Source organism: Equus quagga, chromosome 2 (genome assembly GCF_021613505.1).
Source record: "Equus quagga isolate Etosha38 chromosome 2, UCLA_HA_Equagga_1.0, whole genome shotgun sequence".
Taxonomy (NCBI): Eukaryota; Metazoa; Chordata; class Mammalia; order Perissodactyla; family Equidae; genus Equus; species Equus quagga.
In genome coordinates this window covers 184,655,831-184,727,419 of record NC_060268.1, presented here as the reverse complement: position 1 = coordinate 184,727,419, position 71,589 = coordinate 184,655,831, and the positions used below count along the sequence as shown (strand labels likewise).

The 71,589-nt window shown below is 47.3% G+C and overlaps 3 protein-coding genes across 3 annotated transcripts; all 3 read right to left on the bottom strand.

The window, feature by feature from the left end:
- Window positions 1–23,031: 23,031 nt before the first annotated feature.
- On the bottom strand, window positions 23,032–24,198 carry LOC124235263 (olfactory receptor 13G1-like). The gene is made up of 2 exons (XM_046652849.1): window positions 23,283–24,198; window positions 23,032–23,132 (listed from the first exon to the last, which is right to left on the bottom strand). Exons 1-2 carry the CDS (start codon window positions 24,196–24,198, stop codon window positions 23,032–23,034), a joined length of 1,017 nt encoding a protein of 338 aa, XP_046508805.1.
- Window positions 24,199–25,904: 1,706 nt separating this feature from the next.
- Window positions 25,905–48,637, bottom strand: LOC124235262 (olfactory receptor 13A1-like). Its single transcript, XM_046652848.1, is given in 4 exon segments — window positions 25,905–25,934; window positions 25,988–26,091; window positions 47,714–48,568; window positions 48,571–48,637. Coding segments are annotated over 4 exon segments (1,056 nt in total).
- A 6,499-nt stretch (window positions 48,638–55,136) lies between these two features.
- On the bottom strand, window positions 55,137–66,096 carry SCART1 (scavenger receptor family member expressed on T cells 1). The gene is made up of 14 exons (XM_046654658.1): window positions 66,027–66,096; window positions 63,704–64,021; window positions 62,729–63,025; window positions 61,542–61,864; window positions 60,863–61,166; window positions 60,399–60,716; window positions 60,014–60,328; window positions 58,243–58,560; window positions 57,995–58,054; window positions 57,607–57,921; window positions 57,335–57,370; window positions 56,497–56,634; window positions 55,783–55,977; window positions 55,137–55,321 (listed from the first exon to the last, which is right to left on the bottom strand). The coding sequence occupies exons 1-14, from the start codon at window positions 66,091–66,093 to the stop codon at window positions 55,245–55,247; spliced, it is 3,081 nt and encodes a 1,026-aa protein (XP_046510614.1). The 5' UTR covers window positions 66,094–66,096; the 3' UTR covers window positions 55,137–55,244.
- Window positions 66,097–71,589: the final 5,493 nt, after the last annotated feature.

Genomic DNA, 71,589 nt, shown 5'->3' with positions numbered 1-71,589 from the left:
ATACTTAGAACGAGGCCGGGGAGTGGGGGCCGTGGAAAGGGGATCTGTTTGAGATGTTTGAGGAGGTGGGGGTGGCTCGGTGTCTGGGGGCTGTGGTGGTCCAGGCAGAGGAGGATCCAGGGTGACGGTGGGGTTGCCACACGGAGTCTTGAGAGGTGAGCACAGAACCGCTGCTGTCATCATCCCCCTTCAGCTCCAGTCCAGGCAGAGTCCACAAGGGGGGCTTTCCGCCCTCATGCTGGAGACAAATAGATGCCTGGGACCATGACAAGAGGTGACGGTGGTGTCCTTGGCAAGTGACTTAGCTGATGGATGCCTGGATCCTCATTCCTATAGTGTGGATAAACTTGCCTCGTGGAACTGTTATAAAGATGAAATTAGAGACAGGTGGAGACCTGCCACAGGCTCTGACACAGAGTTATGTTTGCAGAATGACGAGCATGTGGTTTTGGGAGGTGAGAATGCAGAGCCGGTGAGAGCGCAGGCTTTGGGGGCAGAGAGAGGGCTGCCCAGTCCTCGCTGCATTTCAACCCGGGCTTCCTACACCTGTCAGCCTCCTGGGACGGATGGACGGAGACTCAGGGACCCGCTCAGCCTCTCCATCTGGTTGGATTGTCTCCCTGCTGTGTCTGGGAGACCCTTTGACTTCAGTTTCCCCACCCTCCTGGCCCTGCCCTCCTGCTCTGCCCCAGGTCTCCCTCCCTCCCACGTGCTCAGAGACTTCCCTCCTCCAGTCTGCCCCCTTTCCTGCGTCACGGATTTTCCCTCCCAGCTCCTTCCACACTGTTCACGTTTTAAAATTAAGCAAAAAGGCAAACAATCTTTCCTCAAAGCCACATCTCCTTCACAGCCCAGGGTCTTGAAGGATCCTCTTACGCAGACCTCCACTTTCTCAAGTCACCCGCACCTTACTCTCTTATCTATGCTCCCACTTCCACTGGGATGTTTCTCAGAAAGTCCCCTCCCCCAGCCACTCTCGTCCCCTCCTCTCACTGTCTGTGTTCAGACGGTCGGAGCCATGACCTGCCCAGGCCCAGGGCTGCCCCTCCTTCACTCTCCCGTCTCCCACCTGCTTCTGTGAGGCCCCTTCACCCCAGGCTCCTCCCTTCCAGGTCCCCACTCTTGCTCTGTGTGGAAGGTGCTAGCCCAGCCCTTTGCCTTCTGACACCTGTGAGTCCCCCACCCCAAGCCCCACATTACATGCACCCCTAAAGTCCAGGGTTTTTATGTCAAACGCCTACAAAGCTGTAAGTGCATCACTTTTCTGTGATTCTTTTGGTTGTTGTGTGAAGGCCACCGCCTGCCCAGCAGCAAAATCCCTGGGAAAGGGGTCCACGTAGGCTGTCTGAGAGTCGTCTGTGCAGCGCGTGGTGCTGATCAGGCACGCAGTCCACATCTGCAGAGAGTGGGGGCGGGGAGAGAAGAGGAGCACGGCCTGCGGAAGGATCTGAGGACAGGACACCTGCTCGCACACCAGTCCCGGGGCAGATGAGGAGATGCGTGCAATCCCGGAGCAGCACAGGCTCGGCAGAGAGGGGACACGCGGTTGTCGGTGCTGCTGTTAGGGCACGCCGCAATTTTCCTGATGGGAAACATCCATGCCCAGCTCTTCAGACCCTACAAAGCCACATCATCCCTTGACAAAGATTCAAATACTCTGACTCCCACCCTATCCCAGACCTCTCTGTCCCCGGGGCCATGCCCTCCCTCTTCCTCTCCTGGTGTGAGTCACTGGTTCAGAGACGGCACTGTCAGGCTGACATCCTACGTTATTGCTGTTTTTATCAGTTTAAAGATTTTATTTAAGACTGGAAAGCCCAAGTCATCCAGATTGTGCCTGGTTCTCTCAAAGGCAGATGCCCTTCACTACGACCCTGGCTGAGCCACAAGCTCACTCACATGCTCCTGGGTGACGCTTCCCGTGGAGGCCCCACCTGGCTCCAGCTGCTGCTTCCCTCACACTTGATCGTGACGCTCAGCACAGGGTCTGGGGCAGACTGCAAACTCAGTGCATGTTAGGGAAATTAGTTGTACGGGATGAACATCGAAAACTGAGGTACAGAGAAGTTAAACGCCATGGACCGTGAGCCCAGGCAGAAGCCAGAGCGTTTTCCATGGCCTACACTACTGGCATAGACTCATCAAAAGACTGAGACGTGTCACAGGACCAGAGAAGGCTTCCCCGCCCTCCGTCTCTCCCCCGCATCACTAAGGCCTATTTACAGCAGTTTCCTTTACCCAGTCCCTCATATCCAGCAATCAAAGAGAAATTACAAAGCATACCAAAACGCAAAAAGCACAATCTGAAGACACAGAGCAAGCCTCAGAATCAGACACGGCAGGGATGTTGGAAGTATCAGACCAGGAATTTAAAACACCGTGATTAATATGCTAAGGGCTCTAAGGGAATAAGACAGCATGCACAGCAGATGGGCAATGTAAGCAGAGGATGGAAATCCTAAGAAAGAACCAAAGGGAAATAAATGCTAATGATAAGAAACACTGTAACAGAAATGGAGAATGCTTTCGATGGGCTTATTTGTAGACTGGACATGGCTGAAGAAAGAATCTCTGAGCTAGAAGATATACCCATGAAATTCACAACAACTGAAAAGCAAAGAGATCAAAGACTAAGAAAAAAAAAAAACAGAACATAATATTCAAGGACTGAGGGAAACTATGAAAGGTAAAACATACATGTAATGGAAATATCAGAAAGAGAGAAAGGAACAGAAGAGACATTGAATCAATAATAATGGAGAATTTCCCCAAATTAATGTCAGACACCAAACCACAGATCCAGGAAGCTCAGAAAACATAAGCAGGATAAATGCCAAAAAACCAAAAACAAAAGCCCCACACCCAGGCATATCATTTTAAAACAATAGAAAATGAAAGATAAAACACTCTGAAAGAAGCCAGCAGAAAAACCACCTCTGCTACAGAGGAGCAGAGACAAGAGTCATAGCCGACTTCTCAGAGACCATGCAGCAAAAAGAGTGCAGTGAAATGTTTAAAGTGTTGAGAGAAACAAAACACCAGCCTGCAATTCTGTACCCTGAGACATTATCCTTCAAAAGTGAAGGAGAAAAAGAGACTTTCTCAGACAAACAAAAATTGAGGGAATTTGTTGCCAGTAGACTTGCCTTGCAATGAATATTAAAAGAAGTTCTTTGGAGAGAAGGAAAATAATATAGATTGGAAACTCAGATCTACATAAAATAAGAAAAAGCATTGAAGAAGGAATAAAATAAAAACTCTAATTTTTCTTAATTGAGCTAACAGATATCAGTTAGTTTAAAATAATAATAGTGCCAACAATGTATTTGATTATGTACGTTGTGTACATATCTTGTGTGTGTGTACTTATATATGCTTACATATAAGTGAGATGAATGACATCAATGACACAAGGGATAGGAGAGAGGAACTAGGATTATTTCGTTATCACAAGGTATTCACACTACCTGTGAAGTAATATATTGTTATTTGAAAGGGGGCCTTGGGTTAACTGTAAATGTACACTGCAAAGTATAAGGCAACCGGTAAGAAAGTTAAAAAAAAAAAAGAAGCATAAATGATATGCTAAGAAAGGGAGAAATGGAATCATATAACCATATCATTATTAATTAAAATTGCAAAAAGCAGAAACAGAGTTGAAGATGAACAAAAAGAAGAAAGAACAAGAGCAACAGACAGAAAACAGAAAAGAATGTGGTGTATATTAATTCAACTAGATCAATAATCACAGTGAACATCGATGGTCTGAATGCACCAATTTGAAAAACAGAGATTTTCAGAGTGGATCAGAAGCCAAGACCCAACCATATGTTGTCTACAAGAAACGCACTTTAAACATAAGGATGCAAATATATTAAAAGTATATGGATGGAGAAAAATATACCAGGCTGACACTAATCAATAGAAAGCAAGAGTAGCTATGCTAATTTCAGACATGGCAGAATTCAAAGCAAGGAAATATATCAGAAATAAGAATAAAGACGACAATGTCCTTCTTTATTACACACATATAATAAAGGGGTATGTGATACCCACTCCTCCCGTTATGCCCATTGTCCATGACACACAGCAGCTGCCTGACATTTCATAATGACAAAGGACCAATTCTCCAAGAAGACTGAACAATCCTTAAGATGCATGCACCTAACAACAGAGATTCAAATTAGTTAGGAAAAATAACAGAACTTCAAGAAGAAATAGATTAATCCACTCTCATAGGTGGAGAGTGCAAGACCCCTCTCTTAGAGATGGACAGATCCAGAGGCAAGAATTAGTAAGGGCATAGTTGAACTCAATGGCACCTTCAATCAACAGGATATAATTGAAATCTACAGACTACTTCATCCAACAAAAACAGAATACACATTCTTCTCTAGCTCCCATGGAACATTCACCAAGATAGACCACATTTTCTGGGTCATAAAACAGACATTAACAAATTTAAAAGAATAGAAATCATGCAATATCTTCTCTCAGACCGTAATGAAATTAAACTAGATATCAAGAACAGAGAGAGAACTGGAAAATCCCAAAATACTTGGAGATACACAACACGCTTCTAAATAATACATGGAGCAAAGAAGAAATCTCAGGAGAAATTTACAAATATTTTTAACAATTAAAATTAAAATACACTCATCAAAATTTATGGGATGGTGTGAAAACAGTGCTTAGAGGGAAATTTATTGCGTTGTATGCATATATTAAAAAAGAAGAAAGCTCTGAAGTTGTTCACTTAAGTTTCCGTTTTAGGAAACTAGAAAAAGAAGAGCAAATTAAATACAAAGTAAGCAGAAGAAAAGCAATAACAAGAATTAGGGCAGAAATCAATGAAAGAGACAACAAAGAATAGAGAAAATCAATGAAACCAAAAGCTCATTCTTTGAAAAGATCAGTGAAATCTATAAGCCCCAGCCAGGCTAACTAAGAAAAAAACAGAGGACACAAATTTCTTATATCAGAAATGTACAAATGGGCATCACAACAGATCTTATTAAAAGGATAATAAAGGAATACTATGAACAACTCTATGCCCACAAGTTTGATAACCTGGAGAAAATGAACCAATTCCTTGTAAGACGAAATCTGCCAAAACTCACACAAGAAGAAATAGATGATCTGAATAAACCTATATTCATTTATAAAAAATGAGTCAATAATTACTAATCTTCCTAAACAGAAAGCACCGGGCCCAGAGGGGTTCACTGGTGAATTCTAACAAACATTTGAGGGAGAAAATATACCAATTTTCTACAATCTCCCTCAGAGGATGTGCACAGAAGAAATACTTCCTAACTGATTCTATGAGCCCAGCACTACCCCAATAACAAAACCAGACAAAGCCATTATGAGAAAACTATACAACAATCTCTCTCATGAACATAAATGGAAAGTTCCTCAATAAAATATTAGCAAATTGTATCCAACGATGTATGAGAAGAATTATACATCATGACCAAGTGGGATTTATCCCAGCTGTGAATGTCTGCTTCAACATTTGAAAATCAATTAATGTAACCCATCACATCAAGTGGTTAAAAAGGAAAAGTCAGGGGCTGGCCCCGTGGCTTAGTGGTTAAGTTCGCGTGCTCCACTGCAGCGGCCCAGGATTTTGCTGGTTCAGATCCTGGGCATGGACATGGCACCACTCCTCAGGCCACGTTGAGGTGGTGTCCCATATGCCACAACTATAAGGACCTGAAGCTAAGATATACAACTATGTACCAGGGGGGATTTGGGTAGATAAAGCAGGAAAAAAAAAAAAAAAAAAAAATTGGCCACAGTTGTTGTCACAGGTGCCAATATTAAAAAAAAAAAAAAAAGGAAAAGTGAAATGATCATATCAATAGATGTGGAAAAGATATTTGACAAAATCCAACATGGATTCATGATAAAAACTCTCAGTAACTAGGAATAGAGGGAAACTCTTTCAACTTGATAAAGAATATCTACAAAAAACTACAGCTAACATAATAGACAATGATGGGAAACTCGAGACTTTCCCACTAAGATCAGGTAGAAGGCAAGGATGGCCCTTCTCATCATTCTTTTTCAACATCATACTGGAAGTTCTTGCTACTGCAGTGAGGCAAGAAAGGGAGATAAAAGGTATACACATTCAGAGGGAAGAAATAAAATTGTCTTTGTTCACAAACGACATGATTATCTATGTAAACAATCTGAAGAATGGACCAAGAAATCCCTGGATCTAATAAGCAATTACAGCAAGGTTGCAGGATACCAGAGTAATATACAAAAGCCAGTCACTTTCCTATATACCAGCAGGGAACAAATGGAATTTGAAATGAAAAACACAATACCATTTACATTAGCACCCAAAATTTGAAATACTTAGGTACAAATCTAATGAAATATAGGCAAGATCTATATGAGGAAAAATAGAAAACTCTGACTTTTGTCAGTGGTTACCAGTTGTTGGGGGGGTGGAAGAAGACAATAAATACGTCCACACATACATAACATTCAATTTTTATAAAGGAATGTATGCAACTCAATGAGGAAAGTAAGTTCTTTTTCATAAATAGTACTGGAGCAAATGGATAATTCTATCTAAAAAATCTATCTTGATTCCAAGAGATAAACAAAAGCCAGTTTGAGGTTGCTAATAGATGTAAAGGTGGAAGCTAAAAGTTTGCAGATTTTAGAAAAAATATAGGAGACTATTTTATATCTTTGCGGTAGACAAAGATTTATTAGACAAGACATGAAAGGCACCAAAGAGAAAATAAAATTTTATAAAAGTGGTCTGGTTTTTGTTGTAATTTAAAATTCTTGATTTCAATTAAAGAAGTAAAAAGGCAAGTCAATGACTGGGAGAGAATATTCTTGACACATGTCTGTCAAGGGGATCATATCTAAACTACATATATATAATGTGTAATGAGTAAGAGAAACCTCAAATTGGGTCACGAAGGCCTGTAGGGGGAGTTCTCACAGCCTAGCATACATCATTAACTACTCCAAACAGAAAGAAATGGAGGCTTACATCTCCAACAGGAAGTACAACTACTTTGCTACTGAAGGACTATTTCTCTCCCCACCTGGAAGCAGCCCAGCCAATCAGAAATGCCACAGCCCAGCCAATGAGAAACACTGCAGCCCAGCCAATGAGAAACACCACAGCTCAACCAATGAGAAATGCCACAGCCCAGCCAATGAGAAATGCTGCACCTCTGCCAATAAGAAACACCTCAGCTCAGCCAATGAGGAGCTGTTGTGCCCTGAACTGTTACTCTCCCCCAATGAACTTTCCTTTAGAACAGCCCCTCTGTCTCCCCCTTTTCTCTATAAAAGCAGCTCCCTCCTTAGTTCTCTAGATTTGTCTATGGTTAGCTATCGCATGCACATCCAAAATTATAATTCTTCTGGCTATTCTCAAATAAACTCATTTTGAGGGTAAAATAACAGGTAAATTTACTTTTTAAGTTGACAGTAAAGAGCTACAAATTTATACTAAGACAAACCACCCAATTAAAAGAGAGCAAACAGGAGTGACATCAGCAACATGGTGGAGCGAGCAGTTTTCTTTGTCTCTCCCCCTTTGAACTACAACTAATGGGACATTCCTCGTTCAACAAAGAATATCCACACAGCACCTCAGGACACCTGCGAGACCCATGCTGCTATACATCAGAAGGTGGATGGACGTCCCCCTGGGTGGAGGTGGAGATAGGTGAAAACTCTCTGACCCCCAGACAGCCTAGTACTTGCAAGCAACTCTCTCCCAGCTGACACGCTCATAGCATCACCATGGCACTGAGGGTGTGCGTGCACGCACATTGGTGGTGTGACTGTGGAAACAGGTGACTACAGCCTCGAGCCCCCCAAGATTGCTCCTTAGCCCAGTGGGAAAATCCATGATCCCATGGCAGCTGCAGGGCAAGCCTCTACTAGGCCTTAGTGGAGAGGCCCCACCTGGCAATCACAAAGGCTGGGAGACCCTGGGACAAAAGGGGTTCGGCCAGTTGAGCAACCCACTGGCTGCATTTAGCACACACACACCTGCTGCAGCCCCAAGGGGGCAAGGGAGATCTAGTGGGACCACGCAAGCAGGCAGTGAAAATTTGGAGCCCTGGCATGACTGCTCCTTGGTCCAAGGGGAAAATCCACAGTTCCACAGCAGCTGCAGGGAAAGCCTCTACTCAGCCTTAGCAGAGAGGCCCCGGCCAGCAAACACAAAGGCTGGGAGGCCCTGGGGCAGAAGTGGCGTGGCTGGGTGAGCTAGATTTGTCTATGGTTAGAGACCCATAGCTCTGCTGCAGCCCATAGTGGACAAGTGAGATCCTGTGGGACCTGACAGTGGCAGAGATGCGAGTCTAGAGGAACCTGCTCCTGGCTGCTGTGAAAGCCCATAATACCACTGCAGACCCTAAGGAGGGAGCATGTCTAGGTGGTCTGCGAGAGCAGGCACCAGCAGCCCTAGGCCCCCTTCTGATTGTCCCCACAGCTGAGGGGAGACCCAACAGGGCCACTGCGATCATGAGGAGGGGCCCAGGCTTGGTCAGGAACAGCTGACAGGGATCCTGGTTGGTGCAGATTACAGAGCTGCTGCACACTCCCCACCAGTAGAAGCAAGTGGAAGCAGTAACCAAACTCTGTTCTATGCGGAGACACAAATCAATGCCATAAAGCAGTATGAAAAAGTATATTAAATCTCCAGAACAAAAGGAAAATGACAAGTACCCAGAAAACAATCCTGACACGCTGAAATCTATAACCTAAATGACAACGAATTCAAAATAGCTATCATTAAAAAAACTCAATGAGTTAAAAGAGAATACAGATATACAACTCAACGAGTTCAGGAGCTATGTCACAAAAGAACTTGATACTATAAAGAAGAACCAATCAGAAATTTGGAGATTAAGAACACAATGGATGAGATTAAGAAAAATCTGGACTCTCTGAACAGTAGGGTGAATAATATGGAAGACAGAATTAGCAATGTGGAGGATAGGAATATAGAAACGCTTCAGATAGAGGAGGAGAGAGAACTGAGACTAAAAAGAAATGAAGAAACTCTCCAAGAAATATCCGACTCACTTAGGAAATGCAACATAAGGATTACAGGTATCCCAGAAGGAGAAGAGCAGGAGAAGGGGACAGAAAGCCTGTTCAAAGAAATAATGGCTGAGAACTTCCCAAACCTGGGGAGAAAGGTGGAACTCCATGTGACAGAAGCTAATATATCTCCAAACTTTATCAATGTAAAAAGACCAACTGCAAGGCATATAGTAGTGAAGCTTGAAAAAGTCAAGGACAAAGAGAAAATATTAAGGGCAGCCAGGCAGAAGAAAATAACCTACAAAGGAACCCCCATCAGGCTGTCAGTAGATTTCTCAGCAGATACCTTACAGGCTAGGAGAGACTGGAATGATATATTCAAAACTCTGAAGGACAAAAGCATGCAGCCAAGAATACTCTATCCAGTGAAATTAGCCTTCAAATATGATGGATAAATAAAAACTTTCCCAGATAAACAAAAGTTAAGGGAGTTCATCACCACAAGACCCGCCCCCCCACACACACACACAAGAAGAGCTCAGGAAGACCGTCATACCTGAAAAAAAAAAAAAAAGGAAAAGGGTTACAAAACCCAGAACAAAGGAGATAAGTAGAAAGACAAAATCAGAAAATTGCAGCTCTCCATCAGAACAGGTTAGCAAATTCTAAGTATAAAATTAAAGATAAAAGGAAGGGAAACACCAAGAATAAATATAATCTTGTCATTTTTAACCACAAACTCACAACACAAGAAGGAAGAAAAAAAGATCTGACAATCACAACCTAGAAGGGGAAGAGGAAAGGGATGGAATGGCTTAATCTAAGGAAACAAGAGGCTATCAGAAAATGGACTATCTCACCTATGAGATGTTTTATACAAACCACATGGTAACCACTAAACAAATAACAAGAATAGAGACACAAATTACAAATAAAAAGAAAGCCAATATAGAAAACTATGTACCTAAATTAGTAGTCCAAAAATCATGGGATGAAAAACAAAGGAAATGCAGGGGAACCAGAAAACAAGTGATAAAATGGCAGCAGTAGCCCCCCACATTTCAATAATCACTCTAAATGTAAATGGATTGAACTCTCCAATCAAAAGACACAGAGTGGCAGGATAGATTAAAGAACAAGACCTATCAATATTCTGCCTCCAGGAAACACACCTCAGCCCCAAAGACAAGCACAGACTCAGAGTGAAGGGATGGAAGACAATACTCCAAGCTAATAATGAACATAAGAAAGCAGGTGTCACCTTACTTATATCAGACAAAGTAGACTTTAAAGTAAAACAGGTAAAGAGAGACAAAGAGGGGTAGTTTATAATGATAAAAAGGACACTCCACCAGGAAGACATAACACTTATAAATATATATGCACCCAACACAGGAGCACCAAATTACATAAAGCAACTATTAACAAAACTAAAAGGAGATATCAGCAGTAATACAATAATAGTAGGGGACCTCAACACCCCACTAACACCAATGGCTATATCATCCAGACAAAGTCACAAGAAAATTGTAGAACTAAAAGAAAAACTAGGCCAGATGGACTTAATAGATACATGTAGAACACTCCACGCAAAAACAGCAGGTCACACATTCTTCTCAAGTGTGCACGGAACATTCTCAAGGATAGACCATATGTTGGGAAGCAAAGCAAGCCTCAACAAATTCAAGAGGATTGAAAAAATATCAAGCATCTTTTCCAAGCATATTGCTATGAAACTAGAAATCAACTACAAGAATAAAGCTGGGAAAGAAGCAAAAATGTGGAGATTAAACAACATGCTACTGAACAACTAGTGGATCACTGCAGAAATTAAAGGAGAAATCAAATATTATCTGGAGACAAATGAAAATGAAAAGATGCCATATCAACTCATTTGGGACGCAGCAAAAGCAGTCCTAAGAGGGAAATTCATTGCAATACAGGCTCACCTCAACAAACAAGAAAAATCTCAGATAAGCAATCTCAAACGACAGCTAACAGAATTAGAAAAAGAACAACAAACAAAGCCCAAAGTCAGTAGAAGGAGGGAAATAATAAAACTTAGAGCAGAAATAAAAGAAATTGAAACAAAAAAGACAGTAGAAAGGATCAATGAAACAAAGAGTTGGTTATTTGAGAAAATAAACAAAATTGACAAACCCTCAGCCTGGCTCACTAAGAAAAAAAAGAGAGAAGATGCAAATAAATAAAATTAGAAATGAAAGAGGAGAAATCAGAACGGATACCACAGAAATACAAAAGATTATAAGAGAATACTATGAAAAACTATATGCCAACAAATTAGACAACCTAGAAGAAATGGATAAATTTTCAGATGCTTACAACCTCCCAAAACTAAATCAGGAAGAAATAGAGAATTTGAATATACCAATCACAAGTAAAGAAGTTGAAACAGTAATCAAAAACCTCCCCCAAAATAAAAGTCCAGGACCAGATGGCTTCTCTGGAGAATTCCACCAAACATTCAAAGAAGATTTAATACCTATTCTTCTCAAACTATTCCAGAAAATTGAGGAAGATGGAGCACTTCCTAACACATTCTACAAAGCCAATATCACCCTGATCCCAAAACCAGACACGGGCAACACAAAGAAGGAGCACTACAGGCCAACATCACTGATGAACGTAGATGCAAAAATCCTCAACAAAATTCTGGCAAACCGAATACAGCAATACATTAAAAAGATCATACACCAAGATCAAGTGGGGTTTATACCAGGGACACAGGGATGGTTCAACATCTGCAAATCAATCAATGTGATACACCACATTAACAAAATGAGAAACAAAAACCACATGATCATCTCAATAGACGCAGAGAAAGCATTTGACAAGATCCAACATCCATTTATGATAAAAAAAAAAAACTCTCAGTAAAATTGGTATAGAAGGAAAGTACCTCAACATAATAAAGGCCATATATGACAAACCCACAGCCAACATCACACTCAATGGGCAAAAATTGAAAGCCATCCTTCTGAGAACAGGAACAAGACAAGGGTGTCCACTCTCACCACTCTTATTCAACATAGTACTGGAGTTTTGGCAAGAGAAATTAGGCAGGAAAAAGAAATAAAAGGAATCCAAACAGGCAATGAAGAAGTGAAACTCTCACTGTTTGCAGATGACATGATCTTATACATAGAAAACCCCAAAGAATCCATTGTAAAACTATTAGAAATAATAAAAAACTACAGCAAAGTTTCAGGGTATGAAATCAACTTACATAAATCAGTAGCATTTCTATACTCTAATGATGAGCTAACAGAAAAAGAACACAACACCATTCACAATTGCAACAAAAAGAATAAAATATCTTGGGGTAAATTTAACCAAAGAAGTGAAGGACCTATACAATGAAAACTACAAGACTTTCCTGAAAGAAATTGATGATGACATAAAGAGATGGAGAGACATTCCATGCACGTGGATTGGAAGAATAAACATAGTTAAAATGTCCATACTACCTAAAGCAATGTACAGATTCAGTGCAACGCCAATCAGAATCCCAATGACGTTCTTCATGGAAATAGAACAAAGAATCCTAAAATTCATATGGGGCAACAAAAGACCCCGAATTGCTAAAGCAATCCTGAGAAAAAAGAACAAAGCTTGAGGCATCACAATCCCTGAATTCAAAACATACTACAAAGCTACAGTAATCAAAACAGCATGGTACTGGTACAAAAACAGGTGCACAGATCAATGGAACAGAATTGAAAGCCTGGAAATAAAACCACACATCTGTGGACAGCTAATCTTCGACAAAGGACCTGAGGGCATACAATGGAGAGAAGAAAATCTCTTCAACAAATGGTGCTGGGAAAACTGGACAGCCACATATAAAAGAATGAAAATTGACCATTCTTTTTCACCACACACCAAAATAAACTCAAACTGGATCAAAGACCTAAAGGTAAGACCTGAAACCGTAAGGCTTCTAGAAGAAAATATAGGCAGTACACTCTTTGACTTCAGTATCAAAAGGATCTTTTCAGACACCATGTCTTCTCAGACAAGGGAAACAATAGAAAGAATAAACAAATGGGACTTCATCAGACTAAAGAGCTTCTTCAAGGCAAGGGAAAACAGGATTGAAACAAAAAAGCCCAGCAATTGCGAAAAAATATTTGCAAGTCGTATATCAGACAAAGGGTTAATCTCCATAATATATAAAGAGCTCACACAACTCAAAACAAAAAGTGAAACAACCCGATCAAAAAGTGGGCAGGGGACATGAACAGACATTTCTCCAAAGAAGATATACAGATGGCCAATAGGCACATGAAAAGATGCTCATCATCACTGATCATCAGGGAAATGCAAATCAAAACTACACTAAGATATCACCTTACACCTGTTAGAATGTCAAAAATAACCAAAACAAAAAGTAACAAATGTTGGAGAGGTTGTGGAGAAAAAGGAACCCTCATACACTGCTGATGGGAATGCAAACTGGTGCAGCCACTATGGAAAACAGTATGGAGATTTCTCAAAAAATTAAAAATAGAACTACCATATGACCCAGCCATCCCACTACTGGGTATCTATCCAAAGAACTTGAAATCAGCAATTCCAAAAGTCCCATGCACCCCTATGTTCATTGCAGCATTATTTACAATAGCTAAGATGTGGAAGCAACCTAAGTGCCCATAAGCTGATGATTGGATAAAGAAGATATGGTATATACATACAATGGAATACTACTCAGCCATAAAAAAGGATAAAACCCTCCCATTCACAACAACATGGATGGACCTTGAGGGTATTATATTAAGTGAAATAAGCCAGATAGAGAAAGACAATCTCTGTATGGCTCCACTCATATGTATAAGGTAAACATGTAGACAAAGAGAGCAGATTAGTGGCTACCAGGGGAAAGGGATGTTGGGGGTGAGCACAAAGGGTGAAGTGGTGCACCTATAACACGACTGACAAACAATAATGTACAACTGAAATTTCACAAGGTTATAAAGTATCATGATCTCAATAACAAGTTAAAAAGAGAGAAAGCAAACAACAGAAATGGTCAATAAGCACATGAAAAGGTGCTTAACATAGTTAACCATCAAGAAAATGTATATTAAAACCATAAAGAGATACCACTATCTAGACACCAGAATGGCTAAGATTAAAAACAATGACAATACTGAGAGTTGACAAACACGTGGAGCAACTGAAACTCCCATGCCTTGATGATGGATGTACAGCTATGTGTCGCTTAATGATGGGGCCATGTTCTGAGAAACGCTTCATTAGGCAATTTCTTCATTGTAGACGTCACAGAGTGCGCTTACACACACATAGATGGTACAGACTACTATGCACCTGGGCTATATGGTGCTAATCTTATGGTACTACTGTCGTATTTGCAGTCCGTCATCGATCAAAACATCATTATGCAGCACACAGCTGTATAAAAAAGCACAATCACTTTGAAGAATTGGTGCATCTTATGAAGTCAAATGCCTACTCCTTTACCAGGAAATTCCATTCTTAATTATAAGTCCACGGGAAATGAATGTATATGTCCACAAAAGGACTCAACACAAAGTTTTTCATAGCAACTTTATTCATAATAGTCCCAAACTAGAAACCATTCAAATGTCCATCAATAGGAGAATCAATGTTTTCTTACATTCCAGTAGCTTACTCAAATAATGTATTACCACTCAGCAATTAACAATGAATGAAGTGTTGATTCACATGACAACATGGGTAAGTCTCAGAAACATTACATGTAGCAATACAAGTCAGGGGCAAACTGTACATACTATATAATTCCATTTATATGTAGTTCAAGAATAGGCAAAAATAAACAATTTTGATAGTAGTCAGAACAGCGCTTTACATCTGGGGTGAGAATGTTATTGACAGAAAAGAAAGCAGAGGGCACTTTTGCGTGATCAAAACGTTCTTTATATTGATGTGGATAGTGGTCATATGAGTAGATATATAAAAGAAGTATTGAGCGCTCTGTATGAGATTTTTTTCATTTTATTGTATGCAAAATATAATTCAATAAAATAATTAAAAAAAATTGGATACACCTGAAGAGAGAAGTGGTAAACTGAAGTTCAGAGGTTAGTAGCCCAACTGAAAACCAAAAGGTAAAAGGATAGGAATAGAGAAACAAGCACAAAATCAAAAGTGCGGAACACGGGGTGATTGGAACCCCAAGAGGGCGATGCAGGAAAAGTAGTATTTGAAGACACAGGGCTAGAAAATTTCAAAACTTTTCAAAAACACCGACCAAGGGAGCACTCCCAACATCCTAGCAAAACAGCTGAGTACAAAGAGAAAGTTCTAGGATTAGCCACAAGAGAAAAGGCATATTTCCTTTTAAAGAAATGAAATAATAAAGCATATTTAACGAATCAAAGAAATGAAAGCAAGAAAGGAGATGGAAAGGAATACAGGAATGCACTGTGAAACAGCAGCATAAATACATCCATAATTCTGCAAGTGCAGTAGACTAAACACAAGAGCATCAGTCTTCGTGTTGTTTAGGAAAATCAACCACATGCTGGTTGACTTTAGGGCAAGAAGCACTATGAGAGACAAAGAAAAATTTCATCGTGATATATGGTTTGATCCACCAGGAAAATAAAACCATTTTAAATGTTAATGCACTTGATAACATATCCTCAAAATACATAAAGAAAAGATATAACTAAAAGGAGAAGTAGGCAAATCAACAATAGCAGTGGGATATTTAGCACATATTCTCAGTAACTGGTAAAACAAGCAGGTAAAGAACAGGAGATACAGAGCAGATGTGAACAATAAAAATTTTTAAATGAACATAATTGGCATAAAAAAGCACTACAACCATAAACTACAGATTACACATATTTTCAAGCACATACGGATGATTATCAAAATTAACCATATACTGGGTTACAACAACCCTCAACATATTTAGAAATATTGAAAACATAAAATATAGTCTCTCTGATTACGCTGGAATACAGTTTAGAATTAATATAAAAAGACAACTAAATATCTCCATGAGTTTGGAAATTGAGCAAAACACGTATAAATAATCCATGGGTCCAGTAAGAAATCTCAATGAGAATTTGAAAATGTTTTGAACTGAATTATAATGTAAACTTAATCAAAATTAGTGGGAAGCAGCTAAAACCATGTTTAATGGGGAAATTTAAAGTGCTTGATGCATATATTAGAAAAGAAGAGAGGCAGAAAATCATGATCAAAGAAACTACTTCAACAAGCTGTAATAAGAATAGCAAATTAAATACAAAGAGAGAAGAAAGAAAATAATAAACATAGGAGAAGAAATTAATGAAATTTTTAAAAACATAAAAAAGAGAAGCTCAGCAAAGTCAATTTCATCCTTTTAATCAAAGTGTTTAGTTTAGTTATACTTAAAGCATTATTGATATAGATTTGGACGAGATCCCCTATGTTACTACTTTTTTGTACCGTTTATTTCTTGTGCTTCCCGTCTTCTTTACTGCTTCCTTTTAGGATAACAAAATGCCATTGTGAGACTCCATTTTCATTCCTCTACTGGTGTTTTAATCTCTTTATATTTGTGTGTGTGTGTTTATATTATACCACAACACACAGAATATAAAGATTTACAAAAAACACAATTCCATTTACCTATCCCTGTCCTTTGTGATACAGCTGAATATATTTTACATCTGCCCCTTTAATACATGACAATACCTTGTTATAACCTTTAACTAAGTAGGAAGTGGCATTTTACAGAAATTAAAAAGAGAGAAAGGATAGTCTTTTATGACTGCTCACAGAGTTACCATTTCTGATGAACACTCCTATTTCTTGTAGATCTGAGTTTTCATGTTCTGCATTTCTCTTAGTCTAAATAACTTCGTTATCAGGTTTTGTATCATAGATCTGCTTGAATCAAATTCTATCAATCTTTATTCATCAGAACATGTCTTTACTTACTATTAACTTTTGGAAAATCTGTTTTTCTGCATATAGAATTCAACGTACAGTTTTTCCTTTCAGCACCTTAAGGTGGTCCTTCCATTGTCTCCAGCCTCCACTGCATCTGAGGAGCAGTCAGCCTTCATTCGCATCGTTGTTGCCCAATGTGCGCTGTGTCTGCTCTTCTCTGCCTGCTTGTAGGATGTTGTCTCTATCTTTGGTTTTAGCACTTTCGCTGTGATACGGCTGTATGTCCTTCTCCATATTTGCTGGGCATGGTTTTGCTGAGCTTCTTGAATCTGTAAGCCGATGTTTTTCACCAATTATGGAAAATATTAGGCCATTCTTTCTCTAAATATTTTTGCCTACCCTGTTTTCATTCTCTTCTCCTTTAGATACTCCATTTACATGTATGTTAGATCTGTTGATATTGTCCCACAGATTCTTGAGGCTGTGCTCCTTTTCTCACACTTTTGTGTATGTTTTATTTTAGATAATTTCTAGTGAAATTTATTCAAGTTCACTGACCTCTTCTCTTTCCTCCAACCTACAATTAACCCTATCAGGTGAAACTTTCAGTTATTGTTTGTAGCTTTTATTCTTTGGCTGAAATTCTCCATCTGTTCCCTAATTATGAACATATTATACTTAAAGTCCTTGAAAATACTTAGAATAGCTACTTAGAGCAATTATTTGATAACTGAAACATCTGGATCATCTCTGGCTCTCTTTCTATCAACTGTGTTTTCTATTTGTCTTTTAGCCACATCTTGCTTTATTGTATTGTAATATTTTACTGGTAGACATTGTGAATGATACCTCACAAAGACTCTGATTTTTTCACCATCCTGTGAAGTGTGGTGATTTTTTGTTCTAGCAGAGAGTTATATTACTGCAAGATCTTACAGGCTTAGTTATATGGTTTTTTAGGGATTTAATTTTTACGTTGTTAGGTTGAGTCTGTTTTGGTTTTGATCTCAGTTTTTTCCCATTTTTTTAAAATTTATTTTTTCCAGTTTTATTGAGATATAATTGACATATAACATTGTGCGAGTACAAGGTGTACAACGCATTGATTTGATATGTTTATGTATTGCAAAATTGTTACCATCTTGGCATTAGCTAATACCTTCATCATGTCAATTACCACTTCATTTTTGTGGTAAGAACACTTAAGATCTATTCTCTTAGCAACACTCAATTATATAATACAGTATTTTTAGCTATAGTGACCTTGATGTACCTTAGATCTCCAGAACTTGTTAATCTTATAACTGGAAGTTTGCACATTTGACCAATATCTCCCCATTTCCCCCAGCCCCCAGCCCCTGGTAAACACTACCCTACTATCTGTTTCTCTGAGTTTGGCTTTTTAGATTCCACATGTAAGAGACATCATGCAGTATTTGTCTTTCTTTGAATATTTCACTCAGCATAATGCCCTCAAGTTTCATCCAAGTTTTACAAATGTCAGATTTCCTTCTTTCTCATGGCTGAACAGTATTCTATTATCTATATATGGTATGGAATATATATATATATATACACACACACACACACACACACCACATTTCCTTTATCCATCCATCCGCTGACGGATGCTTAGGTTGTTTCTATATCTTGGCTTTGTGAACAATGCTGCAAGGTATGTGGGAGTGCAGATAGCTCTACAAGATCCTGATTCACTTCCTTTAGATATATACGTGGATGTGGGCTTGCTGGATCATGAGGTAGTTCTATTTTTAATTTTTTGTGGAACCTCCATACTGTTTTCTATAGTGGTTGTGACAATTTGCATTCCCACCAACAATGCACAAGGGTTCCCTTTTCTCTACATCCTTGCCGACACTTGTCATCTCTTGTCTTCTTGATGACAGCCATTCTAACAGGCGTGAGGTGCTATCTCATTGTGGTTTTGATGTGTATTTGAGTGACCTTAGCCTTAAGATAAGTCCTTTAGTCCTGGGACACAGTCTTTCCTTGCTAGGTGTGGCCCTTCTTGGGTTTTAGTGGAGGTACTGAGGTGTTTACCAAGCCCCTATAACTTCTTGGGACTCGAAGTTCAAACTCAGTCTGTCCCGTGATTGGCTGTAACTGAGATCTCTGCCCCTGAGCCTTCCAGACATTGCTTTTCCTTTGTCTCCTTTAAGGGTCCCCCCTTCACGCACAGTTCAGGTATCAGTCAATGACTGGGAGATTCCCAATCCTGTGGTTTCCTATTTTTTCTGAGACATTCATCCTTTATTTCCCTCTGCCTTGGCAGCTGCAATCTCTGTCCTTTGACACGTCAGACCGAGAAGACACCAGCCTTCTGTTGAGTAGCAGGTGCCCTATGCTCAGCTGACCCTCGAGTTTCCACAGGGAACAATCTGTGTGACATTCCCTCAAGGTTTGAATCCTATCCAGTTTCTGCCTGGTTTAGGTCACTCTGAGGTGCTTGAAATAGTTGTGGCATGAAAAAATGTTTATTCTGGAGTTTATGATTGCTATCTGTGTGAGGGCTGGTCTGACATAATCTACTTCAAGATTATAGAACCAGAAACAGCCTATTTTCTCCTTTTTAATGTCTATTTTTCTAAAAATCTTTTAATATGCATACATTTACTCCAACATAAAAAAAGAACAAGAGGAATTGCTGAGAATTTGGTTATTGGGGCTTGAGAAGAAGAAGTTCGACATTTCTGGGGTATTGGTGGGCCACCCACAAGTGCACACACAGGCCGACAATGAAATACGATGCTTCCAGTATGAACTGATCAGAATGACTGGGAATGACACGTAAAGAATTACACGGTCTCTTTTAAACTAAAAGAAGCAGTTTACAAAATAATAATTACAAAGTGGTTCTATATTTATTAAAGTCTGTGTATGTGTGTTAATATACACAAGCAGGAAAAATGATTTGCACCAGAATGTTAACAATGGCTACCTCTGGATGGAATTACAAGTGTTTTGCTTTTTTATTTTCTCCTTTTAAACATCTATATTTTCTAATTTTATTAGCATAAAATTCACATTTGCTATGAAAAGAAACCCCATGGTCCTCTTCAGGGAACTCCTGCAACACAGAGAGTAACGGAAATTCAGAGTGGACCTGAGTTAGGAGAGAGCACTGTCTTGGGCTTCCTTGGCTGGGGGTCCTCCATGGTGACTCTGGACAGTCACCTCAGCAGAGTGCCTCCTGCTGGGGGATGGCGGACGGGCAGCTCTCATGCCGATTCAGGCTTCAGAGTTCATTCATGTCTGGGAGCATTTCCTGCAGCCTCTCTTCCTCTGGAGTCAGAGCAGCCAGGCAGGTCCGATCTCTGGAGGTTGAAGCTGTGGTGTGGGGGCCACTACCAGTCTCAACAAGACTCAGCTGACCAGCCACCTCCTGCGTCCTCCTGTGCTAAGCTCAGAGGCTCCCGGATTGCACTGCAAACTCTGCTACTGGCCACCATTCAAATGCCCCTTCCCAATTTCCACAGGTTTACAAACCTCACAATCATAATGTCTGTCACAGATTAGGGAAAAATTAAGAGAATGCCCCATCCCCTGACTAACCGTGTGAAAAAATGCCTCTTCCCAGCCTCTCCAAAACTAAGTGTAATGGTAGAAATTGTGGTAGAAATGATCTCTGTGCCATGAATTCATTCTCTCAGTCAGCTGGTGATCACTGGGGGCCCGTCATGGGCCTGGTGCACAATGCTTCCAAAACGAGTTAATTTAGAAAAGTAAATCTCTGGTGCAGGGATAAGAAGGTGAACAAGGCATCGTCCCTGAGACAGCCAACATGGAGGGGGACAGACTTGCTCAGGGAAGACAGCACCCCCCACAAGACCTGAAGCCTCGTTCTCTCAAAGGGTCCCTTTCTGCCCACGTCCGTCCAAAGCACACACGGACCCCATACCCCTGTCCCCAGTGCTGCACAGTTAAATTTCAAGAGGAAGGGAAGGGGCTCCAGCTGCCCTTCCCTGTGAGCTTCAATGACGCCCAAGTCCTCCTGCAGCCAGGGCCTGACAAGGAAGAGCCCAACTGGATCGCCGGTTGGTGGTGAAGGGAGAAGCCGGTTGGTGGTGGAGGGAGAAGGAAAGGAATCAGTGGTCGCAGTTCACTTCCCACACTGATGCCTGTAACATCCTTAAATTGGAGACTTGAAGACGCCTAGTCCTTCGGTGCCATCCCTATCAAAGTCCCAAAGACATTTTTCACAGATGTAGAACAAATAATCCTAAAATTTATATGGAACAACAAAACGCCCCAAATAGTCAAAGCAATTCTGAGAAAAAAGAACAAAGCTGGAGGCATCACACTACTGATGCCAAAGTGCACTTCAAAGCTACAGTAACCAATACAGTGTGGAGTTGCAGAAAACAGACACACAGATCAAGGGGATCGAATCGAGAGCACAGAAAGAAAGCCACACACCTATGCAAGCTAATTTTTGACAAAGGAGCCAAGAACATACAATGCAGAAAAGAAAGTCTCTTCAATAAATGGTCTTGATAAAAGTGGACAGGGACATGCAAAAGAATGAATGCACACCATACAGAAAAACTAACTCAAAATGGATTAAAAACTTGAATGTAAGACCTGGAACAATAAAACTCCCCAAAGAAATCATAGGCAGTATATTCTTTGACATCAGTATTAGCGGTATATTTTGAATACCGTGTCTCCTCAGGGAAGGGAAACAAAATAAAAATAATCAAATGGGATTACTTCAAAATAAAAAGTCTCTGCATGGCAAAGGAAATCATCTACAAAATGAAAAGATGCCCTACCACCTGGGAGAAGATATTTGCAAATCATATATCTGATAAAGGGTTAATATCCAAAATATATAGAGAACTCATACAACTCAACAACAAAAAACAAACAACCCAATTAAAAAATGGACAGTGGATCTGAACAGACATTTTTACGAGGAAGACATACTGATGGCCAACAGGCACATGAAAGAATGTTCAACAGCACTAATTATTAGGGAAACACAAATCAAAACCACAATGACATATCACCTCATGCCCATCAGAATGGCTATAGTTAATAAGACAAGAAACAACAAGTGAAGGAGAGGATGTGGAGAGAAGGGAACCCTCATACACTGCCGGTGGGAGTGCAAACTGGTGCAGCCACTAAGGAAAACAATATGGAGATAAAAATTAAGACTAGAACTTCCATATGATCCGGGTATCCCACTTCTGGGTATTCATCCAAAGAACATGAAAACACTAATTCGAAAAGATACATGCACGCCTATAGCCACTGCAACATTATTCACAATAGCCAAGACTTGGAAACACCTAAGTGCCCACCAACAGATGAATGGATAAAGAAGATGTGGTCTATATCCACCGTGGAATACTACTCAGCCATGACAAGAGATGAAATCATGCCATTTGGGACAACATGAATGGACCTTCAGGACATAATGCTAAGCCAAATAAGTCAGACGAAGAAAGACAAATACCACATTATTTCACTCATGTGTGGAAGATAAAAACAACAATAACAAACAAACACATAGATTCAGAGAACAGATTGGTCGTTACCAGAGGGGAAGAGGTGAGGGGAGGGCGGAAGGGATAAAGGGGCACACGTGTATGGCGACAGATGACAGCTAGACTCCTGGTGGTGAACACGATGCAGCCTATACTGAAGTCGAAATATAATGATGTACACCTGAAATTTATATAATGGTATAAAACAAGGTGACCTCAATAAAAAGAAAAAAAAAAGAAAAGGCCTGGTCAAAATATTACGCTAAACAGTAACAAAACTTTTTGGAAGATCACTTTCCTTCCAGGGAGAACCCATCCTCCTGAAGCCCCACCCTTCCCCGCCGCAGGCTCGCTGCTCCGCCCAGACGAAGGCAGAGGCAGCCTCGGGCGTGAACCGAAGGAGCGGGCGCGGGGGCCGGGGGAGCGCTCCGCCCAGAGCCCGGAGACTCGGGCATCTTGGGGAAGAGGATTCCTAGCGAGGGCTAGAGAAAGGGAGCGTCCACACCGATGATTTCCTGCATCGTCTCCTGCTTCTCAGTTCACACAGCTGTCACGCAGGTCACCCCTTGATGGTACAGAGCAGGACGCCGAGGGTCTGGGAAGGTAAGGGGCTTCCCGAGGCCCTAGGGGGCGGCGGCTCCAGAGCCGGTTCCGTGGTCCCTGCAGGGGGCAGCGGGATGTGCCCTCAGGAAGCAGGGGCCGGGTCCCCGACGCCAGTATACGCCCCGCCTCAGGGAAGGCTGGCCCTGGGCGGTGCCTGCTGCCCACCCTCCAGGGGGGAGGTGGCGGGTCCGCGTGGGGCGCACAGACCGCGGCTGCGGGAGAGCACTCTCCTGAGGGCGGCCTTGACGTCCGTGTTCCTCAGCGAGTAGATGAGCGGGTTCAGGGAGGGCGCCACTGAAGTGTAGACCACCGACACCACCTTGTCCTTGTCGAGCGCGTAGCTGGACGCGGGGCGGATGTAGGTGTAGACGACGGTGGAGTAGTACATGGACACCACCAGGAGGTGCGAGGAGCAGGTGGAGAAGGCCCGCCGCTGGCCCGCGGCCGAGCGGATGCGCAGGATGCTGGCGATGATGCAGCCGTAGGAGAGCATGGTCACGGAGAAGCTCCCCAGGGCCAGGACCACATCCGCAGTGAAGGCCATGGCCTCGTTCAGGCGAGTAGGGGCACAGGAGAGCTTCAGCAGCGGGGGGATCTCGCAGAAGAAGTGCTCAACCACGTTGGAGCCGCAGAAGGGCAGGCGCCCCGTGAAGGCCGTGTTCACCGTGGTGTTGGTCAGGCTGACTGCCCACACGGCCGAGGCCAAGAGCACGCACACCCCGGGGCCCATGAGGGCACCGTAGTGCAGGGGCCGGCAGATGGCCACATAGCGGTCTAAGGCCATAGCGGAGAAGAGCAGCAGCTCAGCCCCCAGGGACCAGGTGAAGAAGAAGAGCTGGGCCATGCAGCCCCCGAAGGAGATGGTCCTGCCAGCCACCATGCTGCCCAGCAGCTTGGGGAGGATCGTGGAGGTGCAGAGGATGTCCACCGCGGCCAGGTTGACCAGGAAGAAGTACATGGGGGTGTGCAGGGCAGGGCTGGAGCCGATGAGCAGCACAATGAGCAGGTTTCCAGAGAGGGCCACCATGTAGAGGAGAAGGAAGGCGGGGAAGAGCAGTATTTGCAGCCCAGGCGTTTCTGAGAATCCCAGAATGAGGAACTGGGTGACCAGGGTCTGGTTCATCCCGGCCTGGTGGACGCAGCTCTGAGTCCTCCTGGGCACCCGGGGCTGCTCTGACACTGGCTGTCGAGGAAAGAGGGGCCCACTGTTTTAACTTGTTCTGAACATTCCATCCTGCAGATGCTTGTGTGACCCATTAGAAAGAGAATTTCAGGTCCTACTTTGGTAATGACAATGGAGATTTGTGCCCCTGATAGCTTTGGAGACCAGGATCACGGCAGTGGGAGCAGCTGTCCCCTGAGGTTAGAAAGCTCTATCCTCACCCCTCTCCTGGCAGGTGTGGGACTGAGACGGCCACTCAGAAAAATCACTGGACTTGGGTCCTGGTCAGTGTGGGCTCATCTTTCCCCGGCTCCCGTGGGGCCCTGAGCACGTGGCAGCCGGGGTGGTGGGCTGACAGGGAAACCAGGATCCTGAGCTCCATCTACTATTTGAAAATCGTGACAGTTGTGTTTACGTCCTGGTCATACACTCAGACTGTGCCTGGGAACAGAGATAGGGGAAAAGCAACTCAATAAATCAGAGAGAGCTTGTTTCTAAAAGCCCCAGGACTCCTGCCTAGACTGACCACATCCAGCGGCACTGACACACGGGCACTGGAAGCCAGGGGCCGGGCCTGCATGTCGGGGACAGGGTGGGACCCGAGCTCTGTTTCCACTCCAGAGCCTGCTGCTGTCTGCCCCGCACGGCCCACAGAAGGGCCCCCAAAATCAGAGACACATCACCACCAGACTCCTCAGCTGAATCGGAAAGATGTCCCAGGACAAACCTGAGACAGTGGGAGCCGAGGCTCGTGCATGCCAGCTTCTGGATGACGAAGCAAGTGCAGATGGCTTGGCTCCCTGTAGATTATTGCTCTAATGTGGGGGCACTGAGCTTATTTTGAAATACTGCACCTTGATATTTCTCTATTGACACCATAGCCCTTTCATTAAAAGGGAGGCTTTCATACATTCACATAAGCTGACGGCTTCGCACACTATTTCCTGGCACAGGCTTAGGTCTGGTCCTTCTGCTTTAGAGTCAGTGTCCGGGAGATGTACGACTGTCACTAAATGTTACGAGGAGGTGTCCCTGTGAGAGGGTGTCCGAGAATGACCAACAAGATCACAACTGGAATGTGCTCATTGGTGTGGAAAATGCTGACAATTTTCCACAAAAATCTGTTACATTAAAAGAGAGAAAGAGAGAGACAGCAATTTTATACTACATTTTGTCTATGTTGCTCATTTTCCTTTTCTTATATCACTAGAAAAGCTTCTTCCTCAAACGTGACATCCAAAGGGGTCCCACAGCTCTTAGTACAGAGCAAATGTAATTATCCACTATTCTCAAAACATTCCTGTTTATGTTTAAAATACACACAATACACAGAATCCACATTCACTTACAGTGGGTGCTTACAAAAGATGGAGAAATCTTTCTGGAATTCCTGGTATCTTCTCAAGAAACTTCCTTCTTGTTCCTAAGAAAAAGAAACTTTATAGAGTTGTCAGAAATCGTTACAAAATAGAGTTGTTTTTAAACAAAAGTACGGAGGGTGCCAGCTGTGTCCAAGAGCAGGGTCAGTGGGAGATTTGTGGCCGGAGCTCGAGGAGCCCTCTTGCATCGGGAACAGGCAGAGACATGCTCTGGGTGGTGCTGCAGGGCCTGAGGGGCCAATTAGCACAGAACCTGCTCTCCCTGATGAAGTGGAACCAGCCTTGGGCTCAGGACTCTCCAGAGAAGCTGACCAGCACCTGGGGGACAGATGTAATCACCACCGAGAGAGAACTGACGACGTTCTCGGCACCTGCGGGTGTTTCCTGGCTGGAACAGGGGCTGGTGCTTGGCGGTAAGCGTCCAGGGACTGGTTGTCCAGCAGCAGCAGCAGGTTTAGCTGAAGGACAGACAGAGCTGGTGGACATATCAGACAAAGAGGGTGTCATGGCGCTGAGCCAGTGAACCAACGAACCACCCTTTCTGCTGAGAGCAGACAGTGCCTTTCCTTCCCAACCAGAAGCACACAAATGTGACACCAATGCCCGTCCACTGGACATTGGCCCAGGGCCTTGCTGGACATCACCATATTCCAGCCCTTGGGGAGGCTAACGTCCACATGTCAATGGTCACTGGGGACATGTCGCCACATTCTGCTCTTCCAATGCGACCGTCCTCACACATTGAGCATGTGCACTCTTCATCCAGCCAAGGCAACAACTCCTCTCCAGCTGCTTAGCGAACGTGGGGGCAGTGGAAGCCGCCCTGCCTTGGGCCAACCCCGCCAGCCTGGGCCAGCCCTAAGCAGCAGCTAAGCTCCAAGCCCTGCTCCTGGGGAAGACGCACCTTACAGCTGGTGGCTTTTCAGACCTCCAGCATAGTTCACGTGGAAAGGGTGGGTGGCTGGTCATTTGCTCTTCTCAGACCCGTCCAAACTGCTGGTCTTGGCTGGGCGTCTTCAGTTCCTGGTCAGGGCACCCATCATTTTGGGTCTAATCCAGGTTCCACTCACCCTGACTCATGTAGGGGTTCTGTGTCTTAATTCTCTACTTCTTGGTTTCAAAGAAGGGGTCAACTTCTCACTTGGGGTGCTTGTGGAGACTCAAGATGGACCCAGGTTTCCTTTCCCTAGTTCTATTGAGGTATTATTAACAAAGAAAAGGTGTATTTACTTCATTTGTACAATGTGATTTTTTTATGGTGTAAAACGTGATGATTTGATATGTGTGTACATTGTGGAATGATTATCACAGTAAAGTCAATAACACATCCATCATCTCACAAAGTTACTTTTTCTAAATGAGAACTCTCTCTCTCTCTTTTTCTTTTTGGTGAGAAAGATTCGCTGAGCTAACATCCATGCCAATCTTCCTCTATTTTGTATGTGGGACACTGTCACAGCACAGCTCGTGAGTGGTATAGGTCTGCGCCCAGGATCCAAAACCACAACCTGGGCTTCCAAAGTGGAGCACACTAAACTCAACCGCTACACCATGGGGCCAGCCCCGAGAACCCTTAATATTTCCTCTCTTAGCAATGTCAAGTATACAATCCAGTATTCTTAACTCCAGTCACCATGCAGTATATTCAACCTTCAGAACTCATTCATCTGTTAACTGAAATTTTGTGCCTGTGATCAACACCTCCGCATTTCCCACAACCCAAGCTCCTGGTGAGCACCGTTGACTCCGCTTCCATGGGTTCAATTGTTCTTTAGATTCCACATGTGAATACTACTATACAGCATTTGCCATTTTCATCTGGCATATTGCATTTAGACTAATGTGCTCCGGGTTCATCCATGTTGCAAATGGCAGGATGTTTTTTGTGGAGTTGTTCAATGGAGTCTTCAGTATTTCCTACATATAAGATCATGTCATCTGAAGAGACAACTTTATTTCTTTCTTTCCATTTGGATGCCTTTTATTTCTCTTTCTTGCCTGTTTGCTCTGGCTAGGACTTCCAGTAGCATGAGGAATAAGAGTGGTAAGTGTGGGCGTCCCTGCCTTGTTCCTCATCTTGGAGGAAAAGCTTTCAGCTTTTCATGTTGAGTATGACGTTAGCTGTGGGCCTGACATATAAGGCCTTTATCATGTTTGGTACATTCCTTCTATATCCAGTTTGTTGAGAATTTTTATCATGAAAGGATGTTGAATTTTGTCAAAGGCTTTTTCCACATCTATTGAGATGATCATGTGGTTTTTATTCTTTATTTTATTCATGTTGTGTGTCACATCCATTGATTCATCTATGTTGAACCATCCTTGCATCCCAGGGATAAATTCCACTTGATCACAGTGTACAGACCTTTTAATGTGCTGTTGCGTTTGATTCACTAGTATTTTGTTGAGATTTTCACATCTATGTTCATAAAGGATATTTGCCTATAATTTTCTTTTCCTGTTGTGTCCTTGTCTGGCTTTGGTAATAGGGTAATGCTGGCCCAGTAAAATGAGTTTGGAAGTGTTCTCTCCTCTTCATATTTCCGAGGAGTTTGAGAAGGATTGGTGTTAATCTTTACATGTTGGGTAGAATTCACCCAGGAAGCCATCTGGTCCTGGGATTTTCTAGGTTGGGAGCTTTTTGACTATTGCTTCAGTCTCCTTACTAGTAATGGTCTGTTAATATATCTATTTCTTCATGATTCACTCTTGGTGGACTGTGTGTTTCTAGGAATGTGTTCATTTCTTCCAGGTTGTCCAGTTTGTCAGGATATAATTGTTCATCATAGTCTCTTGTGATTGTCTGTAGGTCTATGATGTCAGTTGTAATGTCTCCTCCTTTATTTATTTGAGTCCTGTCTCTTTTTCTTGCTTAGTCTAGCTAATGTTTGTCAATTTTGTTTATCCTTTCAAAAAACCTGCTGTTAATTTCATTTATCTCTTCTATTGTGTTTCTAGTTTGTATTTCATGTTTTTTTCTGCTCAAATCTTTATTTCCTTCCTTCTGTAACTGTGAGATTAGTCTGTTCCTTTTCTATTTCCTGAGGTGTAAAGTTAGGCTGTTTATTTGACATCTTTCTTTTGTCTTAATGTAAGTATTTATCACTATAAACTTCTCTCTTAGAACTGCTTTTGCTGCATCCCATAATTTTTTTGTATGTTATGTTTCCATTTTAGTTTATCTCAACATATTTTTTTATTTCCTCTTTGATGCATTGATTCTTCAGGAATATGTTAATTCCCGCACATTTGTGAATTTTCCATCTTTCCTCCCGTTATTAATTTCTAGTTTCATACCATTGCAGTCAGAAAAGATAGTTGGTATCATTTTAATCTTCTTAGATTTGTTAATACCTGTTTTGTGGCCCAATATATGATCCATTCTGGAGAATGTTCTGCATGCACTTGAGAAGAATGTGGATGGAATATTCTGAATATTTCTGTTAAGGCCTTTTGGTCTATAGTGCTATTATTTATTTTTTTTGAGGAAGATTAGCCCAGAGCTAACTGCTGCCAATCCTCCTCTTTTTGCTGAGGAAGCCTGGCCCTGAGCTAACATCTGTGCCCATCATCCTCTACTTTATATGTGGGACACCTACCACAGCATGGCTTGCCACGTAGTGCCATGTCCGCACCTGGGATCCGAACCGGCAAACCCCTGGCCACCGAGAAGTGGAAGGTGCGAACTTAAACTCTGTGCCACTGGGCTGGCCCTATAGTGCTATTTAAGTATGGTTTCTTAAGTGATTTCTGTATTGATGATCTATCCATTTATGTAACTGAGGGTTTGAAGTCCTCTACTATTATTGTGTTGAGTATAGTCATCTCTGCTCCTTTTGGTTACCATTTGCTTGAAATATCTTTTTCCTTCTCTTCACTCTCAGCCAATGGGTGTCCTTAAGGTTAGAAGGAGTCTGTTGTAAACAGCATGTTGTTAGATCCTGTTTTTAACCCACTCATCCACTCTGTGTCTTTTGATTGTAGAATTTAACCCATTTACGTTTAAAGTAATTATTGATCTATAAAGAATTACTATTGCCACTTTTTTCATTGTTTTATGACTGTCTGGTAGTTCCTTTGGTCCATTCTTCCTCTCTTGCTGTCTTATTTTGTGATTTGTTGATTTTTTTTTGTAGTGGTATGCTTTAATTCCTTTCTCTTTATCTTTTGTGTATCTACTAGCCGTTTCTGCATTTTGTTTACCATAAGATTTACATAAAACATCTTGTAGTTATAAAAGTCTATTTTAAGCTGATAACAACTTACCTTCTATAGCATACAAAAACTCTACACTTTTAATTTCTCCCCTCCTAGATTTTATGCTATTGATGTCACACTTTACATCTTTTTATATTGTGAATCCATTAACAAATTATTGTAGCTATACTTATTTTTAATACTTTCGTCTTTTAACATTTATACTACAGTTAGAAGTAACCTTTGCACCACCATTGCAGCATTAGAGTATTCTGAATTTGACTATATATTTACCTTTAACAGTTTTACTAAAACTCCTACACATTTACTCCCCCTTTTGTTTCTGATATCATATTTTACCTCTTTGTGTGTGTGTTTGTATCCCTTAACCTCCTATCATGGAGATAGATATTTTTAGTACTTTTGTCTTTTGACCTTCATATTAGCTTTATAGGTGGTTGATCTACTACATTTACAGTGTGTATGCCTTTACCACTGATACTTTTTCTTTCCTAATTTTCTCATTCCTATTTGTTGTCTTGTATTTTCCACTTAAACAAGGCCCTTTAACATTCTCTAAAGGCTGGTTTACTGTAGTTTTCGCTTGTCTGGAAAACTCTTTATCTCTCCTTCCATTTGGAGTGATAACCTTGCTGGGTAGAGTATTATTGGCTGTAGGTTTTTCCTTTCCCCACTGTGAATATATCATGCCACTCCCTCTAGGCTGTAAGGTTTATGCTAGGAAGTCAGCTGATCATCTTATGGGTGTTCCTTTGTATGTATCTTTTTGCCTTTCTCTTCCAGCTTTCAGGATTCTCTTTTTATCTTCAATTTTGGACATTTTAATTATAATGTGTCTTGGTGTGGGCGTCTTTGGGCTTATCTTGTTTGGCACTGCACCTGGATGTCTGTTTCCTTCCCCAGGTTAGGGAATTTTTCAGCTATTATTTCTTCAAATAGATTCTCTGCCCTTTTGTCTCTCTCGTCTCCTTCTGGGACATCTATAATATGGATATTAGTACACTTGAGGTTGTCCCAGAGGTCCCTTAGACTATCATCATTCTTTTTCATTCTTTCTTCTGTTCTTCTTGGGAGGTTTCCTCTACTCTTTCATCAATCACTGATCTGTACTTCTGTGTCATCTACTCTGTTGTTGAGTCCCTCTAGTGAATTTTTCATTTCCAGTATCGTGTTCTTCAGTTCTGATTGGTTCTTTTTTTATATTTTTCAGTTCTTTGTTAAAGTTCTAACTATGCCCATCTATGCTTCTCCCAAGATCAGTGGACATCCTTATGACTGTTAGTTTGCACTCTTTATTAGGTACATTGTTTATCTCTATTTTGCTTAGTTCTTTTTCAGAGAATTTGTCCTGTTCCCTTATTTGGAACTATTCATTTGTCTCTTCATTTTGCCTACTTCTCTGTGTTTATATCTATGTATTAGGTAGATCAGCTATGTCTCCCAATCTTGGAAATGTCACCTGATGTAAGAGATGCCTTATGGGGCCCAGCAGTGTGCTTCCCTCTCATCACACATTCCAAATGTTCCAGGGGTGTCCCCTGTGTGGGCTACATGTGCCCTTCTGTTGTGGTGGGGCTGCTCTTGCATGGGTCATCTAGGTTGGCTGCCAGGCTGGCAGGTTGTAAGACTCAGGCATGTGTGGCTACTATGATCACTTTATTGGGTGGGGCAAGCCCTGGCCAGGCTGGCTGACAGGTCTAATAGCACACAACTACTGCTGTTTGCTGTTAAGTGAGTCAGGCCCCAGTGGGGCTGGTTGCTAGGCTCAGGGGCTCACAAATGCTCAGGCCTCTGGTGCGGCTCTGCGGTGCACAGCTATTGTTGGCTCTCTCAGGAGTGTAGATGGATGGGGCTGGCCAGGGACAGCAGCTCACAATTGTTTCACATGTTGGAATGTGGGGCAGATCCCTTGTGTGGCTGTTTGAGATGGTGGGGGCCACAAGTCTGCCCCTGCTGATATGCACCCCTTCTGTGTGCTCACATCCCCTTGCAAATGCATGCATGCCCCAGTGAGGCAGACCCACTTGCTCCACTGCAGAGGTCCCACACACTCCACCTACACAGGTGCACAAATTCACTGTGGGCTTGCTTGTGGGCTAGGGCCAGTACCTGGGACAGGCTGTCTGCCTTGGCTGCCCTGGATTAAAATGGTGCTCTAGAGGTCCCCTGCTCAGATTCACTCCACTCTTCTGGGAAAAGCTCCTTACCTTCAAGATTGCTCCTGGCTGTGAAGTGCTGTGGCTAGGATGTGGTTTTTGCCTCAGCAGAGGTGTATTTCTGCCTCTCCCACCCCTTTCAGTGTAAACTCTTGTTGTGGGGTTCTTTCTATCCAGTTTCCAGATCTCTCTCAGAGGTAATTGTTCCATAGTTGCAGTAAATTTGTTGTGTCCATGGGAGGTGGTGAGTTCAGAGTCCTCCTACGCTGCCATCTTCCCAGAATCCTCCACCTTTGACAGTTGTATACTTTCATGAAATGTCATGCTGTTACTTGGTCCCTCTCATTTAAACTTGATGAACTCCACTTAGCCTTCTTGTAAGGCAGGTGTAGTGCTGATGAACTCCCTCCACTATTGTTTGTCTGGGAGTCATATCTTTCCTTCATTTCTGAAGGACTGCTGTCGTGTGCTTGGTTGGCCATTTTTCTTTGAGGACTTTGAATCTATCATCCCACTCCCTTCTAAGCCTGCAACATTTCTGCTGAAAAATCCACTGATCGCCTTATGGGAGGTGGGGAGGGCATGTGTACATGACCAGTTGCTTTTCTCTTGCTGCTCTCAAAATTCTCTCTTTTGTATTTGACTTTTGACAATTTGATTACAATGTGTCTCGGGATGACCTTTGGGTTGATATTTCTTGGGATCCTTTGAGCTTCATGTATCTGGATGTCCATCCATCCCTCCCAAGATTTGGGATGCTTTCAGCCATTATTTCTTTAATAAACTTTCTGCTGCTTTCTCTCTCTCTTCTTCTCCTGGGACTCCCATAATGCATACATCTGTTCACTTGATGCTTTCCCATAGTTCTTATATGTGTTTTCAGTCTTTTTCTCTTTTTGTTCCTCTAACTGGCTAATTTCAAATGATCTTTAAGTTTACTGATTCCTTCTTCTGCAATATCAACTCGGCTGTTGAAGCTGTCTATTGAATTTCTCAGTTCTGTCATTGTATTCTTTAGCTCCAGGATTTCTGTTTGATGTTTTTTATGAATTCTATTTCTTTGTTAAACTTCTCATTTTGTTCATGCATTGTTCTCCTGATTTCAGATAACTGTGTATCAGTGTGCTCTTGTATCTCATTGAGCTTCTTTAAGATTATTATTTTGAAATCTTCCTCAGGCAATTCATAGATCTCCATTTCTTTGGAGTCAGTTTCTGGAGCTTTATTAGTTTCCTCTGGTGGTGTCGTGTTTGCTCTGTTCTTCATGTTCTGTGTAGCCTTGCATTGGTATCTGTGCATTTGAAGGAGCAAACACCTCTTCCAGCCTTTACAGACTGATTTTGGCAGCTAAACACCTCCTTTCAGGTCCCAGGGATGACAGTGTTGTTTCTGGGACCTCAGGTGATTGAGGTTGGAGCCTGGTCACATGGCTGCTGCTGGGTCCACAGTAGAGAACATGGTTGGTGGTCCTGTTAACAGGGTCCCAGGTGGGCATAGATTTTTGAGTGGGTGAGACTGCCAGCAGGATTTTGGTCAATAGAGATAACACTGTAACAAGGATCTTTTCATGGTCTTCAGATAGTGGGTTTGTTACCAGCTACATGGATGGGTGTGGCTTCTGACAGGTCACTGGGCTGGTCCTTGGACAGGCAGGATTGGCCCCAGATGCAGCTGAGAGGAGCTGGTACTGAGTCACAAGGCTGCTTCAGGGTCCACAGCTGAGACTGAAGTCTGCAAACTGGCTTCCTGGGAACAGATGGGTGTGCTCCTGCCAGGTTCCAGTGCAGACAGGACTGCCCTCTCCTGCAATGAGGAGGGCTGCAACGAGGTCACAGGGCTGCTTCAGAATCTGCAGTTGAACTAATGTCAGCAGGCCTTCCTCAAGAGACACATACAGGTGTGTCTCCTTATGGGTCCCAGGGCAGGCAGGAGCACACCCAGCCTGCAGCTGGGGGGGAGTAGCCGAGTTACAAGGCCCTTACAGGATCTGTAGTCAGACCAAGGTTAAAGGGCCTGCTTCAGAGGCACAGACACTCGTGTGTTCCAGTGGGGACCCAGGTTTGTTAGTTCATTCCCCTCCCCTTCAATCTCTGACCTCGCCTGTGCCCACCTCTGTGTCTTCTCTGTATTATATTTAATTCCCCAATACACATAATCATCCAAGCCAGGCCTCCTTGATCTTCAACTAATTTTCTTCCAGCATGGGGTCCAACCATTCATTAGAAGTTAGTCCACATTCATTAGAAATTTGTAGATCATAGCCCAGCAACAGGCCCCAGTTTGGCCTCAGGGATGCAGTGGTGGACTGGCTATACCTGTGCCCTTCCTAAGACACTCCTGAAACATTTACACAGCCTACACATGGCATGTGCAGTTATCAATTGGTGCTGCACCAGATGCAGCAGCAGCTCTGCCTCGTTCCCTCTGTGCATCCACTCCTGAACACTTCACTCCTGACAGCACATTGACCTCCATCCAAAGCCTGCATTTTAGCTGCTGGTGCCACATCACTGGATGTGAGACCAGGGATGTGCTGCTCATTTACATTCCTGCCCCAGGGCCAGGGGCCAGTGACTGGCTGGTGGGGGAGAATGAAAGCTCACTTCCCTGACATCTGTCGACTTTCTGCTCCAGAGTTCCCCGTGGGGTCAGGCTGAGGCTGCAACATCTAACATCAATCACACTCATGTTTGGCTTTGTCTCCATCTCTACTCTGGCTTCCCTGGATCATCTTCTTAATAAATCACTTACACAAAGTGTTATCTCAGGGTGTGCTTCCAGGAAGCCCCCTGCCACCCCAGGACAGTCAGCCAATGGCTGGTAATGGCTGACTGATAGGTGTTCCAGTTGAGAAACAACTTACAACTCAAATGAACAGGAACATCAGTGGGGAGCACTTGTTACAGGCAACAGTGGACTTCTGGAGGGAGACCCTCAGGGGCTGCCTGTCCCTGGTGCAAGGAGAGCAGCCTAGCTCACCATGGATCAAGATGGTCTCAGCACTTCCAAGGACTTTCACAAACATCTTATCTGATCCTCTCAACTGCATCCCTCTTGGGAAGTCCGTTTAAAGGGATGCACAGGATTTTTCAGTCTTGCTTTCAGAAAATGTCCCCTCTTTATCTCTACCCTTCACGTGCCACTGTTAACCCTCTCTGTCCACTGAAGCTGCCTGGGGGTGGGTCTCCTTTTACAGGCCTGGGTGGAGGAGCATCTGGATATGTAGTTCAGGCTTTGGAAAATGTGCTTTGACTTCTTAGTTATAGGCAAAGCTTGCCCGTGGTCCTAAAACATCACACAGTTGTGCGGCCCAATTCTAAACTCCTACAAAATCACATTTACAGTCTTTAGTCTGTCACCAAAGTTTCCCTGAAGAGCTTGGGCATGCCATTCACTCAAGAAATGTTTACTGAGCACTTACAATGTGCTGGGAATTCTGTGTCATGCTCAGCTTGAATAAAGCAGATGAAGGCTTCAGCGACATAGTATCTGTATTCTAGTGTTTGAGACATCCATGTGTTCAACTGACATCTACTAAATGCCTCATGCATGCCTGTTACGGTCTTAGATGCTTGGAATACAACATTGAAATGACCAGACAAAACCCTATGTCATCATGGAGCTCATGTTCTAGGAAAATATACAGGGGTAAATAAATGAACAATATACTTTCCAAAAATAAGGAGAATTATATAGTGTGAATAGCTGGAGAAGAACCTTCAGATAAAGGACAAAGAAAGACTCTGTGAGTGACATTTCATCTGAGATCTGAATGAGATCAACGCTCAAGCCAGGTGAAGAGGCAGGACAATGAGGGAACCTGGAACACGTTTGACATACAGAGAGCTGGGTGGTGTGGTGGGGACAGAGGTGAGGGGAGAGTGGGGAAGCGAGATTAGAAGAGGGTGCAGCTGAATCACATGAGAGCCTACAGACTTCAGCAAGGAGTCTGACTTTTATTCAGATTGTGATAAGAAACAATTGCACAGTCTGTATTTTAGATGGAGATCTGGGGAAAAGGAGGAAGATGGCTGGGGAGGAATTTGCTGATCTCCAATCTCTTTCTTTACACTCTGGGTCATGCCTCCCTCTGGACTCATCTTGGAGTCCAGCAATGGCAGGGCCATATTTGTATGCATGTTCCACTTCTCTCAATGTCCCATTGATGCTCAAGCCAAGTGGGTGGGCAAAGTTCATAGTAGTTGCATGCTTACCTGAATCCCTCTGCATGGATCCAATTCCAGCCAGATTCACCAAGGAAATCTGACTGGATGAGAGGGGAGCTGTGTTTCAGAGCCCACCCATTTCCTTCCTTACTGCAGCCCCCAGAGCACATGTCAGACCCCAGAGGATGTGTGGGACTCTCTGGACCACAGACTCCCCAAATGCACTCAGTCATTGCTGGTGGGCAATGCATCTAGTGCTGCTTCCCTTCTCCATGAAGTCTGGAAAACATTGCCTCAGATGTGTAGACATGTGTCCTTACCACAGGACTTTTCAGAACCTAGCCCTCACATTGTCTCTCCAACAGTTGAACAAAGAATTCAGCCTATTTTCTAAAAATTTTGGCCACAAACCTCTCCTTTTACTGGACAGTCTCCACCCATTCTGCTTGAAGGAAGTCAATTTAGGCATTTCTTTTTAATCACCTGACAGGACCAATGTGGGAAAGGAGAGGAGATGAGGCTTCCAGAGTTAATTTCATGATCCAACCAGGGACACAAGGAGACGTCCAGTTCCACTTTCCTCTATCACTTCTGCTCAGTGTCTCACACAAAAGAACACGGGCTTCCCCATCCGGTAAGTCACTAGGTTTTGCTCTCAAAATTCCTACCTTCCCTGCCAAATATTCCTTAGAACCTTAAGAATAAGAAAAAAAGAAAGTTTCTATAAAGGGGTATTTTCCTTTCACAGAGTGTACTTTTCCTCCTGAACTGCACTTTCTCACTGCTGAGCACCTGAATAGACTGTGTAGGCCATTAATTACTGTGAATGTATTCACGCATTCAGCAGTATTTATTGGGTCTCTATTATGTACCAGAGTCTGTGGTACCTATTGGAGATATAACATTAGGAGAGAACAAACATAGCCCCTACCTATAGTGGTGCCTACTGGAACAGAAGCACATTAATCAAAGAATCACTCAAATAAATTCAAAATTATAATTATTATAGTATTATCCAAGTTATTCTCTAAATTATCAATTCCAAATTATAAAGTATATGTTTTGTACAGAGGAAAAAAACATAATAGCAGAATTCTTGTTGAATGAAAGCTGGAAAGAAAAGGAGCAACATTGTTAAAATACTGAACAAAAAAATCTGTCACCTTAGAATTCCATAGCTTGCAAAAATATCTCTCAGGAATGAAGGTGAAATAATCACATTAAATGTAAATGGTCTAAACACTCCAACTAAAAGGCAGGGATTTTTAGATTGGAGTGAAAAACAAGACTTAACTCTATGCTGCCCATATTGAAAAAAAAAGCACTTTAAATATGAAGACTCAAGTACATTATAAGTAAAGAATGGAAAAAGATATGCCATGCTAACAATGGTCTAAAGAAAACTGGAGTGATGATACTGATGTCAGATAGTGTTAATTTCAGAGCAAAAATATTGCCAGGGATAAAGAAGGTCATCTACTAACAAAGTGTGAGAATAAAGTTGGAAATAATCAATATGACATAAGAACCTTAAGTGTTTTTGCACCTAATTACAGAGCTTCAAATTACATGAAGCAAAAATTGATACACTTACAAGGAGAAATAGACAAATCCACAATTATAAAGGGATATTTCAAACTTCCTCTCTCAGTAATCGATAGGAAAAGTAGATAGCACCTCAAGAAGGCTATGGTAACTGAACAACAATTTGGCCTCATTGATACTTGTAAAATGCTCCACCAAAGAACCACAGAGTGCACATCCTTGTAAGGGCACACAGGAAACCTACCATGAAAGACCATTTATGAGACCTTAACATAAGTCTCAAAAATTTTAAAGGATTGAATCCATAGAAATTATGCACACCGACCACAATGAAATTAAATTGGAAGTCAATAATAGATAGATATCTGGAAAATACCCAAATATCTTGAAACTGCATAATGCACTTCTGAATAACATACAGGTGAAATAAGAAATCAAAGAGGAAATTAGAGAACATTCAGAACTTAAAGAAAATGAAAACAAAACATATCAGAATTTGTGGGATGCTGCCACAGCAGTAGATAAGGGGGAGTTTACAGCACTATACCAGTGTAGAAGTGAGGAACATTTCTAACTTCATCCTATGAGCAGTAGAAAGCTACTCAAGTGTTCTAAGAAGGGGAATGACATAATCAGATTTCAGTTGTTTAAATATCTTTCTAACACTAAATGTTGGTGAAGATATGAAGCAACCAAACAATCATCCATTGTTGGTGGGAGCATAAAATGGTACAACCACTTTGAAAGAAAGGCTGGTATGATGTACATCCAAAAGCTAAAAAATAAATAAATAAATGAAGAAAAGGCTGGCAATTTCTTATAAAACTAAGAAACACATACCCTATGACCCAGCAATTCCACTCCTAGTTATTTGCTCAATAGAATTAAAAACAGGTTCTAAAAAGGACTTGTACACAAATGTTCATCAGAGCTCTATTCCTAATAGCCAAAAGTTAGAAACAATACAAATCAACAGGCAAATAGATAAATAAAATGCCCTATATTCATAGACTGTAACACTAATCAAAAATAAAAAGGAACAAACTACTGATACACACAACATAAACGAAACTCAAAAACTATCATGCTATATGAACGAGGACTCATGCAAATAATTGGAAAGAATTGGTAGTGTATGATTCCATTTACATGAAGTTCTAGAACGTGTAAAACTGATCTATGGTGGAAAAAATCAAAACAGTGGTGACCTCAGGAGGAGGTAGTATGGGTCTGAGTGGGAAGGGACAAGATGAAAACTTCTGGGGTGATGGTCATGTTCTACAACTTGATATGGTTTGAGTTACACAGCCGAGTACATCTGTCAAAACTCGGAAAATGTATATACATTTTAATGCATTTCATTATTTGACTTTTTTTACCTCAAAGAGGAGAAAACCCCTGTAAATAAAGTTGAACTCTAATAATACATATGTGGAAGTACTTAAAGAGTAATGTACTCGTCTTTGCAACTTGCTTTGGAATGCATAAAATAGGATAGATTGATGAATGGAAAGATTGATAGATACATAACAAAGACAAATGTAATAGCAAGTTAATGGTAGAATATAGATATTAGGTACATGGATGTTCACTGTAAAATTCTTTCAATTTCTCTATAAGTTTGAAACCTTTCACAGTAAATGTGAAAATTATAACTCCGCACACAGGGTAGAAAATAATTTTCACGAAGTGGGAGGCTGAGTACAAGGTATCCAGTCGTTAAGTAGCTAAGGCATCGTGGGGAGTCTTCAGAGATGAGAGAGGGGCAGATGTCAGAGGTGTTCCTGGTAATTCAAGAGGATTTGAAGACCCTTTGGATACAGCAACTAGAAAAGAGAGTCAAGACCTTTTCATGGAGCAACACCACCAAGATGGTTTCACAAGTCATTCCTGACTTTGCTCCCCTCAAAAGAAGAACAACTAACAACTATTCATGGACAAGACTCCACTGTGAAAGTCCTAGGACACCTAGAGCCCCCCTGTACCACAGAGACCAAGATGAACCATGTTAGAAGGGTGATAGGAGTGGCTCCACGCTGACTGCATCACCCTTCGGCCAGGCTGATTCAGCACTGAATCAGGAGGGCTCCCGTGAGTAGACACCAGCTTCTCCACAGTTTTCAGTCTTGACTCATGGGGAATCGCAGGGGAATCAGCAGGGCTCGACCACTGGGAATCAGATCGTGACACGGAAGGGGAAGGGGCTTGCTGCCACCAGTGCTCGGATCTTGGCAGTTGAAGTTCCTACCCTCAGTGCTCAAGCTGTAATCCCAACCAGCGACTTTGCTCATCTGCAGAGCCAAGATGGTGGTGCAGTCTGACCAGGGGACTCGGGGGTGCAGGTCTGCCTGATTTGGGTCCTCAAACAAAGAGCCTTGCTAACCCTGTGCCTGGTCTGCCCCTCTGCCCAGGCAGGGAAGCTAAGTCATAAGCCGTCCTATAGCGAAGTGTAGCTCTCAGCCTCGCCTGACCAGAAATCCTGCCTGCAACACCTGAGAACCTGCGTGGAGCTGGCTATCCCACTCTGCATCCCACTCTGCCCAGACTGAGGAGCTAATTCGTAACCCTGCCCATGGGTGAGTCCAGCTCCCAGACCACCCGCCAGAAAGCCTGGCTGGAGCATCAGGGAAGCTGCTTATCCCAGCAACACTTGAGTGGGGTACTGGATAGACAGAGCTGATCATCCACAGAGCAAAAGAGGCATCCTCATTTGACCAAGAAACCTGAATCATGGTTCCGCTTGAGTTAAGACCCCAAACAAAGAGACTTTCGAGCCTTGGAACATGTTCTGCCTCCCCACCCAGGCAGGGGAGCTAATTCATAGCCCCACGCATTGCTCAGGCTAGTTCCCAGACCCACTCGACCAGGAAGCCTGGCCCAGCACCTGGGAAACTGGTTGACCCAGTGGCACCGGAGCAGGGAGCCCAGCCAGTGACCCTGCCCATCTGCAGAGCCTGGCCAGTAGCCCCATCCAGCAAGGTGTTTTGGTGCACAGTTCTGCCTGATTAGCTCCTCAACCAGAGTCTCGCCAGCCTTGGGGCCTGCTCTGTGGACCATCCCCATAGGCAGGGAAGCTGATCCACAGCCCTGCCCTTTGAGGAACACAGCCTCCAACCCCCACACAAGAAACCTAACCAGAGCTCTTGGGATCTCGGTAGCCCACCCTCAGACCCAGTCACAGGGGCATTGAGCAGAGAGCCCAGCCAGAGGCTCTGCATGTGCAGAGACAAGGAGTCACCTCATCTGTCCAGGGAGCTCAGCACACAGGTCTGATTTGATTCCAACACAAAAAGCCCTGCCAGCCCTGGGGCCTGTTCTACAGCCTCTAACGGGCAAGGAGGCTAATTTGCAGCTCCAGTCAAAGTGGAATAGAGGGGCTGGCCCCGTTGCCGAGTGGTTAAGTTTGCAGACTCCACTTCAGCAGCCCAGGGTTTCACCAGTTTGGATCCTGGGCGTGGATGTGGCACTGCTCATCAGGCCACGCTGTGGCAGCATCCCACATAGCAGCACTAGCAGGACCTGTAACTAGGATGTGCAACTCTGCACTGGGGAGCTTTGGGGAGAAGAAAAAAAAAGCCAAATAGAGCCTGCAGTCCGACTTGCTCAGGAAACCTAAGCAGAGCCCCAGGACTCTCTGCAGCCCAACACACGCCTCCAATGACAGTAGCACTTGAGGAGGGAACCTGGCCTGCAGCAGCAGTCGTCCTCAAAGCTAGGACTGCGGCGCATCAGCCCAGGGAAATGGTGCACACTTCCACCCAATTTGATCCCAAACAAGAGGCTTGCTGGCCTTGGGCCTATGTGGGGGCCCCACCCAGTCAGGGAAACTAACTGGGTGCCCTGCCCAGTGCAAAAGACAGCCTTCATCCTGCCCCAGCGGGAAACTAAGCAGAGCGCACAGGAAGCCCCGGAGCCCGTCCCATGGTCCTGCTGATGGTGGCGCTTGAAGGGAGCATGCCCGGGGCTTCCCCATCTGCACAGCCAAACTCGTGGCCCTGTCTGACCAGAGAAATCATTGCAGAGTCTCGCCTGATTCAGGTCCCCAAAGCAAGCTGTGCGGTCCTTGGGCACATTCTGCTGACTCCTCAGGGAGAAAGCTTATTCATAGCCCCACTTACTGCTGTGTGTAGCACCCGCTTCCAACTGTGGAGGAAGCCAGACCAAAACCCAAGCAACTGCAGGACTCATCCTACAGCCACACTTGGGGAAGGAGGCAAGCCAGCAGTTGTACCCGACTCTTCTCAGCCAGCGGCAACCCTGCCAACCTGAGGGCTTGGGCAGTGGCCTCACTCACAATTAGATCCTAACAGCAAGCCCAAGGCCATTGCCGGCCGACACATCCAGAACCCCAAGCTGAGTGGACTGGTGAAGAACACAATACAAAAACATGTAAACAGTAACATCAAAAAGCAAAAATGCAAGGGGGAGAGGTAAAAGTGTGAAGTTTAGGAACGCTATCAAAGTGAAGTTGTTGTCAGTTTAAAGTAGGGCATTATAACTTGAGGGTGTTCTATGTAAGCCTCATGGTAACCACGAGGGAAAAACAGAGTAGTTACACAAACGGATGTGACACAGAAGTGGAGCATGAGGATACCACAAGTCATCAAGTCACAACAGAAGACAGCAAGAGAGGAAGCAAGGAACAACAGCTCCAGAAAACAGTTAGAAAATAACTAACAAAATGGCAATAGTAAGTCCTTACCTATCAATCATTACTTGATCAATAATTACTTTATATGTAAATGGATTAAATTCTCCAATCAAAAGACATAAAAGGGCTGAGTGAATGGATTAGAAAACAATATGCTGCCTACAAGAAACTCACTTTAGTTTCTTTAAAGACACACAGAGACTGACAGTTAAGGGATGGGAAAAGATATTTCAAGCACATGGTAACCAGAAAAGTAGGGGAAGCTATACTTATATCAGACAAAATAGACTTTATACTAAAAACGGGAAAAGAGAGATAAAGAAGGTCATTATGTAATGATACAGGGGGTAAAGGCATCAAGAAGACTTAACATTTGTAAATATTTATGCACTCAACATAAGAGAACCTAAATATATAAGGCAAATACTAGCAGAACTAAAAGGAGAAACAAACAGTAATACAATAATAGTTGGAGACTTTAATATCCCACTTTCAACAATGGATAGACCATCCAGATAGAGAATCAATATGAAAACGGAATTGAGCACCATGATAGACAAAATGAACCTAATAGAAATACACACTACATTCTATCCTGCAACAGCAGAATACACATTCTTGTGCACAAGGAGTTTCTGTGATAGATCATATGTTAAGCCACAAAACAAGTGTTAGCAAATTCAAGAAGATTGAAATCATACCAAGTATCTTCTCTAACCACATGGTATGAAACTTGAAATCGGTAACTGGAGAAAAACTGGAAAACTCACAAATACGTGGAAATGAAAAAACACTTTCCTGGATGACCAATAGACCAAAAATAAAGGGTAAATAAAAAAGTATCTTGAGACAAATGAAAATGGAAACACAACACACCAAAACTTATGGAATGCAGAAAAAGCAGTTCTAAGAGGGAAGTTGATAGCTATAAACTACTACATCAAGAAAATGGAAAGTTCTCAAATAGATCACTTTACACGTCCAGGAATTAGAAAAAGAAGATCAGATTGAGCCCACAGTTAGAAGAAGGGAGGAAATAATAAAGATTAGGGCAGAAATAAATGAAATGCAGTATAGAAAAATAATTGATAACATTAACAAAACTAAGAGCTGATTCTTTGAAAAGATAAGCAAAATTGACAAACCATTAGCAAGACTAATGAAGACAAAAGAGAGAGGATCCAAACCAACAAAATTATAAGTGAAATAGGAGACTTTACAATTTATACCACAGAAATACAAAGGGTCATAAGAGGATACTATGAAGAATTATATACCAAAAGACTGAACACAGAAGAAATGGATAAATTCTCAGAAATACACAACCGACTAAGATTGAATCAGGAATAGAAAATCTGAAAGACCATTACTAGGAAGGAGACTGAATTGGTAATCAAAAATCTCCCAATAAAGAAAAGCCTAGGACCAGAAGACTTCACTGGTGAATTTTACCAAACGCTTAGAGAAGAATTAAGGCCAATTCTTCTCAGACTCTTCCAAAAGACTGAAGAGGATGGAACACTCACGAACTTATTTTGAGAGGCCAGGGTTATCCTGAACCCAAGCCAGAAAAGGACTCTCCAAGAGAAGAAAACTACAGGCCAATATCTCCAATGAATATAGATGGACAAATTCTCAATAAATACTCACACAACAAATCCAGCAGCATCCTGAAAGATCATTTACCATGATGAATTGGGATTCATCACTGGGATGCAAGGATGGTTCAACATACACAAATCAATAAATATGATACATCACATTGATAGAAAGAAAAAAATCATATGATCATCTCAATCGACGCAGAAAAAGCATTTGACAACATTCAACATCCTTTCATGACAAAAACTCTGAACAAATTATGTATCGAGAGAATGTACTTCAACACAACAAAGGCCATATATGTGGAGCCAACAGCTAACATCATACTCAACGTGAAAGGTTGAAAGCTTTTCCTCTAACATCAGGAACAAGACGAGCGTGCCCACACTCACCACTCCTATTCAACTCGGTCCTGGAAGTCCTAGCCAGAGCAACCAGGAAAGAAAAAGAAATAACAGGTGGCAGAACATGAAGGGCAGAAGTAAAATGGTCTCTATTTGCAGATGACATGATTTTATACATAGAAAATCCTAGAGATTCCACCAAAATAATGTTAGACCTAACAACAAATTCAGTCAAGTTTCAGGATACGAAATTAACATACAAAAATTGGTAGTGCTTCTGTATGTGAATGAAAAATTGCCTGAAAAAGGAATCAATCAAATGATCCCATTTACAATAGCATCAAAAACAATAAAATACTTAGGAATAAATTTAAGCAAGGAGGTGAAAGAAGTGTACAATGAAAACTACAAGATATTGATGAAAGAAATCAAAGACACAAATAAATGGAAAGGTATCCGATGGTCATGGGTTGGAAGAATTAACGTGGTTAGAATGTCAATACTACGAAAGTCATCTATAGATTCAATGCAATCCCTATCAAGTTTCCAGTGGCATTTCTTACAGAACTAGAAAAAGGAATCCCAAAATTTATATGGAACAACAAAAGACCCCGATTAACTGAAGCAATCCTGAGAAAGAAGAACAAAGCAGGAGGCAAAACACTTCCTGATTTCAAGCTATATTCTAAAGCTAGAGTAATCAAAGCAGTATGGTACTGGCATAAAAATACACCTTTACCACTGGGACAGAATCAAGAGCCCTGAAATTATCGCAGCATATACGGTCAACTAATATTTGACAAAGGAGCCAAGAATACTCAAAGGAGAAGACAGTCTCCTCAAAAAATGGTGCTGGGGAAGCTGGACAGCCACATGCAAAAGGAAGAAACTGGATCTCTATCATATACCACTCACAAAAATTAATTTGAAATGGATTGAAGACTTAGATGTAAGACCTTAAGCCTACAGCTCCTAGAGGAAATATAGGAAAAAAGCCCCTGAACATGGGGCTTAGCAACAATTTTTCAGATATGACAATTAACCACAAACAACGCAATAAAAAATAAACAAGTCGGACTACATCAAACTAAAAAGCTTCTGCACAGCAAAAGAAATGATCAACAAAATGAAAAGACAACCTACAGAATGGAAGGAAACATTTGTAAATTATCGATCTGATAAGGGGTTAATAGCCAAGATCTATAAAGAGCAGATACAACTTAATAGCAGAAAAACATATCCAATTAAAGAATGGGCAAAGGACTTGAATAGATATTTTTCCAAAGAAGATATTCAGATGGCCGACAGGTGTGTGAAAAGGTGCTCAACATCACTAGTCACTAGGGAAATGCACATCAAAACCACAGCGAGTTATCACCTCACACCTGTTAGAGTGACTCGTGTCGGAAAGAGAAGAAGTGTTAGTGGGGCTGCAGAGAAAGGGAATGCTTGTGCGCTGTTAGTAGGAATGTAAATTGGCGCAGCCACTATGGAAAACAGGATGGAGTTTCCTCAGAAAGTTAAAAGTAGACCTACCCTCTGATCCAGCAATTCCACTTCCAGCAGAAACGAAATCACTATGTCAAAGAGACGCCTGCACCCTGTGATCAGCGCAGCATTATTCACAACAGCCAAGGCATAGAAATGACCTTAGTGTTCATCAAGAGATGAATGGATGCAGAGAACACACGCACACACGGCAATACCATTCAGCCATAAAAAGATGGAAATCTTGCCATTGCAACAAAATAGATGGACCTGAGGGCATTACGCTAAGAGAAATAAGTCAGAAAGAGAAAGACATTTACTGTAAAACCTCAGTTATATGTGGAATCTAAAAAACACCTCATGCTCATAGAAAAAGAGATCAGATTAGAGGTTCCCAGAGTCATGGGGTAAGAGGTGGGGAATTGTGTGAAGGTGATCAAAAGGTACGAACTTCCAGTTGTACGATAAAAAGTACTGGGGATGTGACGTACAACATGGTGACTATAGCTGCCACTGGAGTATGGTATAGAGGAAAGTTGCTAAGAGAGTAGATCCTGTGTTGTCATCACAAGGAAAGACAATATTTTCTTTTCTTTTTTTCTTGTATCTCTAAGAGATATTGATACAATGAGATAAACTTATTGTGGTAATCCTTTCACAAGGTATGTAAGTCAAGTCATTACGCTGCACACCTTACACTGAGACAGTGCTTATGTCAATTACATCTCAATAAAGCTGGAAGGAAGAATACATAAACATACTCTTAAATATAAAAGAAGCAGTTTTCCATAATTGTGGCTCTCACAACTGGATGGGGCTGGAGGGCTGAGGCAGGTGGCTTTGACTGTTGAGCAAGGTTTGAGGAGGACCCCCGGGCAGCTTCCCACGTCAGCTCAGCGTGAGCTCGGCAGCTCCAGCAACGCGTCTGTGCTCCAGGGGAGGCACCAGCTGTCGCTGCACATTTGGATGTCCTTGCAAATGTTAATGGTACAAGCAGAGTTTATCGTCGGCACAGGTGAAATTACCAGGGAGGAAGACAAGAGAGCCTCGGGTGAAGCCGTGAGGAACACCAGCAGTCAGAGGCCAGTGCAGAGGGCAAACAAAGGACAACAATAACCAGACTGAGAAGAAATGCACCCTAAGCAATGCTCTCGGGGCTTCGTGTAAATTGAAGAACCAAGGAGAACTCTTTCCTGCCATGGCAAAGTTTCTTGGGTAAGGATGAAGCTGCCCTTTTTGGGGAAGAAAGAAAGAAAGAAAGCCACACCTCCTTTCTGCAGGTCAGTGAATGGAAGGCTGGGTCACATCCTCTCCCACCCTCCCTGTGGTGCCAGAACCACGAAACCTCACAGACACAGGGAAGCAGCCACCTTGTGTTTTCCCAGACCTCACACCAGGACGAGTTGGGTTGGAGGATCCGGATGTTGGAGAGGTGTCCACAGCGGGGTATCAGGAGACCCCAGTCAGAACGAACCAGGCTGTGTGCACACCGGGCAAGTCTGACTCTTGGATCTCTCCTGAACATGGACCCCCGACTCTGAGAGGGGAGGTGGCCAGCAGCGCCATTCGGCTGCAGGGTCCAGCGTTGCTCCAGGTGCCAGGTGCTGGGGAAAACTCGTCAGCAGGACGCTGGAGGGGAGGGGGTTGAGTGGGCCCCACTGGATCTCCTGCTCTTCCCCTCGCCCCTGGCTCTCCCCGGCCTCCCGGCCCCCCTGCAATCCTGACAGCATCCACCCTTCGGGCCTCAGGCGCTCGGTTGAAGGGCCACGTGGAACACAGGGCAGCTCCCTGGGGAGGCACATCGTGCATACACCCATCCCATTAGCACCTTCCTGCTCTGGGCTATTGCAGCACACTCTCCAAGTCCTATCTTGAAGTTAGCTGGTTGACACCTGCAAATTCCACCTGGGCCTTTCCCTTCCTTTGCCGGACGCAGGAAGCACCCTCCTGAGGGCCACTTTGATGTCCTTGTTCCGCAGAGAGTAGATGAGGGGGTTCAGGGTGGGGCTGACTGCTGTGTACAGCAAGGCAACCACTTTGCCGTTTTCCATGGAGGAGCCAGAGCCCGGGAGGATGGAGGTGTAGACGACGGTGGAGTAGCACAAGGTGACCACCAGGAGGTGCGAGGAGCAGGTGGAGAAGGCCCGCCGCCGGCCCTTGGCTGAGCGGACGCGCAGGATGCTGGCGATGATGCAGCCGTAGGACGCCAGGGTGAGCAGGAAGTTGACCACGCCAAAGTAGACGTCTGCGATGACGATCATGATGTCATTCAGGGTCGTTGGGCTGCAGGAGAGCAGCAGCAGCGTGGGGACTTCACACAGAAAGTGACGGATCTGATTAGGGCCACAGAAACTCAGCCTTGTCATCAGGCCAGTGAGCACAGAGGTGCTGAATGCACTGACCATCCACACGCCGCCCGCCAGCAGGGCGCAGACAGGCCAGCTCATCAGCCTGCGGTAGTGCAGCGGGCGGCAGATGGCCACGTAGCGGTCATAGGCCATGAGCATGAGCAGCCGGAGCTCGGCCCCCAGAAACCACGTCAGGAAGAAGAGCTGGGTCATGCAGCCCCCATAGGAGATGGTGCCACCCTTCTCCACCAGGTTCTCCAGCAATCTGGGGAGAACAGTCGATGTGCAGACAGTGTCCAGGACGGCCAGGTTGGTGAGGAAGAAGTACATCGGGGTGTGGAGGCCCGGGTGCAGGCTGATGGCCACGACAATGAGCGTGTTTCCTGCGAGAGCCCCTAGGTACAGGGGGAGGAACAAGGCCAAGAAGAGACCCCCAGCCCAGGGGCCTGTGAGAAGCTCTGCAGGACAAACTCTTCCACGGCCGTGCGGTTGTCTGCGGCCATCGTGAGGCTGGGTGTCTGGACACAGCTGCCCGGCAGAGGGAGGCACGGGGCGGCGGATGGCCTCTGCGGGGGTGCTGGCTCTCCGCACCTTGCTGCAGGAGCACAAAATCAGGGGTCAGCGAGGGTCCTGCTCCCAGGGAGACAGTCAGAGAACAGTGTCCAACCCAGAGCCCTGGGCCCTCCCAGCCATGCAGGCACCTCCCCCCTGAGACAACCTGGTTGTTGCCGGGTCAGCACCACCCCGTAAATCACACAGAAGGGTCAGCGTGACCTGTCCTCACTGACTGTGAACGTTTCCTGTGGCACCCAGCGGGGAGGAGCTCCTTGCTGTGCTTGGTCTTGCCTCAGAGTGCGGAGGGCCCTGTCGGCAATCCGGAAGGACCCAGGTTCCCAAAAGAAACCCAATCATCAGGGGGCTGGGCATCAGGGACAGGAGGGCATTTTCACTGTGGGGGCTGCGAGGTGGGCACTCAGGGGGCACAGTGTGTTGGAGGTAGGGGAGCCTGGGCACCAGAGGGCTCGGGCACTCCTGGGAAGGTCGCCCTCGGCTGCCAGAGTCGGCTGTGGATCGGCCCGGCCACAGTCCTTTAGTGGAAACCACAGCTGCCTTCCCCTTCCCCCCACCCCCCTGCAGAGAGGGCAGACCCCGAGAGAGGGGCAGGGGTGCAGATCAGCCGACCTCCTGGTTCTAACCCGTCCCCTGCCTGGGCTGGGCGGCAAGCTTGTCTCCTCAACGGGGTCAGGCCGGGCCAGGGGCCTGGGGCCAGGGTTCAGGGAGGAAAGGCAGAGTCCCAGCTCAGTGCAGCCCTGTGGCCTCAGCTGACACACCCATCAGCCCCCAGGACAGGGGTTCCCGAGCGCTGGTCACTGCTGGCACCGCCCAGTGCCACACGCACCCCTTCTCAGCAGTCGGCCGGACCTGTCCTGTGCAAGCGTGAATCCCACAGACCCTCAGCTGCAGCATCTGAGCCACTGGGCCCCCCTCACACACCCCAGGTGCCTGTGTCTGCTGCCCAGCGAGGCTTGCAGCAGATTCACTGGAACCCGGGCTGCGGGCTCCCCGCTGGGGAGGGGCCTCAGGCTGTGGCGTCCCTGAAAGCCTCCGACCTACTTAGAGACCAGGCCATGCTGCTTGGGTCTCCCTCGCTCTGATCTGCGCAGACAGGCGGCAGCCCAGCAGATGCATGGAGCTCCCTGGGGGCTCTGCCACTTCAAACTGAAGCCGCAAAGGCCACCAGCAAAGCGAGTTGAGTGTCATTTTCCCACCATAACACAGCTCAGGGCACAAGCAAATGTCTGTTCAGAACCAGCAAAGGGAAAATTAGGGCAGGCAGTCCAAAAGGCAGGGGCGAGGCCGTGACGGACAGCTGCTCACTGGGAATGAAGGGGCTGCCCGCTCGGCTCCCGGCTACACGTGAGACGCCCACATTTTCTCAGAAAGACGGGAAGTTCTTCCTCTGGTGGAAATGAGAGGCAGTGTGAGGCTGCAGCCATCTCTCCCAGGTCAGTGGCTCCTTTGCGTGCTGCGGACCTTTAAGTGGAGTCCATCCCCTTGGGCAGACCTGAGGTGCTGGGGAGCTCTGAGCCCCCCCAGGCCCAGCTATTGGGGATCAATTACCCCCAGCTGGAGGTAAACAGGGGCCCTGTGGGCACAGAAGGGCCAGGGCGCCTGCGGCCCCAGGGGTCGGGATCCCGGGTGGCTGCCTCCACATGAACGCGTGAGCTGACAGCTCCTCTGCCGAGGGTCTCTCCACGGGCGGATCTCAGACGAGAGCTGAGTGCGCCGATCCCTGCAGGAAGGACGCGATTCGTTTGAAACAGACTTCAGTTTTTAGAACAGCTTTTAGATTTACGTAAATTTGGAGAAGACAGCACAGAGAGGCCCCACACCCAGTTTCCTGACTTTTGACATGGGACAGAGTGTGATGTGCTGGTTGTCATTAATGAACCAATATTGATATGTTTGTCAGCTAAAGTCCATGGTTTGTGCAGATTGCCTTAGTTTTCACCCAGCGTCCCTTCTCTGTCCGGGCTTCCGTCTGGACTCCATGGGACAGTCAGGGTCCTTTAGCTGGCAGTTTCTCAGACTTCCCGTGGTTTTGACGGTTTTGACGGCCCTGCCAGCTTTGTGGAGAGCTGGTCAGGTGTTCTGCAGAGTGGCCCTCATGGGGATTTGTCCGCTGTTTTTCTCACGATCACACCAGGGGGTGGGTTTTGGGAGACACACTACAGAGGTGCGCTGCCGTCCTCATCTCGTCCTATCAGGAGACACATGGTCCCCCTGACTTTTGCCGCTGATGTTGGCCTGATGAGGTGGGTTTTTCCACCACTGGTTTCAAGTGCTGAGCCTGATGCTGGGCGCCCAGGGTCAAGGGACACACCGTCCTGCCCTTGAGGACAGAGACTCTGAGAGAGTCAGTGCTGGCAGTCCCCACCCCAACCCGAGCCTCAGCGGGGCCCCTGGCAGTGGGTGACGAGGTGCGGAGAGCTCACTTTAGCTGACACCTTCCCCTGCGGGGTCAAAGGCCCACAACGGATGGACAGGGCACCTGCTGGGGCTCTGTTTCCAACGTGCCCAGCATGTAGAGCTGAGAAAACATCATGCACAAGGAGAGTCTCACTATTTATCTTAGTGACCAAGTTCAGAATGTGACACATAGAAGTTAGTCTTAGAAATTGCAAGGGAACCAACAGAGGGGCCGTGGTTAATTTACAGTGGTCCTTAACATCACAGAAGAAACAGCCACTGGTCCCAAGCCTCCAACTCAATCAGTCAGCACGTATTTTTAACCTCTGACCAATAATCCTCTGTCTCATGGGACAGACAACGCAGTAGTGTCAGCAGCTCAAGACTGGAACAATTCTTCTGATTTATTCAGATGCAATGTAACTTCAGCTGTGTCTGATTTTCCTGATTGACACACGGTTTTCTGAAAGGGATGACATTGATTCATATAAATAACCAGTGGTCAAGGGGCCCTGCAACCCTAGTTTATCTCAAGGCCATGACACGTAGCCATATTTGTAATGCAGGAGCCTCAGTATCTGTGCGAATCATTGGTTAATAACAACCAGCGAGCACCTGCCACATGGGTAGACTGGCCTCAGGGCTGTGAGGATGCTCACAACAGTGCAGGAGTCTCTCTCCTCTGGGGGTTTCCAGATCCACAGGGCAGCAGGCGGCCCACCAGCGAGGCTCAGCAGGATGCTGATGAACCCAACCACACAGTTCCTGACTTCAAACTTCCTGCAAAGCTACAGTAATCAAGACAGTGCGGCAGTGGCAAAAGGACAGACATATGGATCAATGGAACATAACCGAGAGTCCAGAAATAAACCCACATAACTATGGCCAACTGACTTTGACAAAGCTACCAAGACGATTCAGTGAGGAAGGAATAGTCTTTTCAACAAGTGGTGTTGGGACAACTGGACATCCACATGGAAAAGAATGAAGTCGGATCCACACCTCACACCATGTACAAGAAGTAACTACAAGGGGTCAGGAGCCAAGCTGCCTGCAGGGCCCATCCCAGAGCGCCGCCCACAGGCCCGACCCGCTCCAGCCCTGCGTGGGTCCCACCGTCTGCAGAGCCTTCCCCGGGCCCCTTCCCTTCATGGTAGGAACACAGGTAGGTCGTTCATGGCAAAGATGCATCCAGGAAATTCTCGTCCAGAACTTTCAAAAATTAAAAATCTAATTTTCACCTTCAAGCGAATTTGCACCCTCAACTGCGATTCCCCCAAGTTTTCTCACACTTTATGTTGATGGTGTCAATGACATTAATGAAGTAAAATGTGACCAAAGATGAGTGCTTATGGGCCATTTTCTGGGGAATCTCAGAGTTAAAGTCTGGGCCCTTTGCAGCACATGATGGCTCATCGTCACCCAGCCTGCAGAGCGCTCAGCCAGCCCCCTGGGGCCTCAGCAGGACTCTCAGGATTCACACCCCCGGGGCATGCCATCTCTTCCCCTGCAGACTGTCCTCGTCCTCGGAGCCCGGAGCCATGCAGATGGCAGCGGTCACCTGGAGGGAGTGTCCAGCAGGCCAGGAGGAGGGGCCACAGCCTCAGAGGGGACACCACCATCCGTGGTCACCTCTGCGCTGCCGCACCAGGCACACACCAGTGTGCTCCGCCCGCCTGGCCAGGGTGGACTCCAACTCAGCAGCGGGGTGGCAGTTGCAGTTGCGAGAAGGAAGCCGGGGAGCCCCAGCCCGCAGCCTGGCAGTATCAGAGCCTCAGCTGTCAGCAGAGCAGGAGCTCAGGCCTGAGCCCAGACAGTGCCAGCAGGGTGTGGTGAGGCAGAGGCTCAGGGGGAGCCACTGGCCTGGGGCAGGGACCAGGGCTCTGGGAGACACACCATCTCTGCCTCTCAGAAAAGGAGAGTTGAAGAACAAAGGTCACTCCCAGCTCCAGTGTGTCTGAACAGACACCACTTTGATCAAAACCCTTAATGACGCGCATGACCTGAGGTCAGCAGCCATAAAGGATGCACACCCCTCCGTGAGGATGGTGTCCTTGAAAAGCAGCCAGCAGCAGGTGAGGAGTAAATATGTGATGGAAGATGCACATGAAGGGATGTCCGGTGGCCATTTAAAGTGACAGTACAGACGGATCAGTGTGAGGTGGGAAGCACAGGAAGCAGGACGAGCATACAATGCATCATCGTAAATCACGCTCATTTCTGTGTATCTGTGCAAAAAAAGTTCTCAGTGATGCTGAGGCATTGAGGTATTCATTTCTGAGTGATAGAATAAGTGTGTTTCATTTTCCTTCTTGGTGCCATGAGTTTTTAAATTTACAATAACGCGTATTATTTTTGAAGTGGGAAAGATAAATAAAGGCTACTTTTCAAAAGATTTGCCAGAGAACCAGTTTAAGAGAGGGCAGCCTGGGCTTTCAGACCTGGATTGCAAGGGTGAGGAGAGAAGGCAGGAGGACCCCATCACAGCAGGATCTCTGTCAGTAGCTCCAGCACCTCCACCCTGCAGCCTGCGCCGGGCCCTGACCCACACTCCCAGACGGGCCTCAGGGGCACCGGGACCTGCAGCTGCCTCAGGGGGGTTTGCCCAGTGTCCTTTGCCTGCAGGGTGCCCAGTCAGCACCCCGAATGGACTGAGAGGGCCAGGCGCCATGGAGAACCAGCTCGGCACTCAGCCCTTAGGGGTGCTGCCTGGGGCAGGTGAAAGGAGAGCCGTGCAGGGAAAGCGCAGGTGCAGAAGGAGCCCTGCCTCCTCCTCCTACAGCCCCACCCTCCCCAACTGCGGGTCTGACATCCTTACTCTGCTCCCCGTGTGTCTTCCACGTCCCCTGTCCCATGCTCAGGCTCCCACCCCATTTCCTGCCAGCCCGATTCTCTCGCTCCTGACCCCAGGGACGCCCTCCCACCTGCACACCTTCTCCCACCCCCAGGCCCCAGGGACATCCAGGGGACACCGTCAAGCCAGGCTGGCTGGCCAACTCCTGAGGTCAGAAGGCAGGCCCTACGTGTACACAGGTTTGCGGTGCCAGGTGAGCTCAGATGTCCAGGAAACCCCTCCTCTCCCCCCAAGGCTCTGTCAAGAGCTGCTCCAGCACAACCTCAGAATCTTGCAACTCGCTCTTCTCGCCCACTTCGCCCCATTTCACCCCACAGGCCCCAGCCCAGCCTCTCTGAATGTCACCCTCGCTCCCTCATCAAGGCTTCATGTCCAAGAAGGACCTTCAAGTTCACCTTCCTCAGCAGACTGGTCCTTGAGACCACCAGCAGTGTCTCTCTCACAGCCCAGAGGGAGAGGGCACAGGGGGAGGACTGGGGGTGGGAGGCAGTGCTCAGAGAGACCCCAAGGGCCTGGGTGGAGTCCTCATTGCTCACAGAGCCAGCACCAGTGATGGCCACAGCAAGCTGGCCAGATTCTGAAGGTAAACATTGAGAAGCAGGTGGTAACTGGGGGCACCAGTGGACAGACCCCATAGATGAGAGGACCACAGGACAACTAAACCCAGTATTTCCCAGGATGCTGAGAAGGGAGAGTGGGAGTCCAGAAAGATTAGATATGGGGGTGTGGTCATTGCAAACCTAGTCCAGAATCACACAGGGAAGAGAATTCAGAGAAACTTATTTCCCAGAAAGGGTATAGATGGGGAGGGGGTGGTCAGGAGGCATGGGGGGGGGGGGGGGGGGGAATGTGGTTGTGTGTATGAGGTCACAAAAGGGCCTGTGTCAGAGGAATCAGAGCAGGAATCAGGACAGCCCCGAGTGCCAGGGATTCTGGCACACCCCAGCCAGGCTGAGTGCTGCCTGCAGATGAAAGGAGGGGTGACCAGGAGCTGGTCATCAGGGTGTCCCACACACTGGGGGAAAGGTGTGGGCAGGAGGCCGAGGATGAGGACCGATGAAACGCTCAGAGCCTACACCAGACCATGGTGAGGCAGGAGGGAGCCCAACACAGAACCGGGGCCAGGTGGGTGTCTGGTGGATGTTTCTGAGATGGATTAACAGATGAATGAGTGAGTTCAAAGTGAGTTTAATAGCATCTTACGAGGAAAATGAAAGCCCCCATGCACCTGGGTTCTCTCCCACCCTCTGGTCTCGCTGATGTCCCCCATTCTCAGCTCAGGGTCATCACGTCCTGGGGCACCGGCCACCCTGGTCTTCCGTCCCAGCCCGAACTTCGGGGCCCAGGCTGTGAAGAGCCCCACCTGGTTTAAGGAGAAAGACATGCACTGGACCCTCAGTAATTCCTCAGGTCCCCCAGAACTCTGCGGCCCTGGTTTCTTGCTGCACCACGAAGCCAGAAGGTTAGACGAGAACTGAACAGCACGTGTCAGGGCGGCAGTGAACTGACCGTGCCCCCGCAGCTGACCACAGACAAGGTACTAGAAGCACTCTTGTGCACAGCCACAAAAAGAAACCCAAATGAAAACCTAGGACCCTCCCTAAACTCCACGTCTCCCCATGAGAAGACTCCAGTCTAACAAGCAGCTTTGAAGGGGCGGCTGAACATCCTAACACACAAGCCTGTGACAGAAGTGAGGATCACAGACACAAAAAGGCGGCCGTCAGGATCTTTAAATGTAGGCACTAGTCAGAGCAGAGCACTGGACATAAGACCGGTACAGCAGAAAGAGTGCGAGGGAGGCCAAGGCGCACAGGTGCACACCCACGGAGCTCAGGGGCGCCCCCTCCTCTGCTCCCTCGTCCTCGGGGTCCTGCTCCAGCTCCTGGGCATCGTCGTACTCCTCCTCCAGCATCAGGTCCTGAGACCCCCCTGGGCTGTTGTCTTTCTCCTCCACAGGGATGGCTGCGATGTCCTCATAGACACCTTCTGAGGGCAGACTCCCCGACATTCTGGAACCTGCAAAGGCCACAGCAGAACCTTCCAGGAGACACGCTCCCGCAGTCTATGCCCACCCTCAGGCCCACCGGGTCTCTCAAGCAGGCCAGGGCTCTCGGAACCTTGGCTCCTCTACCACAGTTCCCCACCGAGAGCAGCATCCCCCATGGGGGGGGCCACACCCTTCCGGAGCACCCAGGCAGGCGGGCCTGGGTGAGACTTGTTGGTCCCGGGCCCTGAGCACACCCCACAGAGCTCCCAGCTCCCCAGATGAGGGATCAGGGATGGGGACCTGGAGCCCTGGGAGCTCCGGGACAGGGATCTTCTCTTTTAGCCCATAGCAGAAGCAGAGCAGAGCCTGACAACTCATGGGTCCATGGAGGATCATGAGAAGTAGCCATGCGGGATCGGGCTTGGACCTGGCACACAGGGCAATGACCAGGACAGAGGGAGCCTGCGATGGGTTGGGGTCTCAGAGCTGCCCCCTAGCTGCCCCATCCCCAGGGCCCTGTCTTAACCTTGCCAGCCACGCCTACCTACCCCTGCAGGCTCCTCTGTCGTGGCACCACTTCGTCCCCAGGACCAGCAAGACAATGCCCAGGAGGGTGCCCAGGATGAAGCAGAAGGTCACGGGCAGGCTCCCAGCCTTGAGGGCAGGTAGAGGAACCAGGGTAGAGCCTATACAGACAGTGAGAGGCGGGGTCTTCCCTGTGGCCTGGGGTATTGTGACCTTGGGCCTGGACCACCCAAGCCTCTCAGGGAGGGGGAGGGGCACGGAGAGGAGAGATGGGCCTTATACTGCTCCTTCTCCAAAGATGGCCCTGAGGTCACAGGGCTGAGGGTCAGGAGGATGAGCCCAGAAGGGAGAGGCCAGAGGGAGGGGCCAGGAGGCAGGGGGCCAGGAGCCAGAGGGTCAGGAGCCAGGGGGCCAGGAGGCAGGGGGTCAGGAAGCAGGGGGCCAGCAGGGCAGCTCTTATGGTCCTGACTGCCCACTGCCCTCAGCTGTGTGTGGACACAGAGCCACAGTGTCCAAGAGGCCACAGCATACCAGGGCCAAATCCCCCAGGAGGCAAGGGAAAGACCTCAGAGAAATGGCTGGGCAGGGCCTGGGCCCGCTGTTCCCCTGCCCCCACCCATGGCTCTCCACTCAGGTTGGCACAGGGGAATGCACAGCAGTTTCCCTCAGAGAAGGAGGTGTCTCAGGAGCCCTGGTCCTGGTCTTGCTGACCTCGCCGGCCCACCTAAGGAGGCGGTGCCTGAGGCACCAGCCCACAGGAGACTCCAGGGGGGTTCCTCCGGCAGAGCCCACCGAAGGGCCCCTCTGGGTCCCGGCCAGGCAGGAGGGCGTGAGCTGAAGCTTGAGGAAGAGCACACACACCAGATGCCTCCGGTAGGGCAGTGGTCCCCTTGTCACCTGCAGCAGAAATCGTGAGACCTCGGTGCAAGGAAGGCGAGGCGCCCACAGCCCTGAGCAGCCCAGACCCTCACCCAGACCCTGGGAGCAGCGCCCCACCCCGCCCGAGCCTGGCGGGTTGTCCACCTGCCACAAGGCAGCTGATGCCCCAGCACCCCAAGCACCCAGGATAAGGTGTCCTCTCTAGGAACCCTCCTGGTACCCCCTTCCCAGGCCCCCCGCCGCCTCCCACTCACGGGAGCAGCGCACGCCCGCGTCCTCTTTGTGCGCGCAGTCTCCACGTCCCCACGGCTCCGCGGGGCAGCTCCGCAGGGACGCCTCGCTGCCCCGGCACTGCACCTCGTCCAGCCACACGGGCCCCGAGCCCGGCCCGAAGGCGGCCCCCGCCAGGGCGCTCAGGGCCCGCCCACAGCCCAGCTGGCGGCACACGACCTCCGCGTCCGCCAGGTCCCAGGAATCGTCGCACACGGTGCCCCAGGAGCCGGCGTGCCAGAGCTCCACGCGACCGGAGCAGTCGTCCTCTCCCCCGCGCACGCGCAGCGCGCCCTCCTCTGGAGGAGGGGCTGTGGTCACTGTGGGGCAGGGCCGGCATGGGGAGCGGAAAGGGAGACGACAGAGGGGTACCTGGGCAGCTGTGGGTGGATAAGCAGTTGAGAGTCTCCGTGGAATCCTGGGACGTTTGCTCTGATGATCCTATTGGAATAAACAGCCAGCGTTCCGATGTAAATTGCCCTGAAAAGCTTCAGAATGAAGTCTGTGGAGCCCAGTGACCCCCAAGCCCCGAGCTATGGGTCAACAGCAGCCCCTGCCGGTGACTTGGGATATGTCAGCTGCCTCCAGCCCACTACCCCCCCAGGCCACCAGGGCCCCACCTGCACAGGTGATCCAGACCTCCTCTCCGCGGGCACAGGAGCGTGGGTTCCACGGGGCTGAGGGGCACTGCCACAGCGTGGAGTTTCGCAGCCTGCGGCACTCAATGTTGTCCACCCAGGAGACGCCCAAGCCTGCAGCGTGGACGGGCCTGTTCTCCAGCCAGCCCTGCTCCCCACAGCCCAGCTGCTTGCAGATGATGGACATGGAGGTGTCCTTCAGGGTGTTACTGCACACAGCACCCCATGTCCCATTGTAGAACACGTCCAGCCACCCAGCGCAGTGGTGGGTGCCGCCTCGCAGCCTCAGGGCCACCGATTCTGGAAGACAAGCACAGTCAGGCCAAGGGAAATCTCTGAAAGAAGAGGCCAAAAGGAGGGGGTTCCAGCGCCAACCTCGATGCCACTCAATGACATCTGACCCAGTGAGCCCCTGGCCTCAACCTCACATGGATCACACATCCCCATAGCCATCTCCCACCACAAGGATGCAGGTAGCAGTTAACCACAGGTAACCAGGGTTAATCCCCAGTTGGAACATCTTAGTCAGCAAGCATCAGTGATAGATTATAAAAGTGGCCACAAAGATCTCCTGCCTGTATCGATGCCCCTTGTAATGAGTCTATCGCCACCCCTGAGTCTGGGCTCGCCTCAGGACCTCAGCCAACTGAAGGAGTTCGGGTGGGGGGGGACCTCCCGCCTCTGCTCTCACTTTTGAAGTGAGAAGCTGCCAGGCTGAGCCATGAGAGAAAGGGAATGTCCCAGCCCTGCCAGCAGCCAGTCCCCACGCAGGGTCCTGTCAGCCAGCAGCCGGTCCCCACGCGGGGTCCTGTCAGCCAGCAGCCGGTCCCCAGTTCAGGGTCCTGTCAGCCCAATGTGACCACAGCTGCCTGAGGAGCCCACGGGACAGAGTGAAGGAAGGACTTCAAGGACAACGAAAACACGAGGGCAAGATGCACATTCAGGAACACAAAGACTAGAACTGACAGAAAGGCAGATCAGTGATGTGGCCCGCCCCCGAGAAACTCACCTGGAACGCGTGAGAGCGAGAAAGGGAGAAAAGGATGGGAAGACCCAAAAGAATGAGCCTTTACTTAAGAAACACGGAGACTGAAACAAATGCGATCATCTAAGACACAGTTGAAGAAAACTTTCCTAAAGCAAAAACAAGAACCAAAATCAATGAGAAGAGACCACAAGCAGATGCCCAAGCCCCCCGGGGGGGCTGCCTGGAGATGCCAGGGAGGCAGTCCCATCCAGACCCCCACAGGCTCACACCCCAATAAATGACAAAATTCCATCACTCCAGAATAGTCACACCCAGACAGATCAACATAAAGAGCATCAGGTATGTCTGAGCTAAAGAACAGACCAAAAACCCCCTCATACACCGCCTTAAAAATACTCTGGAAAGCTCTCCCGCACACTAAAATATGGATCAAAATTAAGAATTTGAGACCGGAGAAGTTTAGGCACAAACGTGAGATGACCTTGTGAGCAGGGGAGACAGACCCCAGGCAGCGCTGGTCCAGGACCAGAGCACATCTGAGCAGACCTGAGCCCCCCCTACTCCAGAGACCCCTGCCCCGCGCAGGGCACAGACCCCCAAAGGTCTCCGTTGGCGGCAGCACAGCAGCAAGAGCACACGGATACCGGGAGGGTCCCGGGAGACATTACGGAACCGCGGAAAGAAGTGCGCGTTGTTCTACCCTAAGACAGCACGGCCATTCGATACCCAGCTGCCCCCACGAAGCGACGCAGCCACAGGACCGACCTGAGCAGAAGACGCCGGCGTCCTCCTTGTGTCCACAGTCGTGCCGGCCCCAGCCCTCCGACGGGCACTGCCACAGCGCAGACTCCTGGCCGCCGCAGCCCAGCTCGTCCATCCAGATGCGCCCGGCCCCAGCCCCGAAGTGCGCGGCCCCCGGGGCGCTGAGGGCGGCGCCGCAGCCCAGCTGCCGGCAGACCACGTGGGCGTCCCGCAGGTCCCAGCCGTCGTCGCACACGGTGCCCCACGCGCCGCCGTGGAGCACCTCCACACGCCCTGCACAGCGGCCCGGGCCCGCGGCCAGCCGCACCCGGCGGCTCCCTGCGGGGAGAACGAGTCAGGGCGACCGGCCCCAGGGGGGCGGAGGGGCGGCCGCTGGGGCCTTACTCACCGGAGCATAGGACGCCCGCGTCCCTCGAGGTCCCCGCGGACACCAGCAGGGCCGCGGACACGTTGCACTGGGTCAGGCGGCTCTCGGTGCCCAGACAGCGCGCACGGCTCAGCCGCACCGGGACGGCCCCGCGCCGGGGTGCAGGCGCGTCGTAGGCTCGCTCGGCGCCTCCGCACCCCAGCTGCCGGCACACGACGGCCGCGCCGTGCAGATCCCACCCGTCGTCCAGGACGCGGCCCCACACCCCGTCCAGGGATATCTCCACGCGGCCATCACAGCGGCTCTGCCCGTCTCTTAGTCGCAGGGCGTCAGGGAGACCTGGGGAGGGAGGTGGGACGCGGGAGGGGCCGGCAGGGCATCAGGGAGGGACCCTCGCTGGGCTTGTAAAGGGGAGAGGACCACCGTCTCGGGCGCAGAGCCCTCTCTGCTCTCTGCCTCCCTCTGCCCAGGGCTGGCTGACACACCTGAGCAGACCACGGCGGCTGCGTTTCCCAGGGCACAGGCTGGGGCCCCCAGAGTGCTAACTGGGCAATTCCACAAGTAGGGCTCTGTCCCCGTGCAGTGAAACACGTCGGGCCAGATGGGAGCATCTCCATCCCCAAAATGGCCTCCTTGGGGAGTGGCCACCGCGTTGCCACAGTTGAGCTGGTGACAGAGGACGGTGGCATCTGCTAAGTCCCAGTGGGCGGCACAGAGGGGCTTCCAGGCCCCCTGAACCTGGAGCTCCAAGCGCCCCTCACAGCTGCTGCTGCCGTTGACCAGCCGGAACTCTGAGGAAAGTGGGGGTGTCAGCGTCCCTCTGAGCCGCAGACCCAGCACGTGGCAATTCCTTTCTTTTGTACCCAGTGTGGTGGCCATAGAGATGTGCCCTTGCTCCCACCAGCTCCCCAGCCACCTCACCCTCAGCATCCACCCCATACGTCTCAGCAGAGGAGCCCACACTTCGAGGTGCGGCCTTGGGGGCACGTGCCTCTGTGACCAGAACTCTTGCCTCCCTCTTTCCCCTTCCCTCAACCAGCAGAAGCAAGACTTTCTCCGCTGGGAACCCGCACACCCTCTCGGCTGGACGAGCCTGTGTGAGCTGGGCTCAGAGCCCCAGAGAGAGTCACAGAGGGACGGAGGCAGGGCCAGCACAGAGTCCACCTTGCTGGCCTCACCTGAGCACCTCAGCCCGGCGTCTTGGTCGTGCCCACACTGGTGCCCGGGCCCCCGAGGGCAGTGGAACAGCAGGGACTCGTTGCCTACACAGTGGAAGGCCTCCGTCCATATGAGCCCAGAGCCACGGCCGAAGTGGGTGCCCCTGGGCATGGACACGGCCACACCACACTGCAGCTCTCGGCACACCACGTGGGCCGTAGCCTGGTCCAGGTCAGAGTCACAGACGGCACCCCAGGCCAGGCCACGCCTCACCTCCAGGCGCCCAGCACAGGGGTGCTCGCCGCCCACCAGCCGGGCCTCAGTGTGTCCTGGGAGCAGACAAACTCTGTTAGGGACAGGTGTTCTTGGGTGAATGGCTGAGCCTGGAGCCACCGCCCTGGACCACAAGAGGCTCCAGGCAGGTGGGGTCATCTGTATCCAGGCAGTGGGTCCTCCAAGCACAGGGCACATCCGCCCTGCACCAGAACAGAGCAGGGATCCCTGGTCACATCCCCAAGGTCAGAGGTCAGGGTCATCTGCAGCAGGTGCCTGTGTGTGTCACACAGCCTCTGCCTGCCCAAAGTGGTGGCATCAAAGCCCTGTTTAATCTCAGAGGCAAAGTCAAGGCACCCCTCGGGCCACAGACCATTGTCCACCTCATTTTAGCCTGTGCTAATTCCCAGAACACAGCCAGGATCTATGAGGGACGGCGCACCCTCACACACTCGGGATGGGGCTGGGAGGCAGTGACTGACGAGTGTTAGACACACAACAACCACAGCTGAAACAGTGCAGCTGCTGCAGTGACAGCCAGGACCCCAACCAGCCTGGGGGTTCTAAGCAGGGACACCTCTGCCAGGACGCCAGAAACCCAGAGACGTGCACACAGACCTGGGCACACCTGCAGCCCGCTCAGTGTGGCACCTGCCGAGCCGTCTAAGGGCACTTCCTCAGTTCCACCTCTAGGTCTCAGAGTAATTCGAGTGTCAGATTTTCAAAGAGCTCTTTCCTCTCCTCTCTCCCTCACCTCCCAGCCTGCTCTTCTTTCCTCTATACAGAGAGCTGCCCCAGTGTCCACAGGAGAACCACTGTGAGAGCCGAGCCTTTCCCTCAGGCCACTCTCAGATGGCCTGCAGGCAATGCCCCAGGCGGGACTGGGCCTGTGGGGGCCAGAGCAGGCAGGGCCGCCTCACCTGAGCAGACCACCTCTGCGTCCTGCTGGAAGTCGCAGCCGCTGCGAAGGTTGTTGTTGAGCCTGCAGTCCCGGATGGTCTTCTCGGTGCCCCGGCAAGTCATATACTTCCCGACGACGCCCAAACCCTGGCGGGAGGCCTGGAGCGCAGGGCCGCACCTCAGCTCTTGGCAGAACACCGTGGCCTCCTCCTGGTGCAGGCCACAGAGGCGATCCACCCCGTTCACATTCCTGATCTCGGGGAGCCCCGCGCAGGGGCTGCGGCCCTGCACCAGCCGGATCTCCCGAAAAGTGCCGCCTGCGAAGCACAGGCTGCGTTACGAAGGTGCGGGTCCTGGGGGTCATATGGCCACTTGGAGCCTGCGGCCTGCCTCAACGACCAGACGCCTCCATTTGGGCATGGCAGTCCCCGCCGGGCACTGTGCCTGAGGGCCTGCCGGGGTCACAGCTGAAAGTGGCCCTGCCCTTCTTCAAGGGGGTGGGTACTGGGTGAGCAGGGCCCCTTCTAAGGGGCGGGGCCTTTCTGAACAGGCAGCCACAAAGGGGACCCCACTCAGAAGGTCCCGCTCAGAGGGCCCATGCCTGGTTTGATGCTCTGCTGTCACGCTCTTGAAAATCTGAACAGTTTCTGAACAAGAGCTAGAGGAACCATGCAGTGGGTCAGCCTCAGAGACAGGATGCTATGAGGGGCCTCACAGGCCCTCCACCAGGAAAAGTGCCAGAGACAGCTGAAGACCCTCAAGGCAGACCTCAAAGGGAAAGCACCTGCCTCCCGCAGTCTGTGTAAGAAATCGTGATTAGATACTGCAGGGGTCTTCAGACCACCTCAGATGTCCAGAAGACAAGGTGGTCCTGGCCCCACCCCCAGACCCACCCCCCCCCCCCCCCCCCCCCCCTCCCCCTCACTCTCTCTCCTCCCCTCCCCCCTCCCCCAACTACCCTCCGTCCCCCCAGCACCTCTCCTGCCCTGACTTACTCTTGCACAGAGCCACCACCACCCACTCGTGGGGGCACTTGCTCCGCGTCCATGCCCCGAGGCTGCACTCCCACAGGGAGGACTCCTTTCCGCTGCAGGACACGTTGTGGAGCCAGGGCAGCTGCATCTCCCCAGGCAGTGGGACGTACTTGGGGGCCCCCACTGCATCTCCGCAGCCCAGCTGCCTGCAGACCACAGACGCCTCCCTCTGCGTCCACTCCCGGTTGCACACATGTCCCCACTTCCCCTCGCGTTGGACCAGCACCACTCCGTCGCACGGGCTGGGTCTGTACGCCAGCCTCAGGTCGCCGGGTCCACCTGCGAATGGCACCAGGGGCCTTAGAGGGAACAGACCGTCGGTGCCTGGCGGGACATCCACGGGCGCGAGCTGGGTAGTAAGGATGCCTCCAAGGCCTTGCTTCGAGGCCTCAGCGCAAAGCCAGATGTCCCCCCCGCCCACATTCAGCAAAACCAGTCCAGAAAGGTGATGCGGGGTCACACAGGCCAGCCTCTGGCCCCTGGCACCGCACAGCCCAGTGTCCTCAGCTCCACAGCCACTTCCCTCCCAGCCCTCTGGAGCCCCCACGTTGTGGGTGACCCTAACCCCTAGGCAAGGAATTCCCCTTGTCCTCCTCTGCCTAAAGCTGGGGGGCTCCTGCCACCGTCCCTCTCTGCCTCCCAAACATTATTTTCCCACTTCCACTCCAGGCCCTGCAGGCCCTGGAGCCCACTGCGCCCCCTCCCCCAACTCTTCCCCCCTCACCCAGCTCCACCCGCCTGACTGTCCCCCACCGCATTGTCCAGTGTCCCCTTCACTCTTCCCTGTCCACAGCAGCCCAGCATCTAGGAAGACTCCAGTGTCCGTTCCCCTAACCACACGCCATCCTTCTGGCTCACTCTCCACAGTGCTGGCCTCTGAGTGCTCCAACAGCAGGCATCTGGCCCCCTTCAGTCTCCGAGGGTCTTAGTGCCCCCTGGACCTTCTAGTCCCACCAAGACCACAGCCACATCCCCCTCACTATGCCCTGTCTAGGCCTCTGCAGCCTGGTCTTCCCCACACAGCCCCTGGCAGCCCACCTCATCTCAGCCCCTTGACCCCCCATCCTCTCGCCCCCTCGTGGGCTGGTGCAGGGGAAAGAAAACAGCTGCCATGGGGACATCTATGTGGATGGCGCCTGTGGCCACAGCCTGGGCCACCCCAGACCTCCTAAAGGGCCCGTCCTGGGCTGACTGGGGAGGAGATAGAGGGCAGACCCCCTATGGCCCAGAGGAAGGCACGTCTCTCCCACCCCCTGCCCAGGGGTTTGTCACTGCCCCCGCCTCCCCACCCCCAGCCTCGTCGTCGCCCTCCAGACCTGCTCTTCTCGGGACGTAGACAAGCAGCAGCATCTGCCTCTTTAACACAAAACAAGACCCCCGCCAGTGTGCCATGTCACTCCCGCTGCACCATCACTGCCCACAGGTTCCCACCCCCACTACCTGGGGCCCTTCTGTCCAGCTGGGTGGTCACCTCCTGGCCAGAGCCCTGGATCAGCCTGCCCAGTGAAGTTTCCTGCTGTCTGCTTCCAGGAACCACGCGCACCTGCTCTCTCCTGTGTCCCCTCCCTGACACACACACACTCATGCTCGCACCTTCACATGTGCAAACTCTTTCTCTCACACTGGCACACACCCACCCGCTCGTCGATCCATGACACTGGGGGCCCACGCTCTCGCCTCCCACCTCTCTGTGCAGTTCCTTTTGGCAGGACCCCTCTCCGCAGCTTCCTGCCCATGACTGGGCCTCTTGGCGTCTGAGCTCAGCAGCCCCCCGCACATCTGTGCCCCCCAACCTGGTGTGGCATGTCCCTGGGACTGTGGCTCCCTCCTTGTCCCAGCGCCAAGCCCAATGCTCACCCTCACTGCCAGGTGCAGCCGGCTTTCCCATGCCCCCGTTCGCCCCCAGCCCTGCCCCAGAGACAGCGGGTGGAGCAGCAGGACTCGTCAGCACCTGTTGACTGGGTCACTGGGACCAGATGCTAGCCGAGTCCCCTCATTCCATCTGGCTCTGACCAGCCCCATGCCCGGCTCAGAGCAGTGCGGCTGGGGGCCCTGGGCTCACCCTGGGACTGGACCTGCTCTGTCAGGGCTAGCACAAGAATCTCTGGGGGTTGGTACTTTGCAGCCCACATGCCCTCCTGCCCCAGGAAGTGCCACCCATCTCTGGGCTGCGTGAGACCCAGGCAGACAACCGGTCACAGCAGGAGACCCTCATGCCCAGAGCCTGGGCATCTACAAGCTGCTGCTTCCAGAAGTTCCCGTGGATGGAGAAGGAGAGACTTACCAGTGGGGACTGCCCTGAGAGACAGGAGAAGGGGCCCGAGTGTCAAGGCCCAGAGAGCGGCCTTCATGGCCTTGCAGCCCCCAGGGCCTCAGCCTGCTCCTGACACTCAGCTGGGGCAGTGGCAGAGATCACAGTCCAGAGTCAAATACACAGAAGCAGGAGCCGGATCAATGGGAACAGTGAGGGACTTCCCAGAGCTTAGAGTGACTCTGTCTCTGGTGTGTGAGCAGAGCAGCTAATGGCCTCTGTGGTCCTAAGCATCACCAGACGTGAGACGTGAGCAAGGGGCCCAGGCTGGGGGTTTCCTGTCCCGCTGGCGACGCTGACAGGGTAGCTTCACTCAGACCCACAGTCAGGCAGGTTGCCTGATCTGCCCACAGCCACAGCAGCGGTGAAGCCCTGTGTGTCTCACCCTCCACCCAGGCCCAGTGGCTTCAGCTCCCACCATACCCAGTCACGCAGTGACAGTGGACACCCCGGGACCAGCAGGGACTGAGTGGGAGCCCTGCAGCACCAGGAGGATGAGACAGACAGGGAAGCTCTGCAGGCACTCTGAAAACTACGCTGTCGTTGGAACCAAAGCCACCAGAGAAGGCCGAACCTATCCCCTAACCCTAAACAGGGCAACTATCTGCCGAAATGGAAGATCCAGAAAGAATCGGCAGTCTCCTGACGTCACACCCAAAATATCCAGGACAGAGCTGAAAATCACTCATCATGGGAAGAACCAGGAAAACCACAGTTTGATGGCGAAAGACCATCAACTGATGCTAATACCAATAGGAATTAGATGTTGAATTACCTGACAAGGATTTTAAAACAGCCTTCATAAAAAATGCTTCCACAATAAATTCAAATTCTTTTGAGATAAATTTAAAAAATAGAAAATCTCGGCAAAGAAGTAGAAGTTATAAAAATGAACCACCTTGAAAACCACAAACTACTAAAACTCAGCCAAGAGGCAATAGATAACCTGAATAGTCCTATAAAAGAGGTTAAAATCAGGATGCTCCTGAAGCCAGGGTCCTCACTGTTGGAGTGGACGTTCACAGCTCAGTGAGGAGAGGAGGCGAGTGACTGCCTGGTGAGGGCCTTGAGGTGGAGACATCAGCGAGACCTCACGTTTATCTTACGTCAGGTACGGATGGGCACAAACAGAAATATTTACAGATGCGTGCACAGCCGTGAGTATTTCCTTCTCTGTCAGCTGAGAGGCCTAGAAGCAAAGACCTTGCAGCAGCAGCGAGCACGCCCAGCCCTGTTTCTGATGCCAGTCTCCAGTAAAAGGCACCAGGGCTTCTTGGGGAAATGGCTGCTTCTAAGACTGGGCAGGAAACGCACAGGGTGAGCCTGGAGCTTCTTGTAATGCCAAGAAGTAAAGAAGTGATAAAAAGTAAACAGTAACGAAAAACAAAACACATTGATGGAGGTTTGCCAAAAGCACACAGGGGCTAAGTCAAGAGCTCCCGAGGGCCAAAGCCGGGACAGCATGAGCAGCAAGGTAGACAAAGCCACACTGGGTTATAACTCAAAGTGTAAAGTGAATATCTGTGAGTCATACTGATATAAATAAAGGATTGAATACACAAATAAATGGAGAGAAGAGGCAAATCTCCCATGCAGAAGAATTCCAAATAATTTGTGTAGATACTCTGCTTTCACGGAGGGAGAGCATAACCTCCTGCTCCTTAAGTGTGAGCCACACAGAGTGTCTTCCCTCCAAAGAGTAAAGTGTGGAAAGGGGAGAAAAAGAATAACTTTACTGTAACTTTTCAGTGGAGAAACCTGACAGACGTGCCCTCAGCGAGGTGATGGAGGTCAGCGTCCTCGCTGACACGGTGGCAATGGTATGTGCCCTTGATATGATGTGATCACAATGGCACTTCACCTCTGCGATCTCCTCCCAAAACCCATCACCACAATCTAGTAAGAAAAAGATCAGACAAATTCCAGAAAAGGGACATCCTACAAAAAACTGACCAGTAATCCTCAAAAACGTCAAGGTTATCAAAAACAAGGGAAGTATAAAAAACTGTCACATCCAAGAGAAGCCTAAGGAGATGTGCCAAACACAATATGACGTCCTAGATGGGATCCTGGGACGGAAAAAAGACTTCAGGGAAAACTAAAGAAATCCCAGTAAACTATGGACTTTAATTTATAATAATGTATCAATATTGCTTCATTAATTGTAGCGAATGTACCACACTAGTGTAAGATGTTAATAATAATAAGACCGCACGTGGGGTGTATCGTAACTCACTGTACTATCTTTTCTATTTTTGTGTAAAAATCTAAAACTGTTTTAAAAAATAAAGTCTAAATACTCCTGAGAAAGAAATCTTTAGGCCCAGAGTGTTTCACTAAAGAATTTTACCAAACATCTGAAGAATATACCAATTCCACACAATCTCTTCCAGAAAATAAAAGAAGATGGAACACTTCCCAATTCATTTTATAAGACTAAGATTAGCCTGATACTAAAGCCAGACAAAGCACAGAAAAAGAAAACCACAGGCCAATATCCCTAATGAATTTAGATGCAAAATCACCAACAGAATTTTAGCAAGTATAATCCAATATATAAGAAAAATAGACACTACAACTAAGTGTAATAATTCCAGGCATGCAAGGCTGGTGCAAGATCTGAAAATCAATCATTGTAATCTACCACATCAATGGGCTACAGAAGACAAATCACTTTATCATATCAAATGATGCAGAAAAAGCATTTGACAAAATTCACACCCCATTCATGATAAATCAGAAAACTAGCAATGAGGGGAACTTCCTCAACCTCATAAAGAGCATCTACGAAAAAGCCTACAATTAACATCAAATGTAATGATGAAAGACTGAATGTTTTCTCTCTAAGATCAGCGCCAGTACAATGAGTCCAAGCATTCTCACTGCTCTTACTCAACATATTCCTGGAAGTTCTAGTCATTGCAATCAGACAAAAAAAATGAAATAAATAAAAGCATACATATGGGAAAAGAAGAAATTTTTTAAAAGTCTCTATTTACAGATGACAATCATGTATGTAGAAAATCCCAAGGACCCCACCAAAAAAAAACCTCCTAGAACTAGTAAGTGAATTCAGTAAGATTACAGCATGTAAGATCAAAACACAAAACTCAGTTGTATTTCTCTATACTAACAATGAACAGGTGGAACTCAAAATAAAACATGCAATATAATTTAAAATTTCTCTAAAGAAAATGAAACACTTAGGGGGCCAGCCTGGTGGCACAGCAGTTGTTTGCATGTTCTGCTTTGACAGCCTGGGGGTCACCGGTTCAGATCCTGGGTGTGGACATGGCACCGCTTGGCATGCCATGCTATGGCAGGCATCCCACATATGAAATATAGGAAGATGGTCATGGATGTTAGCTCAGGGCCAGTTTTCCTCAGCAAAAAGAGGAGGATTAGTGGCAGATGAAGATTAGCTCAGGGGTAATCTTCCTCAAAAAAATAAAAAATCGTAAAAGAAAATGAAACACTTAGGCATAAATCTAAGAAAACGTTTGCGGGATAAGTCTGATGAAAATTACCAAATGCTGATGAAAGAAATCAAATACTCCCTAAATACCTGGAGAGACATATGTGTTCATGGATTGGAAGCCTCAATGTAGTAAAGATGTCAATTCCCCCTAAACCGAGGTATGTGTTTAAGGGAATTCCTACCCAAAATCTCAGCAAGAGTTTTTGTAGACATAGACAAACCTATTCTAAAGTTTATATGGAAAATGAAAGATCCTAGAATAGCCTGATATTTTGGGAGGAAAAAGGTGAGAGGAATCACCGTTTCCAATGTTAAGACTGACTGAATAGTTACAGTAATCAAGACGCGTAGACAAATGGAACAGAATGAACCCGGAAACAGATTCATACAAATACACTCGATTAATTTTTGACAAAAGAACAAAGCCAATTAAACAGAAGAAGGGTAGACTTTTCAATAAATGGTGCTGGGAGAATTGGCTATCTGTGGGGGGAAAAATGAACCTCAACCTAAACATCAAACCTTATACAAAAATTAACTCAAAAGGGATGATGGACTTAAATGTAAAATGCAAAACTATAAAACTTCTAGAAAAAATGTAATAAAATCTTTGGGACCTAAGATGAGGCAAAGTATTCTTAGATTTAATACCAAAGGCAAAATTCCATAAAAATGATAAATGGGAGAAAATATTTGCAAATCATATACTCAACACAGGACTTGTATTCAGAGTATGTAAAAACTCAACATTTTAAAACATTTAATTAGAAAATAAGCATGCACAGTCACTTCATAGAAGAGGATATAAGGATGTCATACAAGGACATGAAAGATGCTCCACATCATGAGCCGTTAGGTAAATGCAAACTAAAAACACAGTAAGATATCACTACAGAGCTACCAGACTGGCTTTTCAAAAAATTAGTGATGATACCAAATGCTGGCAAGGAAATCAAGAAATGGAATCACCCAGCATTGCTGGTGGGAATGTAAATGGTGCAGCTATAATCTGTCAGTTCTTTTTAAGCCCAAAACTAGACCTACCACATGACTCAACAATTGCACTCTTGCGCAATTCCAGAGAAATGAGAACTCATTTTCATGGAGAAATGGTGGACCAATGCTCACAGCAGCTTTATTCATAGTAGCCAGAAACTGGAAACTACTTAAATGTCCTTCAATGGGTAAACAGCTAAATAAACTGTGGTGCATCCATACCATGAATATGACTCAGCAATAAAAAGGAATGAACCACTGACACGTTGCATTGATACAAATGCAACGATTTGTATGAACCTCAAGGAAATTATGCTGAACGAAGAAAGCCAGTCTCAGAAGGGTACATTCCACAGTCATCCCTCCGCATCCCTCCGCATCTGCAGGGGATCGGTTCCAGGACCCGCCGCGGATACCGGCCCTCCATAGCTGTGGGTGTGGAACCTACCAGATATGGAGGGGAACTGTACATAATTCCATTTATACAACATTTTTGAAATAAGATAATTATAGGAGTGAAGAACAGATTAGTGGTTTCCTGGGGTTAGGTACGTGGGGATGGAGGGGCTCACTGTAAAGGGGCGGCTCCAGGGAGCTTGTGGTACGGACACAGTTAACTTCATTGCTGTGGTGGTCACATGAAGCTACACGTGAGAAAATTGTGAGTTACACACAAATGGGTGCTTCTATAACCAGTGAAATCTGAACAAACTCTACACATTGTACCAGTGTTGATTTCCTGGATCGTTTACAGTTAGGGGCTATTATAAATAAAGCTATTATGGACCTTCTTGTAGGAGACTTCGGTGGACAGATATTTTCATTTCTCTTGAGTAAATGCCTTGGAGGAGAACGGCTGGATCAGAGGGTAGGAGTACGTGAACTTATTTGGAAGCCCAAACTCTTTTCCAAAGTTCTGAGTTCCAGTTCCCGCACCTCCTCTCCAGCAGCTGACCTCAATGTTTCTAATTTTATGCGTTCTTGTGTGTGTGGAGCATTGTCTTGAGATGGTATTGATCTGCATTTCCCTGATGACTAATGATGTTGAGCATCTTTTCTGTG

What these genes read in the sequence shown, in the direction of transcription:
- LOC124235263 (XM_046652849.1), bottom strand. Translation starts at nt 24,198, where the DNA reads ATGAACCAGACCCTGGTCACCCAGTTCCTCATTCTGGGATTCTCAGAA. An exon ending in AGTGCTCTCCCGCAGCCGCG is followed by an intron (nt 23,133 to 23,282) that starts GTCTGTGCGCCC and finishes TGCCCCCTGCAG; the next exon opens with GGACCACGGAACCGGCTCTG.
- SCART1 (XM_046654658.1), bottom strand. Translation starts at nt 66,093, where the DNA reads ATGAAGGCCGCTCTCTGGGCCTTGACACTCGGGCCCCTTCTCCTGTCT. An exon ending in TCTCAGGGCAGTCCCCACTG is followed by an intron (nt 64,022 to 66,026) that starts GTAAGTCTCTCC and finishes TGCCATTCGCAG; the next exon opens with GTGGACCCGGCGACCTGAGG. An exon ending in CGCAGAGGTGGTCTGCTCAG is followed by an intron (nt 61,865 to 62,728) that starts GTGAGGCGGCCC and finishes GTCTGCTCCCAG; the next exon opens with GACACACTGAGGCCCGGCTG.